This window comes from Passer domesticus, chromosome 22, assembly GCF_036417665.1.
Source record: "Passer domesticus isolate bPasDom1 chromosome 22, bPasDom1.hap1, whole genome shotgun sequence".
Lineage (NCBI taxonomy): Eukaryota > Metazoa > Chordata > Aves > Passeriformes > Passeridae > Passer > Passer domesticus.
Window position 1 is genome coordinate 528,396 of NC_087495.1, and position 70,267 is coordinate 598,662.

Here is a 70,267-nt window from a genome sequence, read left to right on the forward strand (position 1 = left end):
TAGCACCAGTGATTTAGGGCCAAACAGAGATCTTTAGCTTGGGATGGCAGAGACTGGGAATGCCAAAGGGTGGTGACTCTTGCCGTAGTGTACTTCCAAGGCAGGGCTGCAGGACTCTAGAGATGGCTGGTGGGCTTGTCCTGCTTTCTTTTCCATCTCATTACAGTGTCTGAAGGAAGGCTTGATTATTTTGGTCAAGAAACCACAAGAAGAAACAACCATGGAGTGCCGTGTTTGATCCTATTGAGGATTTGTATCCCATGGCACAAATATCAGGGGGTTTGGGTGTCTTGGAGAGCAATTGTCTCACTGCTGCTGGAGAAGCCTGATGGTGCAGGCAGGGTGAGCTTGAGCTGGGAGCAAAGCAACCTCTGAGCAACTCAGTCTAGGGGAAGGTATCCCTGCCCATGACAGGGGATTGGAACAAGATGAGCTTTAAGGTCCCTCCCAACCCAAACTATTTTGGGATTCTTTGGAAGCAGTGACCAGCTCTGCGAACAGAGGAGGCGGTGATGGGTGGCAGGGGATGGGGACGGAGGTGCCACAGCCATCTGGCAGGCACAAAGCTGTTCATTTGTCCATGTGGGATAAAGCCTCAGAGACAGGACGGAACGAACCATGCACAAGAAAGGAAAGAGCAAGGACAGAAGGGAGTGAAGATAAGTGTGGAATAAATTGAGAGGACAATCTGGGTCCAAAGACACAAGAGGGATGGCCCAGAGCAGGGTGATGCCAGGGTCCTGTGTGGGAGGGGTAGTGAGCTGGGTTGCAGATTCCAGCTGTCCTGCAGGGACCCTGTGTTTTCCCAAAGCCTGAGCATTTCAAACCACCTGCTTAGCCCACAAAGCCATTCCCTTTGGCAATATCGGAGCTGCTGGGCTCTGGAGACTGGGGTTAAACACATGCTGTGCTGCCCCTGTTTTATTGGCTCCAGCTAATTTCTGTTTGTTTGTACCAGTCCTTCTCTAGAGAGCTCTGGGGCTGTGTCTGTGTCCGTGTCCCTTTCTTTTCCAAATGCATGTACACTGGATGAGGGTTGCCACCCTTCCTCCACAGCTGCTGTTTCTCACAAATGCCGTGGGCAGCCTTGTTATTTTCAGGTGCTTTCAAGTCCCAGCTCCTGGAGGCCTATGGTTTTAGCAGCAGTCTTTGGCCTCTGTGACCATTCAGAGCAGTGCCAGGAGCACACCAAGGTTAGAAACTGGAAGGCAAAGAAAAGATATTAAGAGTGCTGAGGTGCACTTGTGGTACTTGTGCCATTTTGGCACCTGATTGATGGCCTTTGTTTTGTGATGTGTCTTTGAAGTGGTTGGACTTGACTGTGTTGCACCTCTGCTTCTTCAGCCAGCAAAGCACCATTGGGCTGTTGGCAGAGAAATCCAGAGGCTGTCACAGCCCTGCCTGGGTGTCAGAGCTGGAGTTCCTGCAAGTGCTCAGCTGGCCATGCCAGCATTGCAGACAGGCTTGAGACCCTCTGCAGAGTACCCCAAACCCTCTGCTGTGGCCCTGTGTGGCCCCAGCACTGCTGTTGACCATGCTGTAGCACTGCATGCTGTGGTGGTTCCCTCCAACATTCCCATAGCAATGTCCCCATTTGGAAGCTGAGAGATGGTCTCTGAAGTCATTACAGCACTGTGTGTTCCCCAGAGTGGGGCAGAGGTGTTCCCAGTCCTCCCTTCAGGCAGGACACAGAAGCATTTTTCTCCATGCTTGGAGATGTCTGGGGATCACCAGGACTCAATGCCAGATACATGTCAAGGGTGTAGCCCATTCCCTCACCATCCCTCAGGTGATGCTTCCACCTTGGGCCTGGGGCTGTTGGGGTGATTTCACTTGGTTTAAACTTCTGACTGCTCATCCCCATCTCCTCTCAAGACCAGACTGCCCTGCCAAGGCATGAGCTAACATCTCCTTTTGGGCAGTAGGAAATGGTGGCACTGGAGGACACAGGGACCCAACTCATGGTCCCTGGGACACTCTTGCTGTGCATCTCTGTACAGCCCTGGTCCCTAACAGCTCGAAAGCCACTGTGTGCCCAATGTTAGACAGCAGAGATTTAGTTCCACTTCAGCAAGACACAGAATAGGCATGAAGGCAAGTGCAACCCTGGCGCTCTTGGATAAAAGGACTAATGCTGTTAATACCCAGCAATCAGAATTTCTTAGAGAGAACAGTGCTGCATCACCTTCCCTCCTGCTCATCCCCTGCTTGTTTAATGAAAATCAGAGACAGCCCTTAAAGAGCTGCTTAGCATTTCAATACATTTAATATCCTCACTGATAAGGGAACGATAGATATTACCAAAAGACCTTTCTCAAACTCTCCCCTTCTGCAGCTGGTTCTCCTGGCTTCTGTTTGTCTCAATTCCAGTTCCAAACTGTCTCTTTCAATGAGGAAAAATTATGATGAGATTATTTTTTTTTAATATAAAGGATATTAATACACAGCATTTCTGATAATGACAAGGAGAGGCATGCCCAGCTTCCCCAGCCTTGACCTGAATTAATTTTGTGCTGATTGCTCAGCTGGCCAGTGGTTCCCACAGTCATACCTCATCACGAGTGATGCCAAGGGCTGGCCCTCTCTGCTGGCATTAATGGAACAACCTGGGCACCTGCTTGTGATAATGAGGAGGGAGCAGGACCCTCCACCTGGCTGTGCTGAAGGAATGGAGGAGATCTTCAGCCATGGCATCTCATGAAAGATCCTGGCTGAGTGGCTGCTCCCCTGGGTAAGAGGCCAGGCAATGATGGGAATACTCATGAGTGCCAGGGAGGACTGGGCAAGCAGGGAAGGCACCTGGCTGAAAAAGGATCTTGGCACATTAGGAAAAGTACAACCCCAAGGCACTGGAAAGGGAAAAAAGCCTGAGTCTGCCCAGGAGGCAGGGAGGAAGTGAGACGTGGTCCCTGTAATCCTCAGCCTTGCAGCTGAGCAACCTGTCCCAGCCCAGACACAGCACAAGGAATTACAGTGATTTAGCACCCAGATTGCTCCAGGTGATTTGTTATACAGATGTAGAGAACTTGTCAGCATGTTTATGTAGCAGATGCCAGTTTAAAGGGCTGTCCACTGGCGTCCTTACGTGGGGCACACTGGAACTCCCTGAGAATTCCTGCTGACAGCTCAGGCTGGGTCACCAAATGCAGACTTTACTGGGAGATGCCACAGCCACTGGAAGTGTAGAGGGGGATGTCCCACCTGCATGGGTCCAGCACCCTCCTTCTGTCCTGTGACCTCTGGGGCTCTGCTGCAGAGCCATAATGGAGGGCTCAGGATAGCGGGGGAAGGCAGTAGGAGTCTGACTTGTTAAACCTCAGGTTTTAAAGTTCCTTGGATTCAGGGCTGTTGCCTGGTCAAGATGTGGATGGAGCACAGTTTAAGGCTATTTGGGTGGAGAAAGTCCCCCAGGAGTCCTGTCCCCCTACCGACAATGATCAGTGCTTTTCTGGGAGGATCCTGGACGTCTGTGCAGTGTGGCTGCTGCTCAGACACAGCTTGTCCTTCTGCAGACACCTGATGCATGGGAAGAACACTGGGTTTGGGAGAGGGCACTCATGTCCCATCCTGTCTCCTCCTCCTCGGAAAGGGATGTACAGCAGGGGACAGATGGATGAACAGGTGTTAGGGGTTATGGAGACCTACACCATGGCTCTGTCCCTGCCCTGAGCATCTCCTTCTCCACAGGGTTTGGAGGGATCCTGGCTCTGCTGGTGTCCCAACACAGAGTGACATGGGTGTGGAGACAGTCCCATTCCCTTGATGAGTGCCAGTGGTGCCTCCACCAGTCTTGACCCTAAGGGCACGTGGCCCTGCAGATGCTACAGGAGAAGTGCCTGGATGTGCTGGAGAAGTGCTGGAACACCAGAGACAGGGCTGCCCTCCTCAGTCCAGGCACAGATTTGCTCTTTCAGGGCTGCAATGGACAGTCCCTGGGTGCAAAGCTGGATGCAAAGGACAACAACCCAGGTTTGAGCTACTGAGTTAACAAGGAGGCTGTGGCTTCCCTACTAAATGCACAGTGACCTGGGTGCTGCTAAAAGGGGGTAAACCCAGGCTTGCTGCCCTCCTTTGCTGATCTGTCTGCCTGAGCTGCGCTCTCGTCTCTCTGCTGCATCTATAAATATCCTCCCCATCTCAGTGACAGCCAGGTGCAGGACCATGGCTGAGGGACGTGGCAAGAGACTCATCAAGGAGCGGAGGCAGCAGCACTCAGCAAGAAGGGGGAGGCAGCTGGGCTCAGGCCAGAGACAGCTGAATAGGAGCCTGGGGAGGGCTGCAGGTGAGGAGAGGGACAGGGATCCTGGTGTGATGCCCTCCATGCTTCTGTTTCCTGGTCTGTTTGGGGTTCCTGGGATGCCTTGTGACCACCCCTTGTGGCTGCACATGGATCTTTGTGTGGAAGGGGTCTGCAATCCCAGACAGGAGCATCCCAAAAGTGTTTGACCCTGTACCAGCTTCAACACCCCTGACAGTGCCCAGCCTCGATGCACATGCATTGATTATGCACTCAAGGCACATCCTGACCACAAAACCAAGTGTCCAGGGAAACCAGAATGTCTGCCCCTACCCCCACAGCCCTTCTGTGCCCAGTGTGTGTGCACTGTGTTGTGGTACAGAGTTCACACTGACCCTGCTTCCTGCTGCACCCACCACTGCTTGCAGGCATCCCATTACACACCCTCCCCTCTCCCCAGAGCTGACAATGTATCTGAGAAGCCTCCCATTCCCTGGAAGGGATTTTGGGGCTTTTCTGGCATGGCTGTCTCTTGGCTCCTGCAAAGCTGCTTTCAGCGTGTAACAGTGCTCAGCCAGCACAGCTTCTCTGCAGCCCTGGAGCACAGCAAGTCCAGAACCTGTGGGGACATGCAGTAGCTGGTAGCTCTTGGCACCTTTGCAAGACCCAGAGGACCCACAGTCCTGTCACACATGGGGCTGGGATGGCATCAGGGGACTAGAGAACCCATGTGGGTATCTGGGATGCGTTGAAGGTCAGCAAGGTTAGGGGCGTGGCACTGGGAGTGGAATCACTCAGCACTGGAAGACCAAAGCTGGCTTCTGCCTCCCCAGAGCTTTTTCCAGAGTTTGGGACTGACATCACAGAATCATAGAATTGTTTTTGTTGGAAGGGACCTTAAAGACCATCTCATTCCACCCCATATCCAACAGACCTTGTTGCTCCAAGCCCTACCCAGCCTGGCCTTGAACACTCCCAGGGATGGGACAGCTTCTCTGGGCACCCTGTGCCAGGGCCTCAGCATCCTCACAGGGAGGAATTTCTTCCCAATATCCCATCCATCCCTGCCCTGTAGAGTGTGAAGTAATTTTCCCTAATCTTGTCACTCCACCCCTTGTCCAAAGTTCATTTTCTGGAGCCCCTTTAGGCCCTGGAGGGGGCTCTAAGGACTCCCCAGAGCCTTCTCTTCTCCAGATGAACACGAGAGCTAGAGGTAGCTAGCAGGGGGGTTTCACAAGAGCCAAACAGACAGCGGCAGTGTGAACATTGTCCCTCTGGAATGCCTGGCTCTGCTTGGGCACTGTGGGACAGAGAGCTGAGCTGTGACAAGCCCTTTCAGCAAATGGAAATGTCTGGGTCAGAGTAGCAATCTGATAGCTGGCAGAATATTTGCTTTCCCACCAGCTGCAGGAGTGCAACTACTGTGGCATGATCTGGGGCTTCCTGGTGGCTTGCTGTGATTTTGGAGACCATCAGCCCTGACCCCTTTGCTCCAAGGTCCACTGCAAAGTCCACTGTGTAGCTGCACCTGCCACCTGACAGCACTGCTTGGCCTCTGCCAGCTGCCTTGGGGATGCCTGGTGTCTTCTGAGCCACAGCTGTGTCTCTGCCCAAGCCGCTCTGCAAGCCCATCCCGTGATACTGCTGATGACAGGATCTCTCCAGCACTGTCTCTGGACTGACTGCTTCCCAGGCAGGCAGGGTAAAAGCCTGGAGGGACCCGAGGCTCTGTGCTGTTCCCAGGTCCTGGTGATGAGTGGTGCAGACATCCCTGCATGTACAGTCCTCATCCATTCTGAATGAAGAATTGTTACCACTGCGTGCTGGGAGGCGGGCAGGGAGCTCCTCTCCTCCACGCAGAAAGCTGCTGGTAGCACCATGGGGTGCCCCAGCATGGAGTCTAGCATCTCCAGGGAACATACAAGGTACACAGAGTGGAATAGAGGGTGTGCAACACCCCCTTCTCCTTCCCTGTCTTCACTGAGCAAGTCTGGGATGAGGTTTTTCCAAGGGACGGTCTGACAGACAACAGAAGAGATGCCTATCCTGCCCTCTGTGCCTTGCCCAGGGGTAGTTCCTGGGGCAGGGTAGAGCTGCAGTCACAATGCACCGGCCACGAGTGCATGAAGGAGCAAATAAGTCATTGCACGTGGTGTAGATGGGAGTCAGCATCTGTGGTTACCACGGGCAGGTATTAATGATTGTTCAGCATTTAGATGGGGAAGCAGTAGTGGCTGTAGGGGGTCTGTTGACAGATGTCGAGTGTTTAATGCTGAGCAAGGTACTCACCTGGCACGGCGATTCTGGTGGCTCCAAGCAAGAGGGATGCAGAGGCTGTGGGAAGGATGCTTTGTGTTTCCTAGGTAGCCCCAGGCCCCTGTCACAGGACACCCTTGCCCAGTGCCCAGCCTTTCTGCCTTGGCACAATTGCTGTGTCTTCCCAAACTGCTTTGGAAAGGGTTGACCCTCTGTCAAGTGACCAGCGTGGCAGTAAACAGGGAGTCGTGAGCCCTGGCTGTGCTTCCCCTGCTCCCACTGCCACAGGTCAGGTGTGAGCAGAGTGTCTCTCCCAGAACGATGTGGCATGGACAGCATCGGGATGGGGGTGTCCTATCTGTCTCCTTCAGACATGCAAGGGGAGCGGTTACAAGGGGTTTTCCTCTCCTTGCACAGCAGGAGGGACGGGTAACCCCATCCACTTCACTCCTGACCCCGACCGAGCGCAGAGCTCCCCGCAGCGCTGCAAGTTTGTCTCTCGCCGCGGCCAGTGAGAGCAGCGGAGCGGGATGGGGGGCACGGGATGCAGTGGGGACTGTTGGAGCTTCCCGAGGGCGGGGGCGTGGGGGAGAGCGGGCAGTGGGAGCCCGAGTCCCGATGCTGGGTCTGGGTACAGCGAGCGCGTGTGGTGCGGAAAGGGGGGTTCGCCACAGAGCCCACCCAGCCCATTGGCTTGCGAGCGGTGACGGGCAGGCTGCTCCCTCCCTGCTCGCCCGCCCGTGTGGCTGCGAGCAATGTGCGCAAAGTGCCTTTGCATTAGCCGGCGAGTGCCGTAGCTCTGGGCAGAGGCAGCTCGCTCGCAGAGGTGCTGGGACAACCGAGGTGGCCCTGCGCCTGGTGGCCCCCGCCGGACCATGGCATGGGCACAGGGAGATCTGACATCCTCGCTCTCCATCGTCATAGCCTTGGCTGCCTGCCTCTCGGCCACCACCAGCGAAGGTAGGAACCGGGGCGGCCCTGGAGTGACGGGGCAGTGTTAGGGACACCCGCGGGATCGCTGTGGCTGTTTGGATGTGTCCACATGAGCTTAGCCCTGCCGGGCTTTGCTTCTCTGTGCTCCCAGGGGAGTGCAGCTCCAGGTTCCTGCCTGCCTGAGTTTGCTAATCCTGGAGCTTTTGCACCAGAGGCAAAACTTCGGAGCTGGTCAGGAGAACCTGACTCTGCAGCAATGCCGGCAGCTCTGCCTCCCTCCTCTGCCCGGGCTCTGCTGCAGCATGCAGGGGTGGCTGCAGAGAGGACAGGGACACCAGCACCAGCTCAGCCATGGCGATCCCCATCACTGGAGCTGGCAGCAGCGCGGGGCCGTGCACGTTGGCCGAGCACTGTGGGCTGTGATGGAGTGAGTGGGTGGGCACAGGAAGATCCGGAGGATGAGGGGAGCTGGAAAGGGCATTCAGGTGGGAAACTTCTCATGAGAGAAAGGGCTGGAAACTTCTGAAGTAGGAAGCAGGGATACAGCTGAGGATCCTCTCCCGACATCTTGGTGTCAGCCACGTCAGGCCTGCTCTATCCAGCCAGCCTCTCTACCCAGCTGCTGGCTGCCCTCATCCCCAGCCCTTGTCCATGTCCCTACTCCAGTATCTCAGGCCCCCCTCGGTTTCGGCAGTGCTGCTCCTGCTCCTGCCACCCACCGCTCGCCTGTCTCCCTCTGTGCTGGCAGCGGCGGCACGGCTGCTTCCCAGGTCTGCTGATCTTCATCGCCAGAGATCTGCTGTTCCCACTCCCGAGCATGTCCTTGGCACCGGCAGCAGCATCCTTCCTCCCTTCTGCTGTGCTTGAGAGCCACGGCCAGCACGGCACAGCCTCAGCAGCAAGCCCCAGGGCCGGTGTCCGTGCCCCATGGAGGCAATGGCATCTCTCCCTTCTCCTGCCCCTGCATATCTGCCATCCTTCCAGCATACTGAGGCCCAAGGGCTGCCACCGCTGTGCCTCGTGCACTTTGCAGAACCCTGCTGGGTTGGGTCCTTGTGCTTACTGCCATCATCCAACACTCACCAGCATTTTCCTCACTTTATTTCCAATTTCCAGCTATTTGCTGGTCCTAACCCTGTTTTCTGCCCAATGCCTACTTCCTGGCCCTCTTCCTGCTCCTTTTCCCATCTGCTTTGCTGCCCATGCAAGGGGGATGCATTGGGGTCTCACTGCTGGGGATGGGCTATGAGGGTGTGCAATGGGGCCCCAGCACCCCAACACTGCCAGCCCTTGCTTGGTCTTTGCTCTGGGGTGCAGCAGCTGCCCTTTGCCCCATATCTTGGGCAGGGAGTGGTGCAGGATGCTGCCTGTGAAGCGCCAGGCTCTCAGTGCTGCAGCCCCGCAAAGCCAAACAGCCCTGCCTGGACTTGGCACACCCTGGGCACTGACAAATGCGGCAAGGGCTGCCTTGCTGTACTCTACGGAGGAGATCGCTGGATGCTGAGTTGGGCTTTATAGTGCCTGCATGGATAGCCAGGCCTGGGACTACTGTCTGCCTGTTACCAGCTGGCAGATACCTGGCTTTCCCACAAGACTTGTTGGAAAAGAAATCACAGCCTTGGTCAGGAGGTTGCACAGGGCTAGGGATGCACTGGGCTCTGGGGCAGACCAAGCAGGCTGGATCTTGGTTAGACCAGACAGGTGGTACTGAATGGCACCAAGAAAAGGTGCGGGAGCCTGCAGAAAGCTAGTGGTGCTCCATCCACTGCCACAATGCTGCTCATGGCCCCGCGGATCCTGGGGCTCTGCTGTGCCCTGGCATGGGGCACTCGGTGCCAGCCAGGTCCCCAGTATGAGCAGTGGAACTGGGATGTGGCTGTGGGCTCTGCCAGTTCCCAGTGTCCCAGGTGCTGGGATGGGCAGGGAGCAGCGTCCACACTGCGATCGGCTGTGGTGCCGGTCACTGAGTACCCCGGCATGGGATGGGACTGGAAATGTGGGAGATGCTGCAGAGCAGAGCCCAGCCTTGGTGCATGCCACACTCCAGTTGTGCCAGGCTTGGTTGCCCCATTCCCAGAGCGTGTGGTGACTATGGGCACGGTGTGAAGTTGTAGCCTGGCTGCCATCACCTCTGCCTGCTCCCACCGCCTCTCAGTGCCCTGCATTTCTGGCCGTGCTCTTGAGCAAACCCAGTGCTGGTTTGGGAACTGCAAGGTAGAAAATTACAACTGCAAAGCAAATTTCAGGCCACGGTGTGCTACACTCTGCATGCATGTATTGGGAGCAGTTGGTGTATAAAAACATGTATTAACCAAAAAACCAGCTTCAACCCTATTTTTTTTTCTTTCCAAGAGCTCACAGTGCCTTTATCTTTCCTAAAATATTTGTTCCAAGAAGTTTTGAGCTTATATTTTTTATTCCTTTCAGTCTTGTGTGCAGGTGTGCCCGAGAAATAGAAGGAAAAGGGAATCGCCATTCCATGGGAAATCCCCATTTCAGCACGGCAGCCATTGCGAAATGCATTGAAAGCCAAAACTCTGATTTTTTAAAAAAGGGGTAAAAATTTGGAGGATGTGGAAGTTTTTTATTTGGAGCACTGAAAAAAGAATTGTCTGAAATTATTAAATTGCTTTAGAGCAGGGAGGTAGAAAAGTTATTTTCAATATATATGATATTTCAATGTAAGATATTTCAGTGTATGAAGTAGGAGAGACTAAAAATATTTACACTATTGCAGACTGTGTTGCATAGGTGAAAATATTAAAGTGGGTATTTTATATTGTAGCACAAATTGAAGTTAAATAATTATTTAATTTTATTAAATAATAAAATATGAAATATCTTTGTTAAATTGAAAGAAAATCAGACGAGCAGAAATGATCACATTTGGCGCTTGGGTGGGGGGTAATAAAATTATGTTTTCTGTCAAAAAATGGCACTTCAAATGCTGTTGTAGGGGGTCTACTCCCTTCCAGGTGATGCCCCCAGCTCAGCTCTGCCCTCCGTCCATGAGACGGGTGACCTTCCTCCCCATCTCAACATGGACCCCTTGGCCCACGGGTGAGCTTGGAGGGCTCCATGTGGGACCTGGTGAAGCAGGGGAAGGGGATTTGGGGACATTTCCCCCAGCATTTTGGGGCACTGGCTGAGGCACAAAGCAGATGATGGGGATCGGGTGATGTACAGCGGAGAATGCTGAGCCAAGGAGGGCATGCTCATCTTTTCCTTGTACCGCAGTGATGGGGTTTTGTTCCTGCACTCAACAGGGATGGGGTGCGGGAAAGCACCAGAATCCTTGAGAAAACCCAGCCGCTTGCTGCGCTGCTGAAACGGGGGCCACAGGAAGGGTTCATGGGGGTCTCTCCCGCTAATCTCTCATTGTAATCTCATTAATTGCCCCTCTGCTCAAACAGAAAAAAAGGTAAAAACTAATCTGCATGTTTATTCAATGCTTCTTTCCTACTTCTCTGCAGCAACGCCAAAGTCGGGGCTGCGGGAAAAGCAAGACATTGAAAGGGAGAGGAAATCGCCTTTTCCGTTTTAAAAAGGCTGTGGGGGTCTGTGTTCCTCTGTAAGGATAGGGAACAAGAGTGTTTAAGCTTATGGACTTTTGGTGATGGGGGATGGAGAAGCACTGGTTTAAAACAGGGAGCTGGTTTAGGCTACATTAGTGAAAAAAAATCTGGGGGTGTTTAATTTTTTGATTGCTCCCAAAATGCTGATATAAAGCAAATATTTGCATAATTTTAGGTAGGCTTACGGGGATACGTTTCTGGTGCCATCTTCATTTCCATCCCTCTTGTATTAATAGCTTATAAAATTTCTGAAAAATCAACCTCCAAAATTTGCAGAAAAATAACACACCTGTGCACAAAACACACCTACTTTGGCAGGTTTTTTCATTCTCCTTGAATTCTCGTTTCCTGAGATTGCAAGGGGTTGTTTCCAGTGACAGTAAATGAGCACCCATTTTGGTGATGGTGGAAATGGATCTGATGAAGCCAAATTTAAGTCCAACTGAAAACCTGATGCATTGCTTCGGGGAGGAAAGAATTCCTTATTTTTTCGATTGCTGAAAGTGGTTAGCAAAATATTTTACTCAAAAAAACCTCAACAAACCAGCAGTGAACCCCAGCCCCCAAAGATGCTCAGGAAGGGTGGAAGCTCATCCCGCACATCCCGGCGGCAGTGCGGGTCCCGGCGGCAGGACTTGGGGAGCATGGTTTTATGGATACATCCCGCCACCTCCGCTCTTTGTTCTGCTCGGGTCCTGTGTTTTGCCTGTCCCTGCTGGCCTCACTGGCCGTCTTCGGTGCTGGCTTTATCTCCAGGGGCACATCCATTCATATGATAACTCTATTCATACCCTGACAGTTTTTGATAGTTCATTCTTCTAACCCAGCCTGTTTGCCTGGCCAACACTCAAAATGATTCCTCTGTCACAGAGGTGATTAACCCCTTCAGCCTTAGCAGTCCCAAAGGGAGTGATCAGATAATGCACTTGTATTACCTTCAAAATGAAACAAACCCCCCGTCCTGCCCGTGTGGGTGCGCGATACTCGGTACCATAAATAGCTGTGTAAAGGATGTAACTCCTTAATTGATCAGATCCAGGCACGCCAATAAAGCCTAATGAAGTGTGTTGGCCTAGGGATAGTGGCCAGAAAAGTATTCGCCATTTATCTGAAAACATCAGCAAGGCAGTGCTGCTTTTAATAACCCCTTCCAAGGGCTCAGCAGCCCTAGCCTTTAAAAATCAGCCCCCTCTTTCCCTAATACAAATTTCCCTGGCTTCACCTTCCAGCTGTTTGTTCTTGTTAGGCTTTTCCTGCAGGATTAAAGAGCCCGTATTTTTCGGCTGTGAAAGTGGTAAACTCAACCCGTGCACCTTGCAGCCCTTGTGGGCATGAGCAGATTGGGCTCTGCAGGTTCCCTTCTGTGATTTTTCTTTACCTCCAGCCCTGGTTATCATAGTTGTGCCTATGGTATCTTCTGCTCTATGTCCAGTTTCTCATCTTTAAAATGCTTATTTAACCACATTAGTGAGTGGCAACAGTGCTGGCTGCAGCTGGAAAGATTAATCCATCCAAGCTCCATCCCAGCATCAATGACGCTACAAGTTCCAGGGTCTTTCCTTGGATGAAATGCCTTCTGTGTTATGTACCTTCCACGCAATTATTAAGGACTTTTGTGATATTTAATTACCAGTCATGTGAGATATTCAGCGTGTCCCCTCAAAGGTGGTTAGTATTGGTATTTTTGTCTGTGAAAATGTTCCATTTTAGAAAGCTATTTTTAAGAGAGCAAAGGCAAAAGCCTTTAAAAGAAATTATCTTGCTTTAAAAATGTCACTGGGGTACAAACAGCTCAGCACAGTTTAGGGTGGCCAACTGGTGCGAGAACAAAAATGTCCTCAGAGAAATTAGGGAAAAAGCATACGACAGCCTGAAAAACTGCCATGCAAAGCCCCTCCAGATAATCCAGATAAGCGAGCACATTTGTAAAACCCACGTTTCCCTAGTAAGGATTCCAGAGAGGATAACACTGAAAGCTTTACCAGGGCTGCAGGGACGCAGGGATCGGTGGGAAGGGCAGAATGGCATTTTCAGGGTGCTGCAAGGTTTGCCCTGGCTCTGATACAGGCACAGATCTCCAGTGCCCGGTTTGCCTGAGTCACAGTGGGTGGCATGGGAAGTGGCAGTGTGGGATAAGAAATCCTCCAAATCCCAAACAGGCAGGAGATAACTGAGTGGGCATGCAGCTTACGTGTGGGGAGTGAGATAGTCTGGGAAAAGGACTTGGGACAGTGTTAGCAGCTTACATGGCAAGAGCTTCAATGTCCAAAAAATGCAGCAGAAGTTGGAAACCTTGGTGACTAAAGCTGAAGATGCATTTGTGTCTATTTTATTATACCCGACAGATGTGAGAAAAGAGAAGAGGGACTCAGGACTAGTGTGAGGACACTGGGACAAGCCCCTCTGGGCACAGCTCCCTTTTCTTGGAGTTTGTACCACAGAGGTGTTGCTGACTGCAAGCAGAAGACATTTATTTTGTGTTAGAAAACTCCTGTGTAATTTTTAAAGGCTGTCACAATATTGCATTACCGGTACCATGAGGTGTTTAGGCTGTCTCTGTACCTGAACTGCAGCTCAGAGGGAAATCCCCATTTGGGTGCAGGTCTGTTACCTGTTCCTCAAGCTTCTGGCTTTGGGGACAATGGTCAGGGATGCCAGGAGCCACCCTTTGGTGGTGTGGGAGTTGAATAGATCCATTCTCACAGGGCTTTAGCCAGATGAGATATGCAGGGATGGCTGTGCCAAGCACGGGCTCCTCTCTGCTGATGGACAGGGCTGTGTCATTGTGCCGTCCCTCAGGATGGGTACCTTGTGGCAGAAAAGACACGTGTGACTCCCAGATGGCCAAATCCAGACCTGGGGGCACCAGTTGTGCCTCCTCCAGGGCCACAGGGACCCCAGTGCTCCTTCCCCAGCCTCACTGCAGTCTTGCTTCTTCCCCTGCTCACACTGGATGTTTCCATGGAATTTCTTGAATCCCTGACCTTTCTCACCCCCCCATCCCCAGGGCCTTCCCACCTCCTCCTCTGGCTTCTGCCCTGAATTACAACGAGCCCAGTCACCCCTAGAGCCTAAAATAGTTCCTTTCCCACTGGCTCTGAGACATGGAAGCGTGGGCTCACCCCTACTTGGAGCCCTGTCCAGCCCCACACACTCATCCTCGAGCCCTGGGACAGCCCACGGGGTTCTGACATTTCCAGTTTCAGCTTGCACTGGAACCAATGAGTGCCGCAGTGCCGGGGTGCCCACCTGTACTGGGAATGGGTGCACACAGTACCAGGGTGCATACCTGTACTGGGGATGGGTGCACACAGTACCAGGGTGCATACCTGTACTGGGGATGGGTGCACACAGTACCAGGGTGCATACCTGTACTGGGGATGGGTGCACACCAGTACCAGGGTGCCCACCTGTACTGGGGATGGGTGCACACCAGTACCAGGGTGCCCACCTGTACTGGGGATGGGTGCACACCAGTACCAGGGTGCCCACCTGTACTGGGAATGGGTGCACACAGTACCAGGGTGCATACCTGTACTGGGGATGGGTGCACACCAGTACCAGGGTGCCCACCTGTACTGGGGATGGGTGCACACCAGTACCAGGGTGCCCACCTGTACTGGGGATGGGTGCACACAGTACCAGGGTGCCCACCTGTACTGGGGATGGGTGCACACAGTACCAGGGTGCCCACCTGTACTGGGGATGGGTGCACACAGTACCAGGGTGCCCACCTGTACTGGGGATGGGTGCACACAGTACCAGGGTGCCCACCTGTACTGGGGATGGGTGCACACCAGTACCAGGGTGCCCACCTGTACTGGGGATGGGTGCACACAGTACCAGGGTGCCCACCTGTACTGGGGATGGGTGCACACAGTACCAGGGTGCCCACCTGTACTGGGGATGGGTGCACACAGTACCAGGGTGCCCACCTGTACTGGGGATGGGTGCACACAGTACCAGGGTGCCCACCTGTACTGGGGATGGGTGCACACAGTACTAGGGTGCCCACCTGTACTGTAACACCCTGCCCAGAGCTGGGTAGCTTGTTTAATTTGGGTCTCCTACACCAGCATGCCCAGTTCTCCCTGTCTGTCCCCCTGCACACAATCATTGGGAGTCTCAAAGCAAGCAGGATACATGACCATTTTACATCTCTATTTTCTCACCTGTAGTTTTGAGAGAGAACATCTTTTTGTTGTTTGGCTTTTGATGTGCCTTTTTTTTTTTCTGCGAAGAAAAAAACTGCCCTATAATTTCAAGGTTTTTAGCCTTAGAAATACTTTATTCAGGGTGTTTTGTTTTGTTTCATTTTTTGCATTATTTCACAACACCTCAGTCCTACCACAGGTAGGTAATGTACTCTTGCACTGCACATTATCTTACATGATATCATGCAGGGGCTTGAAGGATCAGGTTGATAATTTTATTTTTAAAACCTGAACTGAGGCTTTTTGTTAGCACTGATTGAACAAACAAGCTTTCTTCCTACATCAAAGTGTCTCCTGCTCTGGGTATAGTGAAAAGGGGTGACCCTCTGGGCAGTCCTTATGGGCATTGCCGCTCCTGATGCATTACAAAATGATATAAAATTAAATGCAGAAAGTTCACAGCAACAATCTGGAGGTCTGAGAAGAAATCCTGAAATGGGAATTAGGGCACAGCCAAAAAGCAGCACAGCTTTTATTTGAAAATGTTTCTTAGTAGCTTGGTGGGGTTTTCTTGGTTTTTTGGTTGTTTTGTTGGGTTTTTTTGGGGTTTTTTGTTTTGTTTATTTTGTTTTGGTTTTTGGCGGGTTGGTGTTTTTTTTTGTTTTGGTTTGGTTTTGGTTTTTTTCCTGTTTTTATTTTTATTTTTCTTCTCTGATTTTTTTCCCTTTTTTTGGTTTTATTTTGTTTTCTTTTCCAGCGTGATTCTGGCATTTCCAGAAGTGTGGAAATCCAAAATTCCTGCCAGATTTGATGATATTTCCTGGATCTACTTGCACTGCTTTTCTAAACTCCTTCTCTGGGCAGCCGAGGCCGGTGGCTGCCGAGGGTACCCCGTCCCTGCTGTGTCCTTAGTATGTGCAGCTTTGTGGATCAGCAGCTGCTGGACAAATCCTGCCTGGATCTGGCTGCTGGTCTGGCAGAGCAGCAACCCACTGCTGACCCGGATCTGTGGGGAACGTCCCTGCACACAGCTCCCAAAAGGGGAGAGCTGACCTGCCCTCCAGGCATGCTGCTCCTCCCTCTGAGCCCTACCACTGGCCTCATGTGTTGGGGAATAAATGGCTGGTTTTCATTTCCTTAAGATAAATACTGTCCCAGGGTTCAGGAGGCTGAAAGCGAAGCTTCCCATCCTGTCCTCTTGCCATGTTCCAAGGCCAGTAAGACTTGACTTTGTGTCTCAGCTTTGCTCCCTGATTTGGAAAGGTCAGGGCTGCCTATTCATCCAGCCCTTGCATTAAATGGTGGGACACAAATAGCTGAGCCACCCTGGCCCCACCTGCCCCTTCCAAATTCTACCCCAGATTATGAGGAATGAATGCCGCTGGCTCTTGTTCCCCTCCTCTCAGGAAGCCTCTTGCTGCCCCTTTCCCAGACTCTCTTCCCACTGCGGATAACCCTCCCTGTGTCATTCCCCGTGAAGAGGGGCTGGGGCTGTGGGGCTGGTGTGGGCTGTGCAGACCTGCTTGGAGCGGTGGAGCTGAGCCTGCTGCTCTTTGGGTAGTGGGGAGCAGCCAAGCTGCGCTGGTGAGAGTTTAATTATCAATGCAAAAGGCATTGTTGCATGGTGGGGGGAGCCTTGCTGTGAATCTTGGGAGGCCTTTGAAGTTGTGATGGAGAGGAACTGAAGCCCAAGGGAACAGGGCTGCTCCCACTGACCCTTCCTCCCCACGACTGCGCTACAAAGCCCCTGCCTAAGAGGGAGATGGTGGAGTAATTAGAGGGAGGACCACAGTGGGTTAACAATTAGTGAGGGTGCTCAGAGCCCTCTTTGGTCCCCCACTGTTTTTCCAGAGGCTGGGACTCAGCACATCCACCAGTGTGTCCCCCCCAGGCTTGTTCCACCACCCTGCCATGAATCCGGGGTGGACTGAAGATGCACAAGCTCCCCTGGATACCACGAGCCCATTCCTGAGCCCAGGATGCTTGGATGTGAGACCCCAGTGTGCTCCCACATCTGTTTGTAGGGATGCAATACATCCCTGCAGGAGCTGTGGCCACCAGCAAAAGTGTTTGGAAGGGTATCTAAGCACTCACTCTTTATAGATGATATAGATATATATAGATATATATAGATAGATATGATAATGATATAAATATAGATATTGATATAAATGTATATAAGATAGAGATATACAGATGATAGATGTAGATGTAGATGTAGATATAGATATAGATATAGATATAGATATAGATATTGATAGATTTATGACAAGAGATATATGGTGCCAAGTAAAAAGCACATCCTCTGGATGCTAGTCCCAGTCTCAGCTCCCTCAGTCATCACAAGCAGGATATAGAATTTGGTAGACATGGGTATGGAAATGGATACAGATATAGATCCAAGAATAGAGACATAGGTATAAATACAATATATACATACATCATATACTGATTTGCACACTTTGACTCCTGCCTGGTCTGTACCTATGAGGCCGCAATGTCCACTACTCATGCACCATTGCAGGATGCAACTTTATGCAGCATGAGGGTCTGCCTTACATGAGACTACATCTGCAGACCCCAGTTGTGCTGGGAAACGACCTGCTCGCTCCTAGGTGCTTACATTTGAATGGGCAATCAGCTTGACAGCTTTTCCACCAGGGTGAGAATTTCCCCTGACACCTCCTGGTGTTTTGGCTCAATACGCCCGAGGCAAGGCCAAGGCACAGAATAGGGAAACGACAAAATGGTGCTGAGGAAAACAAAATGGAGCTCACGGTTTGAGACTGATACGTGCAGACAGTCCATAGCATCAAAGAGAATTGCCCAGCTGTAGGAGAGAGGTCTCTCAAACCCGCACATTTTCTGAAAAATGTTTGAGCTGAAAGGGGTCCTTTGTGGTGGTCTTGCTCACCCTGCAGCTTCGAAGGCGGGCTCTGAGCAGCCGGGAGCTCACTGCACGGGGCTGAACAGGCACTTGTCACATGAGGTGTGGCAGGTTCCCTTCGGAGCTGGGCTGTAACCTGGGCTGTAACCAGCCGGCTTTTGGGAGAGTTTTAGTGTCCCCATATCGGAGCATGTCACCGTGCTGCTGGATGGACACTGGGATCCACAGACTATCCCACAAGTTAACAGGAGCTCTCGGACACACAGTGCCTTTGTGTTTGTGCAGTGCCTGCTGTGTGGGCTTAAAATGCAGGGCTCTGTGCACTTAGCTGAAGTGAAGGAATAAAAGAAATTTATCCCTCTTCCTGCACAGAGGAATCTGACCATGGGTGGGATGCAAGCTGGCATAGGTTGTTTGGGACCAAAGCAACTGAAAGGAGAAGACTTCTTCAGGTCATAATGACATCTCTGTGAGACTGAGTGATGACCACACAGTCAGGGTGGTGGGATGGGGTGTAGCAAGCCGGCTCCAGGTCCCACACACTGCTGGCAGACAATCTGGGGTACATCCCACTATGTGCTCTCAGCATCATTGCTCATAATGCAATGATCCTGCTGGACCCCAGTTCATGCAGGCTCCTCCTGCTGCCTGCAGAACAGTGGGAGGCAGCCACGTCCATTATTGAGCATCCCAGCGTGGGAAAGAGGGTGCAGAGACCACAGTGGGGGGGGGAGAGAGGGTCTGCGAAAGCTGTCCCCTCCCTGCAACCTGCCTGCTGAGGGTCACCAGGACTGTGGTCCTGCACTGTGAACAGGGAAACTCCCAAGCCTGGGCTCCTGCTGGGTGAATTACCCAGGGAAAATAGGCAGAAAATCTTCAGATTAACAATAACAAATAAAAATGGATTTGAGATCTCCGAGGTAATTACTCTATGTTGAGGGCAAGGGGCCTCTTTAGCAGTGGGAGCAGCGCTGCACAGGGAGTGGAGGGGCTTGGCCTGCTGTTGGGCCAATGGAACCACACAAGAAACCCTGGAAATTCTTTCAAATTGTTCTGCTAACATTAATAAATGCCTCAAAAGCTCCTAATCTGCTCTGTCAGGAGCATGACGTCCGGGTGTTTCACAGCCAGCTCACGTCTCTGCTCCTCTCTCCTCCCCTCTCCTTCCCTGCCTGGTAATAGTAAATGAAAGTGGCACCCGCTCCTCGGGCTACAGGGAGCAGCCTCATGCTGAGCCCAGGCTCTGCCGGGACTGGAGACACTGTCCTGATATGCCCTGTCCCTGCTGTGACAAGCTGGTCCTGGCAACAAAACCACCATCCCTCCTGAGCCCAGGGACCAGCCCAGCCCTGTTGCTGCAGAGGGATGCTGTGACAAGGTGCCTCCAGGTCCAGTCTGGTGCTCCTCAAGGGTGCAGAAAGACAGCCAGCAAGGATGAAGCCTCCCATGGCATTGACCTCACTAGGTGGCATCAGGATAAAGGGAATGGGGAAAGCTGGAGGCACTGGGGGTCCCTGTGGGAGCCTGGTGCTCTTGGGGGGTGTTGAGGCACCAGGGTCCTGGTGCCCACTGCACCAAGGGTCAAGGCACCTTGCTGGCAGCCTCCCCAAAGCCTCCATCCCGCTGGATCTGCACCATGGAGCTGGGGCTTGGGCTCCTTCCCCAGGTGCTGAGTAACTCGAGGTTATCAGGCAAGGCAAGGCTCTCCTCTGCCTGACGCTGTGGGATCTGGGCATGGGGCTCAGATGACTCAGAGGCAGCAGTGCCATGGCATCCTGCTTTCCTCCACTGCTGCCACTGCACAGGTTTCCATAGGAAGCATCTGAGCACATTGGAAGGCATCCTCACCTCTCCTCCCACGCAATCTGCTCTCCTCTTCCTGCAGTTTGCCTCTGTCTCCTCTTTAAGCCAGGCTCCTGGTGGGGAGGGGTTGGCTTTGATGGACTTCTCCAGTGGGGTGTCAGCCAGGACCATGGGGAGTCTCTTTGTGCTGGAGCTGGGCACTGCAGTGTGCAATTACAGCAGCTGCTGGAGTGCAGACTTCAAACCAGTGATGCTGAGAGGGAGCTGAGCCTAAAGGGCTTCCAGAGGAGAAGTGTCCAGCTGAGGAATGATGCTCCAGTTGCATCAGTCTTGTCCCAAGGTGGGACTGGTGGACAACCTGATGCTGGGAGTTTGTTTCCACAACCCTTCCTTACATTGCATTCCCTCCAACCTGCTGTTTGCAGCTTCCTCTTCTCCAAAAGGTCACACTGCTCTCCGTGCTGGGGCCAGGACACAACTCTATCCTGAACCACCAGCTCTGGGGAGCATCCCTTGTTGCCATCCCCAAACTCCATCCTCATATCCAGCCAGGCAGTCCCTGAAGAAAGATTGATGGGTGGGGGGCATTTTCATGGAAGTGACAAGTGAAGAGGGCTCCTTCATGGTGTCTCTGTTCCTCACTCCTTGGGGATGGGGACAAAGCTTTCTAACACAGCTTTTGCTCATGTGTTTTCCAGTGAACTTGCTAGACACATCAACAATCCTGGGAGACTGGGGCTGGATGACTTATCCCTCACATGGGGTAAGTATGAAGTGACTTGGCAGAGGGGGACCCCAGTGGGATGGGCCACCATGGGTCACTGTGGCAGGGGTCAGGGGATGAGTAGGGAAAGGACATCTCAGCCCTAAGTCAGTGCTGGTGAGGCAAACAGACCATGTCTGTTGGGAAAATGCCAGCCTGATAGACTGGCTACAGCTGTTTTGGAAATGCCATTTAACCCTCCATGTCCCCTGGTAAGGACCAGGCTGTCTCCAGCTCCTGAACTTTGAAGGGACTCAAGAGCTGGGACATGCTAAGAAGTGTCTCACTCCTCACTGCACTGGGTAAGCATCAGGGAAAACAGCCCCAAAGGACCAGGAAACTCCCAACCACCTGGAATCCAAGGAATTTCTGTGAGAACTGGGCAAGAGGGGATCTTACAGGAATGGGGGTGCAAACTCACAGCCCTGTGGCATGGTCAGGAGGGATGGTAGTGTGGTGACCCCCACGTGAGCCTGCCATCTCCACTGGCTGGATCCTTTCCACACGCTCCCCTCACTTGCATTTCCATGCCCAGGTTTTCCTGACACGGTAGCTTTCTGGAAATAGTGACTTTCAATTGTCAGGGTGACCTGGCTGCAAGGATTTTGCTCATTCATTTAGTGAACAGAAACAATCCCATAAATACCCACGGGACCAACTGCAAGGCACAGTGGGGCTTTCTGCAGGCACAAAACGTGTAAAATTGGGGTGCCTACCTGGCTGTTGCTGCTGTGTTGATTTTTCATGTCCGTTCTTTTTATCCTCTCTCTGAACTAAATGGTCCTAATCTTTTCAATTCCACCTCCCACAGAAATCTTCCCAGGCCTCTAATAATTTTCATTGATCTGTTGCTTGAGACTTTCAGTCCCCGCACTGCTTGAGCAGGAGTGATCAGAACAGTGAATTCATAATAATACCAATGATCAGATTTCTATCAGACTTTATCATATATGTAAATATATTAAATCGTTAACTCAGCTCTAATTTTAGCAGCTAGTTGTTGCAATGATGAGTATCCTGGGAATGTAAGAGATTGAGAGGTACAAGGTCAGAGGGGACTGTGGAACTAATGTGATGTGATCTCCTGCATAAATACAGGCCTTCAGACCTGTCAATTCATTCAGCCCTCAGAGCAGCCCAGCTTTGAGGAAAAAACATCCTTGGCTGCAAAATTGCTGGTGCTGGTAAATCCTCCAGGTCCTGTGGCGATGCTGTTAATGTGCCCCTGTTAAAAACCTATCACTACAAGGGTTTGTCTGCCTCTGGTCTCCAGCCAGGGGACCTTCTTCTGCCTGTGCCTGGATGAGGCAGGTGCTGTCCTCCTCATGGCTGCCCTTGGCTGTCACTGCTGTCCTGTCACTAATCAGCTATCATCTCATCCCAGCCCTGCTGCCACATCGTGGCATCCTGGAGGAGCCTGACACACATTCAGGGCTTCCTCTGCTCCCCTGCAAGGGAGAATGTTTCTGGGATTTTCTGGGAGACAGGGCTATTTTCCATTGTCCACATCCAGTGTTTTATCCTTAATCCCTCCCTAGGCAATTCCTCCCCATAGTCAGACCATCTGCTGCTCACAGACTGCCCAAGATTGTCCTTCTGGATGACCCTGTGCCCAGGCCCTTGGTCCCTGTCAGGAATGCAGGTGGAATCCATTGGATCACTGAGGTGATCTGGGTGAGGATGAATCCACCTGAGCTGGCTGTGCAGGGCAGGGCCTTGCACTCCCAAAGCAGCAAAAGGATTGAGCCTACAGGAGACTCATGCTCACCACAGCAGGGACTTCCTTGGCCAGCTAAGGTGCAGTATCCTGTGCTGGACATTGACAAATCCAGGGATGAATCCAGAGCCACAGCACATTTGGACTGTCAGCTGTGACTGTCAGGTGACCACAGGGGCTGGGGATGAGTCTTAGGGCTCTCTACAGCAGATGCCCAGCAGTGCTTCACCAGCAGCTCTTGAACATTGGTACATCTGAGTTCTCCCTCTTATTGGTGATGTTTATTAAAAATAAATAATAATATAATGAATAATCTATATAATAAATTAAATAAAACAGTAAGTAAATTTTAAAAAGAGTAAATAAATATAACAAAGAATAAAACAAAATTATAATACTGGATGCCAAAAAAGTAAAAGAAAACAAAAAAGGCTCACAAAATTAAGTGCTGTGTAACACCCAAATCCAGAGCCACCTCTCGGCCATGCTGCTGAGTCCTACAGGATCTTAGTCAGTCGTGGGGTAACTCCACTGTGCACTTACTCTGTACTTTTGCCCAAATTGTGGCCCTGTTACCGACAGGATGACCACATACCTGTGTGGAAACTTCAAACCCCTCAACTTTTGTGGTCTTCAAACCCCTCAACTTTGCATATTTTTTTCCAGCTGGATGTTTTAATGGCTCCTCTAAACACTTGTCTGGACCATGGTTCTTCCTCCATGGGCCATTGTATCACTAATCTGGAAAGCACATCTTATTGCTTCCCCTCCCTGATGGTCCTTCACCTCCAGGTCCTTTCTGAGTAGGAAATTTGCCCTCAGATCTGTTTGCTGTCACCAGGAGATGCATTGGGTGCTGGTGTCTCAGGGAAGCTGGTGTAGAACACTCGCTGTCAGTGCCAATGCTTTGGCTCTGAGCAGCTGCCTCCCAAGCAGCCCCTACAGAGCAGTGCAGGCTCAGGTGGAGGAGATGTGGTGTGAGCCCTGCACTAAGAAAGGAGCTCCCTTTGCTGGTCACCATCTGTGCCCCGTGCTCTGGGTGTCCCTGGGGCTGTCCCTGCCCACTGCCCCGTGCTGTAGCTTTGAAGGCCTGGGCGGGGGTTGTATAGAGGCACTGTACTGTGAAGCCAGATTTTCACTGAGGTAGTTTATTTTTGCTGCCATTTCCTTAATTTAGATACTCTAGCTGAAAGATGGGTGGCAGTGCCCCCCCATTCCTGCTACCTCCCAGCTGTCCTGCCTGGGCCACAGTGTAGGATTTCCCCACAGCGTGTCCGCTCCATCCATGGGCAGACACAGACAGCATCCTCCTGCCAAGGGACAGCATTGCTGGCTGAAGTTCATGTTCGTTTTGCTTTACCCACATCTCCATTCCCCCAGGGCCACCACACGGGTGACAGACAGTAGGAGGTGGGGAGCTCGGCCTGGGTCTTTTCATGGCACTAAGCAGCACAGAGCCTTGGTCCCCAGCCTGAGGAGCTTCAGAAGAGAACTTGTGTCTGCTAGCTCTGCCTGGTGCCCTATGGCTTGAAGAGCATAGGAGCAGGAGCTGGGAGCAATGGGCACAGTGAGGGTCAGCAGTGCCGTGGGCCCTGGGGAATGTCAGGCCATCAGGGAGCCATGCCTGGCCTGTTTTGACATTTTCTCTTGACAGACAATTAACTGAGGGGTAATTGACTGTAATTGCTGCTCAGGGGTTTAATTGCATTCCCCCTCCTCACCTCCACCCCAGAGACACGTGCAGGAAGCAGAAGGGTCACCGGGAGCATCCCTGTCCCGCAGGCTGCGGTTCCTCTCAATTAGAACTTCAAAGGGCTCCCAGGAGCTTTGCAGTTTGCTCCTTTCCCAGAACAATTCCCTTTGCATTGAAAATTAAACTCCTATCAGTGTGGTCAACGCCTTCCCTTGCCATGCCTCCTGTATCCCAGTTCTCTCCAGCAAAACGCCCCAGTGCCCCAGTGCCCTTCTCTCCCTTTTCCTTGCTTGGCACGTGGCTGGCTGGATCAGAGGGAGCCTGACCGGCCCCTTTGCAAATTGCCTTTCTACTGACTAATTAAAACACTGATGAGATAAGTCAACATATTATTAATAATTATTGTATCGTCTACTTTGATTTACAAAGTCAAACAGGAAATTATTTTGTTCAGACACAGGGTATCCAAGGAGCTTGAATGATGCCTTGCAAAAGCTAATTAGAATGGGAGCACCTTGAGTGCTGGAGGAAGGCCCCCCATGCTGCCCATGACCTCCCTATCCACCCCCACCAGCACCTTCTGTGGTGGCCCCACAGTTTTCCTCTTGCTGCAGGGGCTGGGGTCAGCCCAGAGAGCTGCTGGGCATTGTCACCCAGGCAGCTGCCCCAACATCTATCACAGAGTCATGGACTGTCCTGAGTTGGAAGGAGCCACAAGGGTCATCAAGTCCAACCCCTGTCCCTGTACAATCCCCAGCAATCCCACCTAGCATGCTCCATGTTGGCTTTGTTGGTGGGAATCAGGAAAGAACTTCAGAGAGGTTTGGAGCTCCCCATCCTGCTCCTTTGCTCCTCAGAAAAGGTTGTATCCTGAGGCCCCTGGGCACAGTTAGCCAAGGGTGCTCCTCCTTCATCCTACAGTACCCAGAGAGAACATGTCAGAAAGGCACCATTTCTCCTGGACCCCCAGCTGAAAGCACAGACCACAGGATGGTCTCCCAGCAGTATTTGTGCTTTAAGAATGGGGATTTCAGCCCTGGCACCGAGCTATTCACAGTGCCATGCCTACTCACCAGGGGACTTTTTTTGCCTGGGTCTGATCCTACAGCCAACAGCCAGTTCATGGCTGGGATGAGCCTCATCTGTCAGGGAGCAGGGTCTCCCCCTGCCCCAAGCTCACTCTGTAAAATCCCATCCCCAGTCTGAGCTGTGCTGTGTCCTTGCTATTCCACTCCCCTCCAGGTTCATCTCTTCTTCTCAGAGCACCAGGAGATATTGGGGCTCTCCCATGTGCCTAGGCCATGTCTCTGCTGTCCCTCACTCTGATGTCCCTGGTGTATTTCTTGGGTTTCTCTTCCAAGCTGGAGCCTCTACCTGGATCCAGAAGTACCAGCAAGTTACAGCTCAAGCTGTGGTGAAATTAATTTTCTTTGGGGGAAAAAAAAAAAGTGTAGGAAGGGAACATTGGAAAATAAAGATTTAGACTGGTAATTGAGATAAAAGCTCATCTCCCAGTGCTTGTTCAGTAAATCCTGGGTTATTGCTAATTCCCCAGATGCTGGTCACTACCAGTAGTTAATCACCTGCAGTGAAGCTCAGGGTAGTTAACTGCCTGACAAATCCCTCCTTAGGCACAGCAGTGACTGATTTCTTGGGGATTATCTCCATTAAGGCCTCCCATCTAATGATTTATAGCTTCAATAACAGCCTTCTCTTTTTTCCTCTCCCAGTGACAATGGTGTAAGGAGGTGCCATGGCACGCTGAGAAGGAAAGTGCTGGATGTCTCAGTGGCCACAAAAGCTGTGCTACGCCAGGCAGACCTGGCATCCCTCCTGGAAGCTGTCCCAGGGCTGGGGACACTCATTCCTTTGCACTGTAAGGATGGAGGGAGGCTGAGCTGCTGCCCCAGGGGGACACAGTCTCTCCTCTGCTCCTCCTCCTTCTCCTCTGCTGTGCCACACAGACCCTGGGAGACTTATAAGACCTTACTCAGCTGCCCAAATATCTGGTGTTTGCATCTCTTGCCTTTCATAATCTGGCAAATATTTTATAACTGGTGTTGACTTTAATTTAAACTATTAGGCAAACTCCTGGATGCAGATGCAATCACATCATCCCCCAGCGTGTGCGCTCACCACGTTAATTATGATGTCCTCATTTCCATCTCACTGGGGGATCTTATCACACTGGTGGGGCTGAGCTGAGCTTTGGTTCATAAAACCACTTCAGCCCATGAACTGAGAGCCAGCAGCGCCTGCGGCGTGCATGGTGCCTGCATTCTTGAACCAGTGGTACCCAGTGTCACAGAAGTCCCCTCCTGCCCACAGAGCCTGGAACTAAGGTGAAACAGAAAAACCCCTCTAATCATGGGGATTCCTGAAGCAGGTCCTTCCATCTCCCTTCTGGTACCTAAAAGGACCTACAGGAAGGTTGGAGAGAGATTTTTGCAAGGTTAAGCAGTGATAGAATAAGGAATATTGGCTTTAAGCTGAGAGAGGGTATATTTGGATTGGATATTGGGAAAAAATTCTTCCCTATGAGGGTGCCCTGGCACAGGTTTCCCAGAGAAGCTGTGGCTGCCCCATCCCTGGAAATGCTCATGGCCAGGCTGGATGGGGCTTGGAGCAGCCTGGGATAGTGGAAGATGTCCCTGCCCGTGGCAGGGGGTTGGAACAAGATGGTCACTTCCAATCCAAATAATTTCTCAGATTCTATTATCCCAAAGGCCCTGTAACTCCTGGAACCTGGCAGGGCCTATGGGACCTTGGTTGCCCTGTGACACGATGGGAAGATGAATCTGTGGCATCTGAGCCACAAGCTCAGGTAGCCTGCCTGCCCCTTTCTTAGAGCAGTTTCCCTGCAGGCCAAGTGTGGTATTTTGGGCTGGTCTCAGACTGGGATCCCAAGGGACCTTGGGACAGAACTGACAGTGCAGCTGCTGTGCAAAACAGCACTAAGTTCAAAAGAGTGATGGTGCATATATGCAAACTCTCCAAATTCACCCCAGAGGGTGGAGGTGTGGCCGGTACCAACTGTTGCTGGTACTTGGAGGTGGGCATTTATCTCCTGCTCTGTCTACAGGGAGGATGCTGCCAGCTCTGGGACTGCCACAGGCATGTGGGGACATGGCAGTAGTGAGCTCCATCTCCTCTGTCAGATTTGGGAGAGAAGTGAATGTCTGGAGACCAACCAGATGAGCTGGAGCCAAAGCATTTTGGTGCGCACAATAACCTCACCTTTCCCTTGCCAGACCCTCGTAGAGAGCCCTGACTGCACAGGCAGTGCCGAGGGGAGATGGCTGTGCATTGTGGGGGAAATCCCTGCTCACCCCCACAGCTCTGCCCCCACACTGTGTGTCTCCTCCCTTGCACAGCTCTGCTTCACTTCCCGCGGGAAACTCAGCAGGGAAAAGACAGGAAACAGATGTTGTGTTAATTTGTGCTCAATTAATTTCGACAGCGACTTCCACCCCCTCGGAAGCAGCGCAGCAGCCTGAGCACAAGTGGGTGTGGGAGGGGAGCTGCTCTGCTCTGCCAGGGGCTGGGCCGTGCCTGGTGCTGCACACACTTCCAGTAGCCTTGTGCCCCCGATCAAGCAGCAGGCCAGAGTCCTGGGTGTCACAGCACCTTTGACAGGCTGGTCCCTGGGCTTGGGAAGCTGAGGGCTGCTGCCCTCATCCCTCTGGCCAAGCAGACCTGTAGCCTGGCCCCTTTCCATGTTGTCCACCTGAGCACTGGAGTGCAGGGCATGTTCCCAGTGATCCCAGCACAAACCTGGGCATTTCTGGGAATTCAAAAGACAGTTTTTCAAAATGTATCACAAAACATTTTTCTTGCCTGGGAATGGTTTGATTTTGACCCCCTTTGCCAGCATATTCCCCTTAAAATGAGCTTCCATTGTAGTTTGCACCTGGAGCTGCTGCCTTTTCCAGGTTCCTTTAAGCTCTTTAGGACAGAGAAGCAGAGTTTTCTCCTAAATGCAGGAGAAAACTGGAGATGCTGGAGAAAACTGAAGATGTACATGACTGCAGTGATTGTTCTGATCACCATCACACAAGCAGAAGGCACGACAACACCTCCCCAGAAGTAGCAGGTCAGGGAGGTCAAACAAGGAAGGACATTCCCATCTGAGAGGTGAGAAGGGAGTGGAGTGTTTTACAGGTATCACTGATACCTCTTTCCTGTATCTCTTATGGTCTGGAGGCGTGCTGCCCTCTCCTAGCTGTGCCCTGTCCCTGCACTGCTGGCAGTCACACAGAGAGGCTTGGCAGGTGCCTGTCCCAGGGATCTGCAGCCTTGCCAGCTCCCACATCACTAGGGTGAAGGCTGCAGGCTCACCTCCTTTGAGCTGAGCATCCTCCTCTCGGGACTGCTGTTTTGTGTCTAAGGAAACACAAGTCACCACTTGCATAAGAAAACACCATTTTTGCCCTGTCAGAACAAGCCTAGAGGTTTATTTTAAAGTACTTATAATGCTGCCTAAAACATTTGTTTTCCTGCTCTGTGCAGCACGGCTGGGGATTTGCTTGGCTCCCCCAACCCCCACAGACAGCTGGGTACACAAGGTGCTGAGGTGGGGGCCTGCTCCCTGCCAGCTTCCAGGCAGAGCCAAGACCCCAGGAAGGTGCTGGAGGGGGATGCTGAGGCTGGGGGAAGAAAGGTGGTGATCATTTGGAAGGCAAAGGAGCAGGACTGCCAGTGCATTCCCCAGTTTCTCCGGCATTGCATCTGAGGCTGTCCCTTACAGCTGGACTTGGACATGGGGGTGGGACTTCAAAACCTGTTTCTAAGTTTGGGGAAAAGCCACATGGTTTGAAGTTCTCCTCTGCTCCTCTTTCTCCTCCCCTTCTCTTCTAAGAATTATGGGGTCCCAGACCCATCAGTGGAGGTGTGATTGGAGTACCTGGTTTGAGCAGAAATGTGAGCTAAAGAGGTGGTGAGAAGCCCCCAGTGCAGTGAAAGTCTGTGTCCTGGTGAGGCATTTGGTGAGAGTAGAGAGGGAGACACAAGGCAAGACTGAGCCCCCAGAAGTGTCATGTAGCTCCCAACAGCTAAGTTCTACTTGTTCCTCAACTATGGAACTCATATCCAAAATATCACTACTTCTCACTTCCTATCACTTAAACCCACTTAGCATCCCTCCCTTGTGTGAGGCCCATGTCCCTGTCCCTCTAAACTCATCCAGACCACCCTCCACTGCAATCCTGCTTGCTGCAACCTGCTTTTGCCAGTATCTCCTCCCCAGGTTTGCCCAGCAGCCACAGGTATATGGAATTTTCACCCCGAGCTGTCAAGCCATGAATGTCCCGGTTCCCAGAGCCAGCCCTGATCCAGGCTCTCATCTGGGTTGGGCACTGTGGGCTCACACTGAGGAGCCACACTGGCACCACCTTGAAAGGAAGAGACCTCTGAGCCCCCATGAGTCCACATTTCTTGCTGACAGTCCTGTGCTCAGTACATGCTTCCCCTTCACCCTCTGGTACCCACCCTGAAACTCCTTCTCCAGATGGAAAGCACCAGTTTAGTTTGTTCGTGGACAGTGCATGAGCTAGCAGAGGTCCAGGAGAGCACAATGCAGATGGTTCATGCTGCTGCTGGAAATGACAGGCTGAGCACCAAGAAAAGGGACTCGCAGACATGACCAGGAGGGTTTGGAGCCCTGCAAAACACACATTGCCATCAGCTTCTGCCAGGACCTCAGTTAGTGTTCTGTTCTTCAAGCAGGGCTGCACCTCCCACAGTGCTACAACTGGGTCACTGCCCAAATTAGTGCAGCTAACGGGTGCTCCTCATTTCCCTTTGCCCTGTGGCAGCAGTGACCTCCCATCCAGACACAGGAGCAGAGGGGTGGGAGATGGCACACACTCCTGCATGCTCCCTGCTCCCCCAGGGGTTGGGAACATCTGGAATGACCTGTTTTCTCTGTCCTACAGTGGGATTCAATCAATGAAATGGACGAGTTTTTCAGCCCCATCCACACCTACCAGGTCTGTAACGTCATGACCCCCAATCAGAACAACTGGCTCCGGACCAACTGGGTGCAGCGGGACGGAGCACGGCGCGTCTATGCAGAGATCAAATTCACGCTGAGGGACTGTAACAGCATGCCAGGTGTGCTGGGCACCTGCAAGGAGACCTTCAACCTCTACTACATGGAGTCTGACCGGGACCTGGGCACCAGCACCCGCGAGAGCCAGTTCCTGAAGATCGACACAATCGCGGCGGATGAGAGCTTCACCAACGTGGACCTGGGCGTGCGGCGCCTGAAGCTGAACACAGAGGTGCGGGGCGTGGGGCCGCTGAGCAAGAGGGGCTTCTACCTGGCCTTCCAGGACATAGGTGCCTGCATTGCCATTGTCTCAGTGCGAGTGTACTACAAGAAGTGCCCGGCTACGGTGAGGAACTTGGCGTCCTTCTCCGAGGCTGTGACCGGGGCGGACTCGTCCTCCTTGGTGGAAGTGCGGGGAGAGTGCGTGGGCCATTCCGAAGAGAGGGACACCCCCAAAATGTACTGCAGTGCCGAGGGAGAGTGGTTGGTGCCCATCGGGAAGTGTGTGTGCAGTGCTGGCTATGAAGAGCAGCGGGATTCCTGCATGGGTGAGTCCCTACTTCTTGCCTGCAGTGCCTGCAAGGGAAGGGGTGGCTGCAAGGGGCTCTTGCCTCTTTGGGGAAGGGCTGAAGACAGAAGCCTGCCCACAGAAACTGGGACAGCCAGTCTTTGTGGAGGCCAAAGGCTGTCCATGCCTTTGCTGTCTGGCTTCATGCTTCCAAAATACGTGGCTGGTATGACTGACAAACTCCCTGGGAGTTCCTGTGGCTCTGACAGGTCCTGGTGCACAGGGCAGGGCTTTGGGATAGGGACTGGCTGGCATCAGGACAGGGGCTGCTCTGGTTCCATCTTTCTGTACCATGGATCACCGGCCCAGAGATCCCAGCTCAGCTGGATCAGCCCCCAACCCCCAGCAGCTCTGACTGGTGCTGAGATCTCTGGTGTGCTCCAGCAGGGCACTACTTGGCCTCTCCAAAACACCCACTGCTGGAATGGGTTTAAGAGGGAGAAAAGCAAAAAGGAAAACACTGAGCTTTCATGGAACAAGGTCATTGCCTCCATCACTCACCTCCCGGGGCTGCTGCAGAGCCCCTCAGCCAGGGGTGTGGGGAGGGTTCCCAGGGGCCCTCAGTGCCATTGGGCAGCTTCGAGCTGCCAACTGAACAAACTGTGATAAGGAAGTGGGGTGACCAGCAGCAGGCACAGGGACGTGTGTATACAGAGCACGGGCTCCCCGGGAGAGCCCTCCACACAGATTTGTTTGCTCTCTGTTTCTTCATGGGATGTGTTGAGGGGGAACAGCACAAATATGAGTGCGGGGCCTTTGTTTGAGTTTCATGGTAACGTCAAATGGAGCATTTGTCTTAGGGAGGCTTGACTCAAGGTTAGGACGTCCAACATCAGACTGGAATGGATCCAGGGGCTGCTGGGACCCACACTGGCTCCTGCAGGTCTCCAGTTACAGACTGGGAAGGATGGGCAGAATAAATGCTTTTATCTGAAACTCCTCCTGTCTGTGACAGTCAATTTGAAAGTTGTCCTGGGATAGATCTAATAACTCAGAAAAGGTCTTCCATCATGTTGAAGAGTGGGTGCAAGATGTATGTGGGGCCAGGCATGTGCTGCTGCAGAAGGGGGCACTGGCATGGGCCTCCTGGCTGGCTGTGCCAGCCCCAACACTACAAGGAGTTGGAAGTTGGCTCAGACAGACAAAACAGCCCTTCCTACTGCTCCCTTCCAGCAGCCCTGTACCGCACACTCTGCCCAGGACATCCCCACCCCAAAGGTAGGAGGCTGAGCAAGGCTGTGGCATTGGTGCTGGGCTCTGCCTGACTCCTTTTCCTGTGATTCCTTGGATAGGTTTGCTCTGCCCTGGCAGTGAAGCTGTGGCAGAGCCCCTTCTCTGCCCTCCTGCCCTTTTCTGGTGGGATTGCTCCTCCCACAGGCATGGCACTGGAGGAAGCGTGGTCCAGCACGTGTCCCCAGCTGGCCCCGCAGACAGACTCAGACCCAGCAATGCTCTCTGGTAAAACTCTCCAAGCCTTGTGGCATCAGAAACAGGACAGAAATGTCACTGGGCTTTCTCTGACCTCAGTGTTGTCTCACCCTCCTGCCTTCCCTGTTCCATTTTTCTGGCTCCAGCACAGTTTGATGAACTGACATCGAGTGAACAGGGGCAGCACCTCCTTTCCTGCATCCCCTTTGGTGGGGCAGCAGGACATATAATTACACATGAAGGCAAACAGATGCAAATCTCTGATCTTGTGTCTGACTGGCGCAGAGTTCATTTTTCAGGCTGAAAAGTGCCTTTCGGGGATGATTTATAAGCCCAGTGGATCTGTTGGAGTTGGAAATTAGCCGTTTTAATTGTCAGGCAGACAAAAGCAGGATTCTAGTGGCTGTCGCCCCAGCAATTTTTCATTCTCGGTCACAGGGATGAGATGGTATAAATCACTCCTTGTGGCCCTAATAATCTTTCTATAAATATCAGGGAAATTCATTTTTTGCTTGGGGAGAGGAGGTGTAGAGGGGGAGAAATTAGAGAAGATACTTTGCCTCTATGGCAGTGTTTAAAATATGATTCCAAATTAATTTCCTTCTGCCTTTCATAGCCGGACGCCTTATTTGTCAAATCTAAAGATATTTGAACAGTGGAGGTTTCTTCCCCTCCTCTTTAACATTCATCTTCCTAAGGGCCTGCCAGAGTGATGGAAGACAGCTCAGGAACCAGACCATAGCCAGGGCTGTTCCCAGCCCTTCAGAGGAGAAGTAAGACAGTGTCACAGACCTGGGAAGGAAGGGGTGAGGTGGGACATGGTGAAAGATGTGTAGGAACATCGAGAACTTCTTTGCCTCTCATCCCCATCACAGAGTTGTAGAATCCCAGACTGGTTTGGGTTGAAAGAGATCTTAAAGCCTATCCTCTTCCACCGTCTGCCATGGGCAGGAACATCTTCCACTTGACCAGGTTGCTCCAAGCCCTGTCCAGCCTGGCCTTGCAGGGCTTTGCTGTCATCCGTCACATTGGATCCTTTGCTGTCCTTTTTTGGGGCAGGGGGATGGTGGCTGGGGTCTCTTACTCCTGCACTCATCTCAGCAGGATCCACATTTCACCTTGCCTTGATGTCCTACTGTTTGCCATAAGGACATGAGGGGCAGTTTCCATGGAATTGAGGGGGCCAGATCTCAGCCCAGGGGAACTGGGATCAGGATCATCTGAGGATGCCAGCTGGCTTGGCATTGAATATGTCACAGCCCCCACACACCAGACATTTGTCCCCATATCTGTGCCTAATGCCTCTGCCAGATTCCTCTCCAGAGAACCCCCTTCTCCAGCTGGGACTAGGCACATGTGCTACAGTACTTTACTGGACAGAAATGGGATTTGAGCCGGAATTCCTACATCTGTTGATGACATCCTGGGGTCTGCCAGCTCCTAACGTTCCCAGCATTTAGTCCCACAACATCTTGTGCCACAGCCACCCCAAGGATAAAACTCCTCCTGGCACAGCACAACCCACTTCTTTTTCCCTCTGTTTTCGAGGTTCTGAAGGACTTTTCTTCCCTCACCCCCTAACCCACAGCCTTGGACTGCTCTTTCCTCCTTGAAATGTAACAGTCTACACACGACACATTAACATCTCTTACACACAGCAAATAGCAACTGCTCTGCCTAAACAGCAGAATAAGCAAGAGCAGGAGGGAAAGGGATCTGTCCCAGCAATTTATCAGATAAGGAGACAATCAGCATAATTCGCCTTATTGATATGCAGCTGCTGTGCAGGACAAATAGATACCCATTTCAATAAGGTCAGTGCAATTAGAGGGATGGGAAAGGGGAGCCTGGTTGTGCTCCTGTGGGCAGGGAAGGGCATGTAATCCACCTCCACAAAGGCTGAGAGCTGGGGCATTAGTACCCTGTCCTGTGTGTGGAGGGATGGAGAGGTGGACATGGAGGGTCAGGCAGGTGGGGGCAGTGGCTCTTCAACCACATCCCTCCTACCAGCCATGGTCAGCCCCTCTTTGGGGAAGTCTGTCAGGCTCCTGAGCCACCAAGACCTTGGGTTTTGGTGGCGGTCCTTGGTGGATAGACCTTGGTCCTTGGACCATGTAAATCCATGCTCCTTGCATCAGGGTCCCCCTTTTAAGTCAAGTCTGAATTATTTCTTGGGCTGCATCTCTCACCAGCTATCAGTGAGCAAAACTTCAAGTTGGGCTAAAATCTGTTCAGCTGCTCACAGGTTGTACACACAGAGGGAGTTTGTTTGCAGCATCAGAAGCAGTGCCATGGCTATAGATCATGGTGCTGCTGTCTGGGAGTTGACACAAACCCATCCAGCATCCAGCCATGGGGGACCCCCAGGAGCACAGAATCTCCCAGGAAGGGTTTTTCTCAATAATCCAGTGGAAAACAGGGCAGGCCCTCTTTCCTGTTGTCACAGTGGGTGGATGAGCCTTTGGCAGAAATGCCATTTCCAAAGAGCTTCTTTGTTGAATATCCATGGCTTTCAGGAATTGTTCAAACATTTCTGTCTGAAGTTTGGAAACAGGCATCTTATCCTCTGGGTGTTCTGGTTGCTCTGGCTGCTTTCCCTCTGTTCTTGGGACCTTCAGTTTAGCTATTCCCTTTAGATGGAAAATGGTGGTGAGGGAGCAGGAACTGAGCAATTCCTAATTCCTGCTCCAGCAGCCCATTTGTACATGAGGATGGGTGTTTGTAGCCTGAGTGACAACAGCGACCAAACACAGGTCTGCTCTGTGTGGCTCAATGAGGATCTGGCCCTGGGTTAGATTTTACCCAGCTCTGCTTCAGCAAGAAAATGGGCTTTTTCCTCTGGACAAGAGAAGAGAGGGACATTGCCACTGGTGGGACCCTCTCCCTTCCAGCCCCCCAAAATGAAGGAGAGGTGGGAATAGAGAAAGACTGCTGAGCTCTCTCGTGCCTCCTGTGGTACACAGCTGGTGGAAATGGATCTGGAAAGTCTGGTTAGCAATCTGGAAGCCAGTTAATTTTTTCCAGTTGGTGGAATTCATGCTGATGAACCAATCAGCAGATTTAATGTACCTTAAAACTTCCTTGTGGGCAACTTTAATCGAGCAATTAAAGCACCACGGCATTGCTAATTAAGAGAAGAAAATACCCAGTTTGGTAATTATGTGCTTGTGAATACAGTTCTGTATCCATGGACATTTATGAAGGAAGTCCCACAGCTGGTGGGACAAGGAGGGAGCAGAGCTGTGTGAAAGGAGGGGAAACCCTATCCAGCTGCACCCCATGTACTGTGCTGGGGGCAAAGCCTGGCACAGGGGCAGGGAGAGCCCTGGAAACACCTGAGGAGAAGCATGCCTGGTGAAGACACTGGATGGGGATTGCAGCAGCCTGGTCTGCTGGAAGGCGTTCCTGCCATAGGTGGAATGAGATGGGCTTAAGGTCCCTTCCAATCCAAACCATTTGGTGGTTCCATGATTCTGTGAGAACACCCTATCATTGCAGCTCCAAGCAAACATCTTGGAAGATATTTCAGTTTTGTTGGTGTGAATTTCAAGAGGAATTTCTGTGCAAGTCCCAGAACACACATGGCAGGCCCAAGCCACAGCCTTACCTGCCTGGATACCAGAGCTAGTGGCACCAATGCCCCAGGTGTCCCACACAGAGGGGTTCTGCCATGAGTGTACCAGGACAGAGCTTCCAAGGCCAAGACCAGAAACAGTTCCAAAGTGGTGCTGTGAGAGTTATGCAAAAGTCCTTTCTGTGATGTCAGACACCGGAATAAAAAAAATTTAGTGACTCACAAGATTTTCATTGTGGTTTGCAAGGCCATCGGCTGCTCTGTGAAACACAGGGAATACTGGCTGGTGAGACCATGGTTATCATGTAATGATCATGTATCATGTTGCTGGTGGGATCCTGGTTATCCCAAAGCTCTGCATCCCACCCCCCCCAAAAAAAAAAACAAAAAAACCAGTTTGTCTTCCAAGACACATAAGCTGTGACTATGTAGAAACACAGAATCACAGAAAGGTTTGGGCTGAAAGGGCCCTTAACGTTCATCTCCTTCCAACACCTTGCCATGGGCAGAGACACCTTCCAGTACCCCAAGCAGCTCCAAGCCCTGTCCAACCTGGCCTGGAATACTTCCAGGGGTGGGACAGCCACAGTTGCTCTGGGCACCCTGTGCCAGGGCCTCCCCACCCTCATAGGGAAGAATTTCTCCCAATATGCCATCCAAACCTGCTCTCTTTCTTTTTTCATTAAGAAAGACTTCTTCCCCTAGAGGCTTATGGGATCCTTGGATTCACACTTGTCTCATATCAAGACCTCCAGCTCACTGTCACAGACCTGACTTCTAGGCTTGGACCCCGGGGGTGCTGGGCTCCATGTGTGTAGCTAATTCAGCCCAGTGAGATCATTGGAGAAGGCAGGACAGGGTGATCCCAGGATCTCCAGCATCACTCCCACCTCTAAAATGCAGTGACTAATTGCATTTGCTTGGAAAACAAAACAAAGCAGAACCCCAGCACCTAAACCCATTTACTTATTTCTCTAAGGAACAAACAAAAAGGATGGAGGTGCTGCAGAGCACCACTGTATCTCACCAATGCAACAATACAGAGTTTGCCCTTGGCTGAATATTTTGTGTGCCACTTTTCCTCTGAGTTTTCTGTGTTTCGGTGCTGACAGAAATGAAGGGTGAGAATGATAGTGAGATGGAGTTCAGGGTAGTGATGTGGATTAATCAAATTTTATTTGTGCTTAGCAGGTCTCTGTGGCCCTCTGAGAAGTAGTGAAGAGCAGTTGGGCTGTGATGGATGAGGACATTCACCAGTTTGGGAATGTGGTTTTTTTTCCGGGGGATTTTTGTTTTGAGCTCTTCCATAAAACTGGCTGCCTTTGGGTGGTGAACACACGCTGTTCCTCTGGATTTCCAGTGTGCAGCTGTTGTTGGGGAGTTTGGACACAGAGCACAAGAAAGACCTGGAATTTTGCACCAGTCCTTACATCGGGATAGTGTAACACAGTGGGGTGCAGAGATCTCAAATTCCCCACCAGCACATTGAGAGGCTTGGTGAGATTGCCTTGCATGGAGAAGATTCTCCTCATCCCACAGAGCAGTAGGACCCTGCCAGAAACTTGTTCTGCCCTTGGCAGGAGCTCCAGATGCCAGCACTCATGCCACTGTTTGTGTGAGGGCTTCTTCCCCTTCTGAAAGCAGGCTGCTGCTGCTGCCACTCTCCAAGAAGGAGCAAGCTCCAAAGGCTGGTGGAGCTCAGCTGTGCGGGGGCGAGGGCTGTGCTGGCCCTGGCATGTCTGGGCACCCTCATTTCACAGCTCAGCCCCTCCACACATCCACAGCCATATGGATGTGCTGAGAGGGCTCACATGCCCCTCCAAACTGCACTCCAGCTCCTGCCAGGGATGGGATGAAGCTCTTGCTGTTCTGTGTGTCCTTTCCTCCTTCATGCCTCGCAACAGGGACACAGAGTTACCTCCAGCACTGTCACCTGCAGGCGTAACACCCCTTCCTCTAGACTGTGTTTTCCGGCTTTGGTTTTGGTTTGGTGAAATCTGTGGGGTTTTTTCAGAAGCTTTGGATACTTCTGTCTAAAACTCTTTGACAAGACTGAGTTTGGGAAACAGCTTTTTTCTAATTCTGGCACGAGGCTGCCTGTTTCCATCCTACTCCAGCAAGCTGTAGCCTTTCCCTGGATAAGCTTCATAAAAAGCTTTACTCTGAGCATGTCAGGCTGTCTCACCTACACAAGTCTGCACAGCCTCACCTCCACTCCCACAGAAGGATGTCTGCACCAAGCAGTGGAGCAGCACTCAGAGCAAACTGGGACTTGGGTGTTTCCTGCTTTTATTTTTCTTTTTTTTTAAGATGTGAGAAAGAGGAGAGTCAGGCATATGTCCAACAGTACTAAAATCAGGCTGAATGGGAATGTGAGCACCCTGGTATAGTGGAAGATGTCCCTGCCCATGGCAGGACAGGGGAGCTGGATGATCTTTGAGGTCCCTTCCAAACCAAACTGTTCTGGGATTATGGAATTCTATGCTAGAGATGTGAGTCTAAGTGATTCTGTGACTCTAAGACCTGCTGATTTTTCTATGGCAATATCATGCAGATTTCCAGTTTGGGATGCATCCAGTCTCTACAACTGTAGTTCCAGTTTTCCCAGCACTACAAGTGGAATTCCTCCACTTGGAAGGGCAGGACCCTCCTAAATAAAACTTGTTCTGGTGGCAGGGAAACCTGGGTGTTATCAAGAAGGATGCAGGGTGTCCTTTGCCATCTGTGCCATTTGCTGAGAGCCCCAAACACAGGGTCCTGCTGGCTTTGCAAAGCCTTAATGGGTAAAAAACTCCTCCTGTTTCCTCCTCTGAAAGACTCGGGTACAATGGGGTATGCAGTGGGTTAATTGTGGGAAGACGGGCCAGGAAGTGGGGAAGTGATGTGAGGTGAGTCTGGGGCCATAGGAGACAAGTTGAAAGGTGTGTAGTGGTGTGATGGGTTGTATTGGGGGTGGGAAGATCTGTGCAAAGGGGCTGCAAGGTGGGAGTGGGGCTGTGGACAGGCTCAGGGGCCAGAGGTGACCATGGCTGAGGCAGTGTGGAGACAAGCAGCACAAACAGGGGATGTGAGCACCAGGCATGACCTCTGGACCAGGTGATTACTGAGAGCACCAGTCCAACCAGGCCCCCAGACTCCCTCCAGGCCACTGAACAGCCCAGAGCCTGGGCTGACCTGGGATTGCAGGGAGAGGGGAGCACAGCCCTGCTGAAACAGTCGATTTTGGGCAATGAGGCAAATGTGTCATTTTAAGACATGACTGAGAATAACTGGCTTCTGTTTCAGTGTCTGTGTCATATGGGAGCTGAGATTTGAGGCATCATGCTGAAACTAGATTGAAAGGAGGCTGGGATTTTCTGTGCTGGCTTGTGCAGCCTGGGGGGCTCTGGGACTGGTGCCTGTCTCTGGCTGTCACAGTGGCTGTGACACCTTTATTTCCGTCTCTATCTCTTCCCAGCAAGGCCAAAGGGAGATACATGGCTGCTTTTCTGCTGCTTGCAGATGCCCAGATCTCTTGAAGGGTCAGGAAGGGTGGCACCAGTGTCACAGAGCTGCCCCATGTCCCCCTCAGCCATGCCCTCACCCTGCCCACACCTCCTGAGCAGAAGACAGAGCCAAGAGAGACTGACATGGGAGCAGTGCTTGCACTTGCAGCCCCACTGGAGCAGCCCTTGGTGGTCCCCCCAGGGCCACCTGCAGAGCACTGCTTCCAGGCAGCCACTTGAGAGGGAGAAAAGCAGCTCGCTCCCTGCTAGTGTATCCTTGACAGGTCCATCCATCATCTCTTGAGCTCTGCCAGCTTATTAGCAGATGTTGTCCTGTCCCCAGAGGATGGAGAGAGAGTGAAACAAACGGACCTTACTCCAGATGGCTGGCAGGGCCCTCCACGTTCACTGTTCCTGAGACAAACCTGATACTGTGGGGTCCTTTGGGCAGGTGACACGGGAGAGTGGGGTTGGTGGGCTGGGAAAACAGGCAAGGTGTGCAGTGCAGGGTGGGGGGGATCAGTGCAAACCCCATGGGATAGACCCAGACAGGTCTGGAGTGATCACTGGGGACTCACCTGTGCAATACAGGGCCAGAGATACGCTCTGCCAAGCACAGGTTCACACTGGGTTTCGTAGGCTTTCCTGGTGACACTAGGATCACCCAAGTGTCTGGGCTGCAGGAAGAAGGTAGGTGTGCAGTTCTTGAGCTGAGTGGCAGATGAAGGGCTGCCCCTGTCCCATGTGCACTGCAGAACCACACTGTGCATGTGGGATCACACTGCAGGGACAGGCAGCTGGGGTGGCTCTGGGGACATCGCAGCACTTCTGGTGGCTCACAAAGAGGCAGGACTTGAGATCAGATTCAGAGCAATGGTGTCAATTACATAAAATAATGGGAATAAAAGAAACCCTCACCTTCCCCAGGGCTGCAGGGAGGGCACTTCTGGCAGGTGGCTATATTTGACTGCCGTGAAGACAGCAGAGCAACCACTCTGCACCTCTCTGCTGGGTGGCTGCAGACTTGGGAGGCTTCTGTGTGTACCACAACCATGGCTGTGGAGCCCAGTGTGTTTTAGACCTGGTGCATTTGATTGAATTTTTCCTACTAGTCACTTCTCTGCTGTTTGCTCTTCCCAGAGCTAACCTGGGAGGTCCTGGTCTTCCACATGTCACTGGCATGGCATGAGAGAGCTCAGTCCAGAGCAGGACCTGCCTGGCATCCTGTGTGCAGGTTCGAGTTGATGCCCTCTCCCATGCCTGTGAAGGCTTTGCACGTGTCCTGCTTTCTCAGAAGTGGGCACTGAGACACTCAGAGGTGCACGACCTCCCGAGCAGTGCCTGTCCCAGCACCAGGTGCTCCCCAGCCCTCCCTGCGTGCTCATGCTGTCCATGTGCTGGGAGCTGGCTCCCGATGGCTCTGCCCTGGTGCACAAATTCACCTGTAATTTGTCATTTAGTATAATTTTCCCCTTGAGTGCATCTAAAATAATTGTGACTCATTGCTACAGGTAATTAATGGGTTTTTTACAGCATTAAATGCTAAGTGATTACAATTGCTCTGTGCAAATCTGCTGTTCTTCGTGTTCCCATCCTTCCTGCTGCCTGTCTTTCGTACCTGAGGTAGCACTGATTTCTCTGCCCTTAATTAAATAGTGGTGGAGGGAAGCACTCCAGTGCCTCTGGAGTCACAAGTCGCTGGTTGCTGCATGGGTAGAGATGATGGTTTGCAGGTCCAAGGGACATTCACACAAGTTAAAGGCAGCAGTTCCTGTCCTGCACCTGCGCAGCACCAACTGAGGCTGTCCCATTGCTCAGCTCCCATCCACGCTCATGAAGTGTCTTCATCTTTTCCCACACAGAAAAACTGGGAAATTTTCTTTCTTCTGATTTATTTTGGAGTTTGGCTGGTTTTTTTCCACCAGCTGGCTGCCTTCCAGATTTGTCCCCACATAAGAACAGGGTGTATCTGTGCTCATCTCAGTCTTACACCCAGACTGGAGGGTGGTGCATCAGGGGGCATTTGGCAAGGGCAGAGTCCCTGAATCTTTTGGTATCATCAGAACCAGTCAGCACCAGAGCCTGCCAAATGTCTCAGGCTGTCCTTGGGAGGTTTTCTGTCTAGCTGGAAATGGACAGCAAACCTCACCTGAAATCTGCATCCCCTGTGTTCTCTCCTCTCCTGATGCCCTTGAGGAGGTAAAAGGTGCCAGAAGAGCTGGAGAAAAAAATCAGCCCCAAGCTGCTGCAATTTCACATCTGCCTTCCCTTGCATCCCCAAATTTGGGCATTTCTGCTCCTTGCCCTGATGCCCTTTGGGGAGTGGAGAAGCAGAAATTTAGGAACAAAGTCTGGAACTGCTGGCCTTTGCTGTACCAAGATGTGACACCAGCCTGTGACACCACCTCTGGCATGTGCAGCACGTGTCTGTCCTGCCAGTGGTATGACTCCCCTGCTGTTAATAGAGCATTTGGTGTAAAAGTGCCAAAGAAACTGGTGACAGAGCCTGGAGAGGGACCAGCAAGTGCTCCCCACACCAGGGATGCATGACTGGAGCACTGCCTTCAGCTGCTATTGCCAGAGTAGCTCAGTTATAAAAAGACCCTTGTGTCACTGTGCAGTGTGAATCTGCTGGTAGCATCAGTCCAGGGAGATCTGTGGCAAGGAAAGGAGTGTTATTAATAAGAAAACAAACCAGCACCTTGAAACAAAACAAACAGCATGGAGGGACACAGCCCACTGAGGATGCTGGATAACAAAAAACCCCTTTTACATGCCTGAAAGCAAAGATTGAGGCTGTATGCAAATCTGGCCACTGCAGGTAAAGATGAGAAAATGAAGGTATTACTACCTCAGTGGGAAAAAACAGAGATGAGTCAGAGTCAGGAATAATCCTTGAATCCCTAGAATTGGTCGTCAAAGTACCTCATGAGTACAGGGACCCAGACAGAGCCTGCTTTCCCTTATTTGGAATTTAAGTCTGCAGGAGAGGGCAGATCCTTCCACCCCCAGACTGATACCTGACATGCCACATGTCACTCTTGAACAAATCGATCTTTTAATGAGAGGCAAGCTGTTTGTTTGTGTGACAAGTGATCTACCTGAGGAGCTGCTGGGAGCAGGAGGTAGGAGCAATGGGCATGGGATGAGCTCCTGCATCAGGAGGAGGCAGAGGAACTGCAGCCAGCTTGTATTGTCAGGAAAAAACTTTTTTCCAAGGCTGTCTCATTTGGCCTGAATGTCCCTCTGCCTCCAGAGAGAGGGCAGCAGGCGTGCAGTGCCTTTTTGCTGTACTATGCAACAAGAGAGGCTCTTTCCCTACCATGTTGTCCAAGAGAACTTGTTGCTCTGTGTGGCAGCACCCCAGGGTCTTGCAGAGGGACATGTACCATATCCCAGATGTGGAGATTTAATTTCTGACTTTTCTCACATAGATGTTTTTGGGAACTTGGGCATAGCCAATGTTTGTGGCAACCACCATGGAGTGAGGACTGTGATGTAAATTTGCCCCATAAATGGCATTTTGGAGTAGTTGCCAATAGATTTCCAGTGCTGCATGGTTTGATCCTTGCAGTGCTCTCTGTCCTGAAGCCAGACAGTAGCTGGACAGCAGGCACAGGGGCAAGAATACCTGGAGCTTTGCAGGCAGCTCCTGAACAGCAGAGGCACCCAAGTTTGCTTGTGAAGCAGCAGGGAACAGGTGTCAGGATGGCAGTAAGTGCAGCTAGGGGAACAGAAGTTTCCACAGAGCCCAGTTTCCAGATGAGCAGCTGGAGGGGATTCACCCAGGTGCAGGGGAGAGAGGCTGGTTTCCTGTGCACTACATGAGAACAGAGCTGAGCTTTGTGCTGGTGGGATCTGCTGAGCTGTGGGATGATCCTCATCCAGGCACATCCCTCTGACCTGTGCCCTTCTCCCTGCAGCCTGCCAGCTGGGGTTTTACAAATCAGCCCCTGGGGACCAGCTGTGTGCCAAATGTCCCCTGCACAGCCACTCGGAGAGCCGGGCAGCTCGTGTGTGCCACTGTGACAGCAGCTTCTACCGCGCTGTGCAGGACCCCCCGTCGGCTGCCTGCACACGTGAGTGTACCCCCTGAGTACCCCCTGAGTATCCCCTGAGTACCCCCTGAGTATCCCGAGTATCCCCTGAGTACCCCCTGAGTACCCCCTGAGTATCCCCTGAGTACCCCCTGAGTATCCCCTGAGTACCCCCTGAGTGTCCCCTGAGTGTCCCCAGCTGCCCTGTGCCCAGCTATGCTGCACTGGGGCACGTGTTGCATCCTCGGACCCAGCTGCTGCTCCTGGCTGAGCCCAGCCCCTCCCCTGGCCCTGGACCTGCTGCCCAAGATGCTCCATCAGCCCTACAACCCGGAGTGTCTGTCTGGCATGTGAGCTGAGAGCTGAGAGTGCTTAGCTGCACTCCCTCACTGCCTCTGTGTCACCCCCATCCTGCTGCTCTCCAAACACCCTGAGCAGGGTCAAAGAGTTACAGAATCATTAAGGTTGGAAAAGCCTCTGTGTTTGTCAAGTCCATCCATCAGCCCAGCACCACCACCATGCTCACCTCTAAACTGTGCCCCCAAGTGCCACATCCACACATTTTTGGAATGCTTCCAGGGATGGTAACTCCACTTTTTCCCTGGACAGTCTGTTCCAATGCCTGACTGTCCTTTCTTTGAGGCAATTTTCTCTAATACCCAATCTAACCCTCTTGTGGCACAGCTTGAGGCTGTTTTCTCTTGTCCTGTCACTTGTTACCTGGCAGAAATGATTGACCACCACCCCAGCTTTCCTTTTCCAGAAGTGCACTGGGTGGTCAGACACCCCTGGGCAGCCATGGGGTCAGTCCAAGTGTCCCTGTGCTCTCCTCCTCTGTGGGCGGACAGTGACACCAGGGTTTGTCATATGGGCTCAGCTCAACTTTGCAATAGGCTGCTTTGAGGGGCCCAGTGCTATTAAAAGGGGACAAGGACATCCCAGGGGGAGTCTTCCTTTCTGCAGCTGGTCCAGGAGGACAGACAGGTGTGGCATTGCTAGCTGAGGCCAGGGGAAGGAGGCATAAGCAGCACCTGACTTGTGTTTCCCTAAGGAATACCCACCCAAGTTTATTAACCTGCCAAGGAAATGTGAGTTCATCTTTCCTTTTAGGTGAGCATATCTACCTCATCAACTGTGGCTCTCCCCGCAAATCTTCATGCTTCACCATTGCTTCTTGCTTCCCTCAGAACTAACACCAGCTCTTGCTGTCTGGCATTTGGCATCCTGATATCCTGACCGTTTTGCCTCCAAGGCATTTCACCCTGTGCCCTGCCTGTGTCTTTGCTGTCTCATGTCCGGCTCATTCCCTGCTCTTGGCAGTTCTGTGTCCCTTGCAGCAGCGTTTGTGAACTCAGGTCCTGCTGCCCAAGGCACATCTCCATTGGTCCCACGCTCCAATACTCCAGCAGCCCTCGCCATGCCTGAATCCCTGCTTCTCTTCCAGGGCCCCCCTCTGCTCCCGTGAACCTGATCTCCAGTGTGAACGGCACCTCTGTGACCCTGGAGTGGGGCCCGCCGCTGGACAAGGGCGGCCGCGCGGACGTCGTGTACAACGTGCAGTGCCGGCGCTGCGCGGGGGACGCGGGGCCCTGCGAGGCCTGCGGCAGCGGCATCCGCTTCGTGCCCCAGCAGATGAGCCTGGTGCAGGGAGCGCTGACCGTCACCAACCTGCTGGCACACACCAACTACTCCTTCTGGGTGGAGGCCGTCAACGGCGTCTCCGACCTCAGCCTGGAGTCCAGGAGAGCCGCGGTCGCCAACATCACGACAAACCAGGCAGGTAGGAGGAGCACACCCACCCTCCAGACTTGGCCTGTGGGGGTGATGCTGATGTTGCTCCGGCATTGCTCCAGGCAGTGTCTGCAGGAGCCAGAACCTGCTCCAGCAGTGAAGGGCTGATTTGGTGATGGGCTTGGGACAGCCAAGAAATGGGACCCATGTCCTCTGTGCTGCTGGTGGTGGGTTCAGGGAACTGGGATGGGCTGGGGATAAGTTGCTGCCCAAGGTAACTCTTACCCTTCTCTGCTGCTGCTTTATGGTGTCCTTTTCCCTTCTCCATTCCCTTCATTTCAGCTTGCAGACACTGTTGGAGACTCCTTTTCTGCAAGAGACAGGGGACACAGAGAACATTTGTTTATTGACAGGAACACTACAGTATGAATGTTTCAGGCTGATCCTCCAGCCTGTTGTCCCTTCCCAAAGGGCCAGGCAGCAGTTCATACTCTGGTCTTATCTCACACCCATGCCAGGCCCCAGCAAGTGACAGCAATGTTTGTTGGGAAAAGTCTCTCTCATGCATGTCACACCTTTGCAAATTCCTCACTGCAAAATGATCTTTCCTCAGGAAATTCCTCTGAGCCTAGGTAGGACAGGACTTTGTTCCATGGCATTTTTCCATGTAGCACACTGTAAGCAGAGAGATCAGGGCAGGGACTGATCCTCCTTGTCAGTCCTCCCAGTTTGAAATGAGCCTACAAGAACTTCCCGTGATGCTGAGCCCCTTCTGTTCCCATGGCAGTGGTACCAGTGGGAGAAACTTGGGAGCCTTGCTGGATAGCTCATGGCTGACAAGAGAACGGGTCCCTTTGTCACTAATGCCAGCCTGTAGTACTTCTGCAGCATGTGGAAATGGCTCTGTCCTGCTGCCTTGATCCCCCACAATCCCTCCAAGTGCTGATGAGCTGCCTCAGCCTGATGTCTCAGATGGATATGCTCTCAGGAAGTGCTGAGTATTCCTATTTTGACCACTCAGCTGCAAAATGGATTCTGAGCAGGTGCTGTGAAAGCAGCGGGGTTGGGAATTTAGTAGTTCAGCTTGTGTGCTCCAGCAGCTGCACGTGACAGGGGGCTGAGGGACCCCAACACTGCATGAGGGGACCTCCTGGGTGCTGGTCACCCTTGTCCCCCCAGCCCCATTGGCTGAGGCAGATGCAGCACAGATTCCCTGGGCTGTTTGGTGTAAAGGCATTGCCCATGCTCATGCTGATTCCCACCATCCTACCTTGTCCCATCTCCCCATGTGGTACAGGGTGCTCTGTACCATAAGCATTTTCTGCTTCTCAGAGGAGCCAGCCCCAAAGAGCTAAAATTGCTGCTGCAGTCTGTGTGGCCTCTTTTGGTCTCTGTGCTGCTCTGATGACATCTCTGCACTGCAGCCGTGGCCACTGCAGCTCTGTCTTCTCAGAGCTGCCACATCCTATTTTTCACCTGGCAATGAAGCTCCCAAGTGGGGCCCAAAACCTTCCCATGAGTCAGACCCTATGGCTTCACCTGGCCATCACAGCACCCACTACACTCTGGAGAACTTCCAGTGGATATTTTCCCTGTAGGAAAAGAGGCTGGTGAGTTGGTTCCTTCAGCTGTGACAGCTATAGTTCAGGCATGGCTACAGGTACAAGACAAGAACAGATCCACAGGCTCCCAGCTCAGGACTGGGGAGGCAACAAATATCCCAGGGCAGCAGAGCACTTTTAGACTGCTGCTCAGACCCTGACCACGCTTATCATGTCCCCTTTCCCTATTCCCCTGCCCTTCTCCCTTTACTGCAGGTAGAACAGTAGGGGACAGGGTGCTGTTAGAGATCTCCCATCATGAGCTGTTAGTCCATTGGTGGTGGAGCAAGAGGCAGTGGTGCTGTGACCTTCCAGAAGTGTCTCCAGTAATGAAGCTGCTTGGTGGCACAGGCACACACACACAATCACTCCAGCACACACTTCAGGTAGCTCTTGTAGAATCACCAACAACAAAGAAGTGGGAAGGGTCTTTGTAGGGAGTTCCGAGGAGGAGGTTTACTCCAGCCACACAGGAAGAAGTCCAGAGACAAAGACAAAACAACAGTGCAGAGTCCAGGTTTAAATATAGGGGACAAGGGGGGCAGAGCAGAGCATCAGGGACTATGGACTGAGGGCTCAGGGTGGTACCGAGGCAGGACAAGGGGTGGCAGCCAGCAGGGTAAAGGGGGTGGAACACTGCAGCAATATGGGGCCAATGGGTAAACGGGGAAGGGAGAACATTCTAGGGCATATACATATAAGGAAAAAGGGATGGAGAGGCCAACAGGCCAACCAGGGAGGTAGAACTGAGGTACATCTGCATGCACAACAAAGCATCCTGGGAGAGACTTTGCTCAGTTGCCTCGAACAGAGGAGACTTTTCCAACTTAGGGGCTGTCCGTCCAAGGAACCATAATGGACCCTTTTTGTAGGTCCACCAGCCTCCACACTCTCCATGACCTGCAACCACACTGGTCTTTCTCCTTTCTGGCTCCAGATCACAGCAAATCACCCACTTCCCCTCCTGCCTGTGCTGGGACAGTGCCCTCCTCTCTCATCTTCTCAGAGCTGCTTTACTCCATGGGAAAGAGACTGATGCAGCCAAAACAAAGAAAAGCCTGTTTGCAATCCCCATCACAGCACTCATCTCTACATGGCTTTAATTAAACCAGAAACCTGGTTTAAGCCAGGGATCCTGCCTGGGGCTTTGGTTCCACCCTCCTCTGTTGCTGTCTCCTGCTGCCCCACCTCAGCAGGCACCTAACCCCTGTGTCTGGTCCCCAGCCCCATCACAGGTGGTGGTAGTGCATCAGGAGAGCACAGGCCAGAACAGCGTCACCTTGCTGTGGCAAGAGCCAGACCAGCCCAACGGCATCATCCTGGAGTATGAGATCAAGTACTATGAGAAGGTAACACTGAGCTTGTTTCTCAGAGAGCCCCCTGCCATCAGCCAGCCTTGCAGAAGGGGCTTCTTTGGAAGACTTTGTGGTTGCTGTGCTAATGCTGAGAAGGTTTTGTTGTTGATTTTCCCCAGGACAAGGAAATGCAGAGCTACTCAACTCTGAAATCCAAGAGCACCACTGCCACCATCTCTGGGCTCAAGCCTGCAACCCGCTACATTTTCCAGGTGCGGGCTCGCACCTCTGCCGGCTGCGGGAGGTTCAGTCAGACTGTGGAGGTGGAAACGGGGAAGCCTGGTGAGTGTGTGCTGGTGTGGGGTGTGGGAAGTGTGGGGCAGGGAGCATGGGGCCTGGTGATGTCCTTCTCCATGGCCACTGTTCCTCTGCCACACAGGGAGGGGGCCTGAAGGCACATCCCCCCAGTGTTTCAGTCTGCAGGGATTGCTTGAGGTTGCATTCCTGACATGTTTTGAACAAGAGGATACAGACTCAAGTTGAAACAGGGTTCAGGTTGGATAATAGGAAATATTTCTTCACTGAAAGTAGATATTCGAACAGGCTGCCCACAACAGTGGTAGAGTCACCGTGCCTGGAAGTGCTCAATGAATCTGTTGATATGGCACCTGGGGACGTGTTTAAGTGATAGCCTTGGCAATGCTGGGTTAATGGTTGTGATGCTACTGAGCAGTGATCTTAGAGGTCCTTTCCAACCTTAATGATTCTGTGATTCTATGCTTATACATTAGAAAGAATAGGGAGGAAGGATGTAGCAATTAGGGCAGGGAAGACCTGGAGAGGTCCCGAGGCTCCAGTCTCCTCTCTGTACTGGTCTGCTGTGTCCCCATGGCTTTCTCAGATCTCTCCTTGGTTTCCCCATGTGTAAATGGTCCCTCTACACTGGGAGAGGCTCAAAACTGGGAATAGGTGGGACAGTGCTTCATCTTTGAAGATCACTACCGCATTGTCAGCCCAAGGCTTTGTCTTTGAAGACCATGGGGTAGGTATGTTCCTGAGCTCACCCCCTTTCTACCCTGCTTTTTCCAGTGTCTCTCCGGTACGACACAATGACAATTGTCTGGATCTGCCTGACACTCATCACTGGCCTTGTCACCTTGCTGGTGGTTCTGATCTGCAAGAAGAGGTAAGAGTTTTGTGGAGGCTAGTGGGGTTTTCTGTAAGTCTCCAACAGGGACAGGAGAGATGGGAGAATTTGGGCACAACTTTTCTCTTTTCAGTTTGTCCAGAGCATCTATAGGTCCAGGGTTAATAAGCAGCCAAGAGACTTCATTTAAGGATCACCACATTCCCTAAGTCAGAGCCAGTCACCAGATCTTCCCATTATGCCAGCAGGCTGAATAGTAATAAATCAGTGTGTATATTATAACATATGGTATATGGAATATCAGTAGCACGAACAATAGCAATACCAGTAACAGAACTACTACCAGTACAAGAGCTGACTGGATGGACTGGTGGGTAGGTCATGGGTGGAGAGATCTTTTCTACAGCAGACAGATCCAAGGGAGATTGTGTGCTCTGTATGAGCATGGCTGAACCAGGCACATGGAGCACACATGCTTTTAGCACTGCCAAGCCTTGGAGAGCACCTGGAGAGTACTTTGATCCAGACCAAAGTGTCAGTCCAGTGAGATGCAGGAATGCAGCTGGTGGATGGCCAAGTGTTTTCTCTGGCTGCCCACAGCCCCAGCATGCACTGCCTTCTACCCTGTTTTTGGAATGCTTGTGGGAGTGAGGGATGGGGGCTTCTATTCTGACCCTGGTCCTCCTGTGGCAGGCACTGTGGGTACAGCAAGGCTTTCCAGGACTCTGATGAGGAGAAGATGCATTATCAGAATGGGCAAGGTAGGACACTCTCTGGAAAGAACACCAGCTCCATGGATGGGCAGAGCTGGACTGTTACCCCCTGGCAGTGCTGTGGTTTCCAAGGGGAAGGGTTTTATATGTTGCCTCCTTCTGGGAATGTGTCTTAGGAGATTTGAGTGGGTGATCTGATCCCAGGGGCATCCTGGTAGTGGGGTTGAAATGTTGAACACTGTGCACTGAGAGTGCAGCAGCATCATCCCAGGGAGCAGCAGGCCAGGGACAGGGGTGGGGGGTGATGGAGTGGAACAATCATGTGGAGAACACCTGGGCAGCCAGGTCCTGAACTGCTCCAAAGACACTGCTGCACCAAAGTATGACTTAGGGTTCCTTGCATCTCTGTGGCTTCTCAGCCTGTCCTGCCCCTGCCTATCCTCTGCCCTGTGGCTGGGTGTCCCTCCTCCCAGCAGGGCTGCCTGAGAGTGCTGATCTCCTCTTTCCACTTTCAAACCGGCAGTGAAGTTCCCCGAGTCCAAGTTCTATGTGGACCCCCACACATACGAGGACCCCTGCCAAGCTGTGCATGAGTTCACCCGTGAAATAGAGGCCTCCCGGATCAAGATTGAGAAGGTCATTGGGTCTGGTGAGTCCTGGGGCCCTGCTGCCCCTCTGCATGGTGTCTGCTCAGGGCATTCCATGACCTGAGGTTGTGCCGTGCCCCTGGCCTGCTGGGATCAGAGCTGTGCTCAGCAGGGCATCATCTGCTCCATAGCCTTGTGAGATCAAAACCTTGGGTGGAAGGGCTTTGGAGGAGTGAAATAAACCCTTTGGAGCAGCCTGGTGCAGGGGGTTGCTCGTCAGCAGGTGTGGGACTGGCAGCTCAACCTGACACAGCAGATGGCTCAGCCTGTCCCCAGGGGTGTTCCAACATGCACCCATGAAAAAACTTGGAGTGACAAGATGCAAGTGAAATTGCAAGCAAAATGGCACCTTTTCAGAACAAAAGGGAATTTTGCATAGGAACAGGGGCTTTTGGGGAAGCACAGTGCAGAGCTGGAGTCAGAACTTCACCAGCAGCACCCTGAGCGCCTAACCCAGAGGAATGATGCCACTGTAATCACTGCCCTTGGCCCATTACCTTCAGTGACAGGCACCAGAGAGAGGTGTTTCAGATGTTCCTACCCTTCCTGAACTAGAAGCAAGAGCTGATCAATCCTTTCAGAGGATTGAATCCTAGAGGGGTTCGAGGGGATTGCAATCCAGACTGAAACCCAGAGGGGCTGAGGCATGCTGTGAGTATGCTGACAGACTGGATGATTCATGGTGTTGGTGGGTGAGCACAAGAAGCTGAGGAGCTCTCCATGCCCCCACTTTCCCTTGCCTTGCAGGGGAGTCTGGAGAGGTGTGCTACGGCCGCCTGAAGCTGCCAGGGAAGAGGGAGATTCCCGTGGCCATCAAAGCACTGAAGGCAGGCTACACAGAGAAGCAGAGGCGGGACTTCCTGAGTGAGGCCAGCATCATGGCACAGTTCGACCACCCCAACGTCATCCACCTGGAGGGGGTGGTCACCAGGAGTATGTGGCTGGCAGGGGAGGGAGTGTGTGGCAGAGCAGAGCTGGGATGCATTTCCCTGGGGGCAGCCTGGGAGATGGGGGTCAGGGCTCACTTTGGGTGCACTCCATCCTTCACTGCCCCAGTGGCTTTTCAGTTTTCTGCATTTACCTGGGACAGCCACCCCCTTGCCTTCTTTTCCAGAACAAACTTCCCAATGGCAGTTCCATGCTCTGCAGTGTGCTCTAGATCATTGTTGGTTTGGGAGATGTCCTACTCAAAGGCATTTATTTTAAAGGCTGCCTGTACTGAATCATAATTTGAAGTCTTCCTCCAAAAACACACATTCTGATGCAAAGCCTTACACTAATGGCATGCAAATTTCAGCAGGGTAATGAAACTGACCTAGCCATATCAATAGCACCTGGAGGGAGGGATACCTGTCTGGGTTGTTGCTGCATCCACATCATTGGGACAGTCCTGCTCATTGCAGGGGTGATACCAGTGTGAGGGGCTGCAGAAGACCCACAGACCTGAATTCACGTCTCTCTCAGTGAAAACCTGGCACTGGGCTTCCTGGAGGAAGGTGACTTCTCTGCTAACTTGACCTCCCTTGTCTTCTGCAGGCAAATTGGTAATGATTGTTACTGAATACATGGAGAACGGCTCGCTAGACACCTTCCTCAGGGTAAGGAGCGAGTTTGTATTTTCATTCACTGCACATCCCCTGGGGCTGGTTCCTGCTCCTCAGCCTCATAGCCAGTGAAACCCCTGTGTGAGAGAGAGCTGTGGGTGCTGGGCTCTCACCTCTCCAGCAGATACAGGCTCCAGGCATTGTGTCTGGCTCCCTGAAGTGACACTGCAAAAGCAGGGACAACAGCCTGAGCACATGTCAGAGGAATGGAGAGGACAGGAAGTGGGCAGGGGCACAAGCAGGAGGCACTGGGGTCAGAGGAGGTACAGAGCCAAAGATGACAGGCACGGGGGGGCTGATTTAATGACAGCAGCACCAACAGGATGGCGGTGAGCACCACAAGCGAACTCTGGGGTATTTCCTTTCCAGAAGCACGATGGGCAATTCACCATCATCCAGCTGGTGGGGATGCTGCGGGGCATTGGGGCAGGCATGAGGTACCTGTCTGACCTGGGCTACGTGCACCGGGACCTGGCCGCCCGCAACATCCTGGTCAACAGCAACCTGGTGTGCAAGGTGTCCGACTTCGGCCTCTCCCGCATCCTGGAGGACGACCCTGATGCTGCGTACACCACCACGGTGGGTGCCTCACAGAGCTGGTCCCTGCTGCTGGTTGCTGCCCCAGGCCTCTGACACATGGAAAAGTCAGAGACTCTCAAGTCAAAATAGGTAGAGCAGGAATGGCGATGTCACTTCCTGGTGATATCTGGGCCAACAGTTTGAACTCAAAGAGCTCCTGAGCCTTAATGCGTTGTCCTTGACACAGGGACATCCCAGAACTGAGTGTGCAGTGAACAAAGAGCAGCAGGACAGGGAGTTATCAAACATTCCCAGCCAACTGCTCCCATGGATGTGTGTGGCCTCTGTGTCTGTCCCCACTGGAGTCCTTCCCTGGGCTGTGTAGCTCCATCCACTCCTCAGTTGTCCTAGAGCCATCAATCCATAGTGGGGTGTTCTGGTCCACCCTTCAGCACTGTGGCCACACACTGGTTTTTCCATGTGACTCTGCCTCATTCATGGATGTGGAAAAGGTGGGAATTGATTTTGCAGCCTATTTTATTTCATGCAGGACACTTTTGTCTGTGAAGCCATGTTGAGATTTTTCTAGCCAATGTGGCAGCTCTGTTTCTTGATGTCCTCCATGGGAGGTCATTAGGAGCAAAATGAAATGCATTTTCATGAAATACCTAGAATATGTTAAATAAATTGAGCTCTCTTTGCTCTTCTCTAGCCATGAAAAGAAGTAGTGTGCTCCCCTGGAACACATCTGGTGGACAGACCTGATGGAGGCCAGTTTGGAGCTGTAGCAGAGGAGTCTGAGCATGATTTCTCAGAAAGACCAAGACTACAGAAGCAGAAAGAGCTGCAGGCTCCTTTGGGGTAGTTGATGCTGAGCAACTCTGAGGGATGAGTGCACCATGGCCCAGCCCAAAGAACGTGGCCCTTCATGATCTTTGCTTGTCTTCAGCAAAGTGGAGAAGCTGGGCCAGATGGGCTCCCTGTGTGTGTGTGTGTGTCTATGCATTCATCTGCTCCTTCTGGTATCTCAAGAAACAGCATGTCATTCCAGATAACAACTTTGGGAAAGGTTCCTGCTGCTTGGTTTCTGATCCTTTGAGGTATCTTGATGCAGTGAAACCCACCAGAGCTGGTTGCTCTGGAGTAAGATTGGATAGTGCATAGTGTGGGCAGAACTGAACCACAAGGATGCAGTGGCAGAGTCAGGACCTCTGGTGAGGTCTCAGTCAGGGTACCCTGAAAATGAAGTTTCTTTTGTGTTCAGAAACTTGTATTCCTCCTGTGTTGTTTTCAACATGCTCAGGAGATTGCTTCACCCAAGGAACTCTCCCAAAAGACACATTGTTCATCTTCAGTCCTTATCAAGGCACATGCCAGAGCAGGCAGGACTCTGCTGGGTAGAGGCAACTCTCCCTGTACAGGTATCCCTGAATGGTGATGCCACACCATTCCTGCCCCAGATTCTCTGGGAAGCACACCCAATGTCCCCTACACTGCAACTTTCCTCTTCAGATGGCTGGTAACCACATTTCCAGCTTTAAAGCATTCTTAGTCCATATATTGCTGATTTTTGTCAGCATGGTCCTTTAATTGAATGCATCTGCCTTTTCAGTCCTTGCCTGTCAAAGCAAGGAAGGACAGGGAGCACATCCCATCACTCTCCTTGTCTGCTAAGTCAGGCTCTCTGTTTGCACACAGAGTCAGCTCCGTGCTTGTGTGCTCTGGTAGCCCAGGGCTCCTGTTCATCACTTTGAATTCCTTGTCTCTTGAGCACTGGGGAACCAAATTGTGCATGAAGACCTTGTAAAAGAGCACAGTGTTCTCCTTGCTCTGTTGGAAGCACCTTGAAGTTGTCCCTCACATACACCTCTGGGCTTATTTTGGGCAGATTACCTCCTCAGTCCTTTTTAGAAGATGCCACCCCACCTTATCACTGGTCCAACAGCTGTCCCAGCTGCAGAGCGCAGAATGCTGAGCCCTGCCTGCTCTCAGGCTCCCCTCTCACTTCTCCAGGGTGGGAAGATCCCGATCCGCTGGACGGCTCCCGAGGCCATCGCGTACCGCAAGTTCTCCTCGGCCAGTGACGTGTGGAGCTATGGAATCGTCATGTGGGAGGTGCTGGCCTACGGCGAGCGGCCCTACTGGAACATGACCAACCGGGACGTGAGTGGTACCAAACCTGCCCTCCTCCTGCCTTCCCCAGGCCAGTCTGGCAGGGGGCTGGGAACAGGGGCCCAACGATCAGCTCTTGCCTCTCTTCACCACCCCAGGGGGCTGGGAACAGGGGCCCAACGATCAGCTCTTGCCTCTCTTCACCTCGCCAGGGGGCTGTGCACAGGGTGCATGTCCCCTCTGTGGTGACAGCAGTCCATCCCTGCACTGCACAGCCTTTGCCTTTGCAGTCCCGTGGAACCCAGGAGTGACCAGAGCTCATATGTTGACCTACCTGCTGGCTCTTTCCAATCCTGCCCCATTCCTGGGGACACTGACTTCAGTTCCCAGTACAAATGCAGGCAAGAAGATCTCTGCCGCACTGGCTGTGCGCTCTGCGGCTGTCTGCAATCCTGCCTTTCTGCTGGCTGGAGACAGTCAGCTCCTGTTGTGCCACATTTTCCAGTCCCTGGAAGGGGTCAGGGCTTCCCTAGGATCATTGCAGCCCCACTGCACCAGCCTGCCAGTTCCAATGCTGGGCATCCATCCCTTCCATTGTCCAAATGAGGCTGCTGAGAGCCTCAGGCTAGCACCACCCAGCTGTAGGCTTTGGGCTTGTCTGAGTTGTGTGGAGCCACTCTCACCTCAAGAGCAGCATAAAATCTGAAGGGAAATGTAGGTTATAATCCTGACCACAACCTGAGGGCAAAATTTTCAAAAGGAGGCAGTAAAATGAGTATTTTGGCTCTGTAGAACCACAGGATTCCTTTTTTTACCTATGAGTACTATAAATCTCCCCCTGTGCTGGAAGCCCCCTCTCTTCTTTTTTTTTTTTTTTTTTTTTTTTTTTTTTTTTTTTTTTTGTGGTGGCTTTGGTGACAGCAGGGCATGAATGCAGTGGCTTACACTACCTCCTCCACAAAATTTCTTCAAGCAGCATTTCCTCCATTTCCTCCAGCCTTGCCAACCAGTGCCACACCCTGGGTATAGAAAAACTGAGTGTGAGTGCAGCCCTTATGGCTAGTCTGCTGGAGGGAAGCTGCAGTATTTTAGGCCACTGGACCACTAAACAACTCTTGTCATAGCACTGGTTTCATGTGTGTGTGTGATGTCCAGCCTGCTGCCAGCTCTGCACAGAACCTGCACGCAGCCATTCACTTGTTTAGTGCAGAGCTTGTGCACATCCCTCTGCTTCCCATTCCACGGCCCCAGCAGCTTTCATGGCTCTTCCGACTGGCGGGGCTGGGACTGGGATGGGGGTGCAGCCCCACTGCAGCTTGTGGCTTCCTTCCAGGTCATTAACTCTGTGGAGGAAGGCTACCGCCTGCCTGCCCCCATGGGCTGCCCCAGCACCCTGCACCAGCTCATGCTGGACTGCTGGCAGAAGGAGCGCAGCGAGAGGCCTCGCTTCTCCCAGATTGTCGGCATCCTGGACAAGCTGATCCGCAACCCCGACAATCTCAAGTGCACGGGCACCATGAACAGGTGAGGGCCCCCTGACCCCCCTGTGAGCAGGGCTGATGACTTGGTACTGGTCAGAGCATGTGGGTTGCAGTCCTGACTGGCTGCCCTTGGGAGCACGGACATGCACAGGCCCCGTGGACATAGGTTGTAGTGAGGAACTTCCTGCTCTTCATCCCCTTGCTTCCACCATGGCATCCCCATGCCAAGGCCAAGGAAATGCAGTAGTGCCTGTGCAGCAGTATCCCTGCCTTTATCTGCCTGCTAGGGCTCTCTCTGTTCTGCTCTGCACGATCTGCAGATCAGCTGTGTCACAGCTGTGTGCCCAGGTGGGCAGGTGACCAATGGTATCTGGCCTGGATCAGGAATAATGTGGCCAGCAGGACCAGGGCAGTGATTTCCCCCCAGTTCCCCCCTGGGGCACTGGTGAGGCCCCACCTTGAATCCTGGGGTTGGGGGTCAGTTCTGGGCTCTTCATGACAAGACAAAAATGGAAGGCCTAGAGTGTGTTCAGAGCTGGGGAAGAGTCTGGAGCACCCTGGCCCCAGACTGAGGGAGCTGGGAGGGGCTCAGCTAGGGGAAAAGGAGGCTCAGGGGACCTTCTGGCTCTCCACAACTGCCTAACAGGAGGTGCAGCTCGGCAGTAACTGGCCTCTGGTCCCAGGGAATGAGGGACAGGAAAAGAGAAAATGGCTTCAAGTTGTGCCACAGGAGGTTTAGGTTTGATATTAGGGAAATTTTTTTCACAAAAAGGGTGGTCAGACCCTGGCACAGGCTGCCCAGGGCAGTGGTGAAGTCATCGTCCCTGGAGGCGTGGATGTGGCACTTGGGGACATGGTTTAGTGCTAGCCCTTGCAGTGCTGAGTCAACAGTTGGAGTTGGTGATGTTAGAGGGCTTTTCCAACATTAGTTTTCCAGACTCTATAGGTGCATTCAGGCGGCCCTCACAGCCTGGTCACCTTGGACCAACCTTTCTCATCTAATCCGTTCTGTTCTGCTCCCAGGTTCACCCAGACACACTTGGACAGGGGTCTCCTTGACCTGAGCAGCTGCTTGACTGTGGAGGACTGGCTGGACTCCATCCGGCTGGGGCACTACCGGGACAACTTTGCCATGGCTGGCTACTCCTCCCTGGGCATGGTGATGCGCATGAACATCGAGTGAGTAGCAGGGAACAAACAGCACTGTTTGGGTGTCCCCAGACCCACACCAACCCGCCAGCCCCAAACAGTGACCGTTCTGCCACTGCTGGCTCGTTCCAGTTGGTCCCTGGTTCTAGAGACATAAGTCCAGGCAAACGGTGTTGAGGCTTGGGACAATGCCCAAGGCTGAGCTTTGAGGGAAGGTGTGGGAGTTGTACTGAGAGGCTATGAACTCCAAGTCACCTCCAGTACTCTGTGGTGGCTCCCTAATGTCACCATAAGCCCATAGGAGGTCATTCAGGTTGCAAGGTGCTCCAGGTTGGGTTGCTAGCCCAATCTCCTGGTCACAGCAGGGTCAGGCAGGAAGTTGCTGTCTCCTTGTGTTTCTCATCTTTGTTTTCCCTGCAAAAGGCACCTCTGGACTAGAGTGTGGCTATGCTATTCTGCACAGCTTCTCTAGGATCACTGGGAAACAATCTTAGCTGGGTGTTACCTTGGACCTTTGTCAGACCCCTGTGCACAGGACTGGCTCCCTGCTCAGTGCAGCAAGGAGGGAGACATCACTGCAAGGTCATTAACACATTACCAAGGGTGGGTTAAGTAAGTAGAGCTGGAGAAGATCTGTCTCATCACCCTCCTACTGTAAGAATCTCAATCTCCCACCTATCTAGGGAGTTTCCAAGGTGCAGCATCCAAGCAGTACCAGAAAAGAAGACAACTATGCCAGCTCCTGCCCTTATACCTGCTTACATCCCTCATCCCTTGCTGTTACCAGTAGTGACAGCCTGTTCAGCCTCTAAGGAGCCTTGTTCCCTGTCCAAAGGCATGGAGCTGCTGGACAGTGGTTCCTGTGGCAGTGAAAGGGAAGGCAGAGAGACACAGAGAGTTGTCACGTGCATTGATTGGGGCTATACATGGGGCCTTTGCTCTGGGATTGAGCTGATAGTGATCCTTGTTTCTCATGCACATCAGAGAATCTTTTGAATGGGGAAGGCTCATCATCCATCCTTCTGACTGGGTTATCTGAGGGCATCTCACTAAAACTAAATCCAATTTCACAGCATCGATCTTGTCACCTACGAGCCTGTCAGGAGTGATCCTGCTCCTGTTCCCCACAGGGCTGTCACAGTGGCCTTGTCAGGAGGACATGTCCAAGAGAATGGCAGTCTCTCTGTCCATGGGAGGATGTCCATGGACCCTCAGCAGGACCAGCCTTGTGCTGATGGGAAAGTGGAGAAGAGCCAGGCACAGGCTCCTGGGCTGGTCCACGGGGTGCAGTTGTCTCCCTGGGGCCTGGCACAGGTGTCTTTGACAGTGTCTTTGTTCTCCAGGGATGTTCGGAGTCTGGGCATCACCATGATGGGCCACCAGAAGAAGATCTTGAGCAGCATCCAGGCCATGAGATCCCAGCTGCTGAACACAAATGGCCCCAGGAGGCATCTCTGACCAAAAGCTCTGCAGAGCTGCATCAGGCATTCCTCAACACTTACCCTGGCAAAGGGGCTGCAGGGTAGTGAGCAGGAACAGGGGCACCAGGAGCTGGAGCCCTGCCAGCATCTCTGTGATTTCAGCATTAGTGGAAACATGGTATTCCAGATACCTTGGTGGTCCTGTTGCTTCCTTCCCCCAGGTGAAGGGGGGAGCAGCCTTCCAAGCAGACACATCATGACTCTGCTATTTCCCTGTGGGACTGGGGGTCTCCCCACAACTATGCAGGACAGGAGACAACCCCTTCACCCAGTGGGATGGTCCAGCTGCTCCTGCAGTTGGAGGGGTATCAGACACATCAGCAATAACCAGGAGCAGTGGGCTGGGCTTTCCGTGGTACACAGCTCCTTTGGACCAGGCAGCTGGGGAGCTCCTGGGATCTCTGAACTGACCAGGGTTCCAGGTACTGCACACAGCAGAGACAGCCCTGCTTCCTGTACCTCCCAGCGTGCTCCAGCCCGGGCCTCCTGAGCTGCACCAGCCTGAAGGTGACTTCATGGTCCACCTGTACCAAGAGCAGGAGGGCAGGGGACAGAACACAAGGTGGCAGTGCCAGGAGCATCTGGCTCTGCCTTCAGACCATGCTGCCCAGCTGGGAGGAGAGTTGTCCAGGGCCTGGAGACTCAGAAGCCCTAGAGTGCTGCAGGACACTCCCCACCTCTTTAACCCACCAGCACTATTCCTCCACGGATCCAGCACAGCCCTCCAGGCAGCCCAGGCATATTTTCTAGGGCCACAAGCTCAGGTTTTTCTGCCAGCAGAATCATCCTGGCCTCCCCCACAACAGAGAGGAATGGGAGAGTGTGCTCCCATGTCACTGGACAGAGGGACAGAGAAACAGCTCTTCTTTGTCATATTGTCCTAGAGAAACCCAAGAGCTGTGCCATCACCTGGCTGTCAGAGCCCAGGGCTGCCAGATCACCTGAAGAGAAGGGATCCTGACAGTGTTTCCAGCTACAATCACAGCATCCTGTGGCTGGGGACAGAGGCTCTGGGCACAGAGGACCTCACTGCTGGTGACCCCAGTGTCTGGGAGAGTGGTCTGTGCTCCACAGGAGCATCTCTCTGGGTGAACTTGCCTGGTGCTGAGCAGTGGCCTCCAAAGATGTGTGGAGCTGGTCCAAGAGGCTGACCTGAGTGCAGATGAACTGGGGAGTGGGGCAGGCTGTGGACTGGGAGTTTCCTTTTGGTGTAAATACAGTTTTTTATGGGTTTGGGAACTGTTTTACTGAAGTAGGATGTTAAGTACACAAAATGGTCTCAAAGCACAGAAGCCTCAGTTGTGGGGCTGAACTCACTGCAAAAAAAAAAAAAACAAAATACCTGCTGGGAGCATGGCTGGGGTGGGGGTGACTGGAGAGGAGCCGCACTCCCTGCAGGGTCCAGCCTGACCCACAGCACCCTGTCCTTCACACGGCACAGCAAACCCAGCATCACTCCAAGGCAGGTGCTGGTGGGATGTGGCCTCAGGGCTGTTCCTGCCAGGCCTGTTTGGGCACAAGGGGGGTGGGGGGTGGGTTAAAGCCATTTCTCAGCTGCAATAATCCTGGCTAAACCAGCCTGTCCAGGGCTGGCTTGGCTTTCCATGCAGAGCACCTGTGTGCTTGCTGATGGATTCTCTGACTATGGCGGGTACTTTACTTCTTCCTATGGAAGCTCTTTGTAAGGGGGACAGATGCAATGTGTTGTTTCATTTGTATTGCACCCTGCATCCTGCACTCAGCCCTGGCACACCCCCTCCCCACAGCCAGCATGTGATGAAGCTCATCCAAGCCCTGCAGCACAGGGGGCTGGGTGCTGGCCCTGTCCTCTCTTCCCAACATTTGGGACTCCATCACAGACACACTGGTGAGAGCAGAGGTCAGACCAGTGCCACACCTGTGTCCTTGGGGTTTGCTGGACAACCCCAGTCAGGTGGGCTGCAGGATCTGAGGCTGGGAGCTGCCAGATGGCCCCTTTCCAGGTGGTTCATGAGTCAGATCCTGCAGTGTGGGGTCACTGGGCTGTTCCTGGCTGTGGGGATGGTGGGGCAGGGTTTGCCTTTTATGTTCAGAGTGTGTGCTTCCCCCTGGATAATAAAAATCCCTCTTTCCGTGATCCATCTCCTTGCCTGTTACTGTCACTGGGCTGCACAGAGCTGTCACCACTTGCAGTGAGGACAGGGGACACCCCAGCTGCTTCAGGGGGACCAGCACAGACATGTTCAGCTAGTCCCACCTCCCTTGCTCCAGAAAGCCTCCCACAAGTGAAGGATGCTTCCCTACAAAGCAGGAGTAGCCATGGGATGGGCCCACAAGGACAGGGAAGAGCCTAGAGGATGTTTTTAGGCTCCCAGTGGTGCTGTGGACTGGGAGAGCACTCCCCAAAACCACCAAGTCATTGCTATGTAGGAGTGTCTCATGCAGGACATGATGCAAGAACAAGATACCTTGTGTGCAAAGGCTCCTCTGAACCTCAGGGGTATCTTGCAGGTTTTCCTAGACTCAGCCTTACCATCTTCTGGAGATGCAGATTTTTTTTAAGAAAGAAGAGAAATTAACACCAAAAAAACAAACAGGTAAAACCTCAGCCCTCATCTCCTGAAGTCTGAGCTACAGTATATTGCATGTATTCTTTCTGAAGGTGTTTAGCTGTGTTCCAGCTGCCCTTCAGAGAAGGATTTACCAGCAAATGAGTTGCAGGACAAAGAAAGCATCATTTTCAGGAAATGCCCTATAAAAGAAAAAGGGCCCCACAGCACAGGCTGGGGTGGGCTCTAAAGCTGTCACTGCCTGCTCATGTGCCTCCCAGCTTTGGCACACTTCAAGGACAGAGGTTACTGTTCACTGGCCCCAGCCTTGCTCCCCATCCCACACATGAGGAAAGGCCAGCCCAGGGCTCTGTCCTACCCCAGCCTGCCTGCACACTGTCAGGTTATCCTGCCAGAGCTTCCTTCCTCACAGTCCCCCCTCACACCACTCTCTCTGCCCTTTACAGAGGCACAGGTCCCAGGCTGGACAAGCTACTCTGGGTCAGCGTCCCCTGATTGAGCTTTCAGGTCCTGTGCTCTGCATTGCCCTTCACCTATCCCATTGCTGTATTTACATTTCCCATCACTATAACCCTGACTTTCTCCTAACCCTTCTCCTTTACCCAGAGAAGCTGTGGCTGCCTCAGCATCCCTGGAAGTGTCCAAGGCCAGGTTGGACAGGGCTTGGAGCAACCTGGGATTATCGAAGGTGTCCCTGACTATGGCACGTGGTGGGGAACAAGGTGGGCTTTAAGGTCCCTTCCAACCCAAACCATTCTGTGATAAATATGATTAGATGGAATCTCTGGAGGTCACCTCATCCTGCCTCTCCTGGTGCCTGTGCAGTGCCCACACCTGTGCAGGTTCTGCTCAGTCTCTCATCACATCATGCAGACAGGGACAGCAACTACATCATACCTTGCTCACGGTCCAGTGCTGTCACTGTGCACAGTGACACAGCCTGGGCATGCTGGAACCTATTACTGTTCACTGAGGCCACACATTTCACTACTGTATTTCAGTTATTAATAAAGCCAGTGTCCACATTGTGCAAAACGTACGAGATTTTCTTACATTTCTTAGACCAAACATTTGGGAGGGTGGATGATGCTGGTGCCTGGCTCCTTCCCTGGGCAGCCAGGCTGCTGTGCATGGCTTTGTGTGGGGAGGGGCCTGGTCATTACAGCATCCCTGTGAATATCATGCCCAGGGCATCACCCTGCTCACAGCCTCAGGAAGATGAGGCACAGTTGTGTAATTTTTAAAAATATTGCCAGGAAATTGCTGGTCTGGCAAAGCTCCATCACTGGAGACACTTCTCCAGGACACAGAGCTGTGTTTTCAGAGCTCCTGCACTCCCATCTGGCCAGGCTGGGGTCAGGGCTACACCCAGGGATCCTGATGGCTGAGAGAAATTGGCTCAGCAGGAAACCCCTTGAGAAGAGGATCCTGGGGAAAGGGCTGGTCAAGAGGCAAAGTCTTCCATCCAAGGAGAGGTGATGGACACCCTCACTAATATACACCAGGAAATAAACCCCTTCCTGTACCAAAAGAGACCTCAGGATTTTCACACCTACTTAAATGTCCCCCAAGAGGATTTTATCCCATCTTACACCACTGGGAGCTGGTCTTTCCCTGGTAAAACAGCTTTTTTTTTTTTTTTTTTTTTTTTTTTTTTTTTTTTTTTTTTTTTTTTTTTTCCCTCCTACTCACACCAGCATTACCTCAGGCTTCCAGTAAGTCATCTCGGAAGCATTTCTTCATTTCCTTTGCAGCTGCCCGGGCCGGTTTGGCTGTGTCATCAGGAGGTGAGGCTCTGTGACTCCGTGTGCCTGGAGGTGGCAGTCTGGACCTGCGGAGCACCTGCCGAGCCCTGCGTGGAGCCGCCGCCTCGGCTCTCCCCGCACTCACTCCTGGTGCCAGCCTTGCACAGGTTTGCAGGGGTCAGATGCGTTCCAGGGCTGGCAGGAACAGATGGTGAACTCGGCTTCGGCTTTCCTGATACCAGTCCTGTCTGATCACATACCAGCTTAGTCTGCCAAGAAGGCTGTATTCCCAAACCACCTTCTCTCCTTGCTTTTAGCACAGTCGTTTAGCATCATGTCCAAATAAATTACTCAGGATAATTTGATGTAAGATAGAAATATCAGCCCCAGCTGCTGCTTTAACTCTTGGAAGGATTTTGGGTTAAGTGTTCTGCGTGGGTTTTGAAGTGTCCCACAGGTCATGTCTTGAAAACCACCATCAGGGATTGAGATTACATCATAGCTCACCCCAGGATGACTGAAGTGCCCACTCTGCCACCAGCCCAATGTCTCCCCACCTCAATCCAGCCAGGCTTGGGGAGAGATGAGCCGGGACTGCAGCTACCCTGACTTCTGCTGCAGGCCTGGGAATATGGGGCAGGGCTCAGAGCAGAGAGGCAGGTGTCACATCAGGAGACCAGGTCTCACATCTCAAAGCAGTCACCTGCTGTGACAGGAAAAAGGAGGAAGGCAATGGCAGTGCACCCCCTCCTGCAGGGGGGACTCCCTCTCCCCTTTGGGTGTAAACCTGCACTAAGCAGCCTGACTGACCCTGCAGTCACACCATGTACATCCCACTGGTCCGTGGGACACACCCTGAAGCATCCCACTCCTCAGGGAGTGCCAGAGGACAGCCCAACAGCCCAGCTCCTCAGGGACCTCTGTCCCAGCCCCCAGGCCTGATGGGAGGGTTTGCTGTGCATGTGAGCAGGATCCTCATCCCTGTACCCTCAGCAGTTTGTTGGGCCATCATACAGCAACCTCTTCTGAACAGGTTGTCAAAAATCCCCAATATCCATTCAAACAACAAAGCCTCTTAACTTTCCTGGGTGAAAACTCCTGGCAGTTGTGTTTTGGGAAACCCCAGTGCACATCTCCTGCTTATGATGGTCCTTCCAGAATAGAATTGCAAATAATCTACAAGTGCCAGAAAAATTTCTGGATGCAGAGCTGGAAGTATTTCCCTACACACCATCCTGCTCATTTCAGGAAGAAAAAAACCAAAAAGCAAGAATTTGTTCACTGAGTTAAAGCACAAAGGGGTTGCACACCACATGGGAACCTTGTGAAAAGGGTAAAGGCTTTGGAACTTGTTGAACTCGAATCTCAGCCATGACAAGTTTTTTCATTTTGCTAGTCCTGAAAGAAGGTGAAATTGTTCCCAGCACTCACTGTTGTCTGCCTGACCCCAGAGTCTTTTAAAGATTTCTTATCACTCATCATGTCTCTCATTTCCTCCTTGAATTCTAAACCTCTTCTCACAAAGTTGTCCTGAAGAGTGATCCTGGCAGGGAGTGGGCAGGGGGGAGGCACTGAGCAGGTAACAACAGGTAATATTCCTTCCCAAGCACAGAATGGTGCAGAGGATGGGTGAACCGAGGACCCAAAGGAATGGCAGAAGATGTGCTTGGGGAGAGTTAGGCTGGCTATCAGGGAAAAGTTCTTCCCCCAGAGGGTGCTGGGCACTGCCAAGGCTCCCCACCGAATGGGCACAGCCCCGAGGCTGCCAGAGCTCCAGGAGCATTTGGACACCACTGCCAGGGATGCCCAGGATTGGATTGTTGGGGTGTCCTGGGCAGGGCCAGGAGTTGAGCTGGATGATCCCGTGGGTCCCTCCCAATTGAAAATGTTCCATGATTCTGTCATTCCATGACTCTGTTATAGGCAACACCCAGATAAGGCCAAATCAATAATTTGAGAAAGCCAGATTAAAATTCAAAGAAGATAGATTTTATTTCACTAATTGAAATACAATCTTTGACAGCCATAATCAAAGGGACAGCACCAAGCCCGGGACTCGACACTGAGTGAACACAGATCTGATCCCCTCTCACATCAGTTCACAAAGTCAGTTCAGTGAGCCCTGATTATATATTGTTTTTCTTGCCCAGAACGAAGTTTCCTTTGTTTCTTTCTTTTTCCCAAATAGTCATGTGGTCTTCATCCCCTGTCCAATGTTGGAAGAATCCTATATTCTAGCAGACAGAGCTTCATCTGGGGAAAGATTCGAATATTCATGCAGTCCTCTGTCCTCCACCGGTGCTGGAGGAATTCTGTTTCCTGCTTGGACAGAGCTGTCTTGGGGAATACAATACAGAGTCCAGGAAAAGATACATGGAAAGTCCGAGTTACGAGTTAGGAGTTACAGGAACTGGGTATTCATTCACATTCGAGTCCAGGGCTGTCCTTGGTTATCTGGGGTCATTACTGGCCTTATCTGGGGTCATTACTGGCCGGTGATGGCTTGGATGTTCTGAGATTCCTTGGATGCTCAGAGTTTCCGAAGGAGCAAGTTCCTTCACTTGCAAATTAATACTCCTATTCAGTGACCACCTGTGCTTTACAATCCAGTGAGGTAATAGATTTTCCAACCCCTATGTAACCCTAAAACCTGGGTGCTTTTTATAACATACATTCTACCAACATGATTTAATATCTATTTTTACAAACACGAATTTAATATATATTTATCACAATTCTAAGAAGGAGAGGTGAGGGATGTGGCACAGGCCATGGGGAGCAGTGGCCTTTGTGGCGGGACAGGAGCTGAGGGAACACGGCAGGACCAAGGCAGTTTGGGTGGATGGGCTTTGGTGACCAGTAGGACATGAGCTTGGGGACCAGTGGGTGAGGCAACACAGGCAGGGATGTCCCAATGTCACCAGGTGATCACCAGGCGAGCTCACACCTCAGTGCAGAGGCGATGAGATGGAGAGGCAGGAGATGACAGAGAGGCAGGAGATGACAGAGACAGGAGCAGCAGGATTACGGTCCCTGCCCAGCAGGACTGATGACATCTCTCATGGACACACAGCAGGAAGGTGTGAAACCCCATTTAATGCCTGGGTCCTCTAAACCTGTTATCAAAAATGAGGTTCCCCATTACAATTCCTTTAATTCTCTCACATTCAGAGCTGCCAGTGAAGGGTCAGCAGCACTTATGAAATTTTCAGTTCTTGTAGGTTTTGAATTTACATGTTTTTTCTGTATCTGAGCTGGAAGAAGATTATGAATAAAAGATTAAAATTGGAGGTCTCCAATAATTTAAGAGCAATGCAATGGGCATTTATTCCAGGAACAAGCAGGAGCTAAACACCACTCTGTGTATAGCAAAAATTAGCAGCAAACTTCAAACAGGGCCTAAACAAAAAGACTGTACTCTTTGATGTGACACTGCTGGGGTGTGGGGAGAGGTCCCCACTGCTGGGGACCTGGAAATCTCTGGGCTCTGCAGGGTCTCAGGACCAGAGCAGCAGTCTCCTTGACTGCAGATACTTCAGAGGACACACAAGTCCACCAGCTCCATTGCTGCAGTTCTGTCACTGAGAGGTGTGAACATTGCATGGAAGCACCTTGCTCAGGGAGTGGAGTTCTTCAGGAGAGATGGAGGGATGGGAAAAGGAAGGTGAATAGGACAGATTCAGGTGAAGTAGGATGTGGCTGAGGCAGGAGGAGGAACAGGAGATAAGGAGCACAGGGAAGTCAAGGTAGGCCTGAGGCAGTAGCTGAAATAAGAGCCCAGGGCAAGCTGTGCCTGGTGTGGAAAAGGGCTTTTCATAAGTAGAGGCAAACATTTATTGAGCACAGGCTTTGCAAAGAAAACAAACACTCTAGTGAAACTTTGGTGTCTCTGCTCAGAGAGATGAAAACAGGATGGGACTTGCTGGTGTGTGGCCCCTTCTCTGCCCATGGGCATGTTTCTGTGCATGCTCTCACCAAGGAAAAAAACCCCAGCCCTTGCTCCTATCAATACCTGACCTTCCTCCCTGAATCCTTGCTTTTCCAGGCCCTTTCATTTATCAGTGCTCTGGTACTTCAGGGAACAGGCACAGATGGTTTGTCATTCCCAGCACAGACCCTCTCAGGCTTTGTCAGGATAAGGGACATCCAGCCTGAGGGGAGGTGTGAATCTCCTCAGTGCTGTTCCTGCCTCTGTTTCCTGGTGCTTTCTGAGTCCTGCTCCTTTCTGAGCCAGAAACTGAGCTCTCACCCCTCCATGCCTCAGCTCCTTTGCCTGCACTGTGACAGTGAGCAACACCCACCTGTGTTTGCAGTGGGCTGGGATTGCCTGTTCAGAGAGCCCCAGGGGCTGGGGCTGGCAGTGGAGAGGCAGCAGAAGAGTCTGTAATCAGGAGAGGCTGGCAGGACTCCAGCCATGCTCAGCCAGGACATGCTGCACCCCTGGATGGGACACGCAGTGCTGCAGGACAGCCTGACCTGTGACAAGTGACAGCGACACCATGAACATGATGCTGGACAGGAGAACCTCGAGGTCCCTTTCACCAGCCCTGCCCATCCTATGAAATTTCCAGGCAGTGAAACCTCTCTAAGCAGCAGAACTCATTGATAAATGCTGCACATAAAGTACCTAAATGTCATCACGCAGCTTTCTGAGACATTTCCCCACCTTCCACCTCTTTCAGCAACAAGGGCTTGGCACTTCAGCAGCAGCAGCATCCTCCCCCCGAGCCATACCTGTCCCCCATGCTGGAGCAGCCGCGGGCTCAGCCGGGTGTGGCACAGCAGCAGGAGGGGCTGGCGTTTGTCCAGGCTGCACGGGAGAGCTGACAGCAGTGAGGCAGCAGTGCCCCCGCAGAAAAAACAGTGGCAAGCTCAGCGTGTCTCTGCACATGGCCGGGAGAAGGCATGGAACAGGGACGTGGGACAGCTCCCTGCGGGCAAAGCTTTGCTTCCAGGGTGCAATGAGCCTGGGGATACTGTCCTGGAAGAAGGCAACCACGAGACTTCTTGTAGCTCACCTTCTCTGGTTTCCATACCCTTCTCCTGCCCCTGCTCTTCTGACCCTGTGTTCAGCTGCTCCCTGAAAGCCTTCCACCTCCTCTCCTTCAGCTTCCTCACAGCCCACTGAGGGCAGTGGCAGGGTGGGAAAACATCTGGGGTGGTCAGGGATTCCATGGTACTCATGTAGTGATAGGAAAAGGGGGGAATGGTTTTAAAATTAAAGAAGGCAAGGTTAGGCAATGTGCCCATTACAGATATTAGGAATTAGGATGTTAGACATTCTGATGATATTAGGATCTTAGGACTAGATATTGGGAATAAATTCTCTGCTCTGAGGGTGGACAGGCCCTGGCACAGGGTGCCCAGAGAAGCTCTGGCTGCCCCATCCCTGGAAGTGTCCAAGGCCAGGCTGGCTGGGGCTTGGAGCAGCCTGGGACAGTGGAAGGTGTCTCTGCCATGGCAGATCTCTCCCAGCCTCAGGTTTTGTGAGTCCTGCTTCACCCCCCTGAGAGTGTCCTCTGAGCAGGGCAGTGCCCAAGGAGGACAGCTGTGACAGGGACAATACACTGCCTGCAAGAGGATGGCAGCACAGAGCTCTTTCCTGGGAAAAGCAGAGTTGCAGCACATTTGAAATTCCCTGCACAGGTATTCAGGAGGGGCCTGAGCTGGGGGGAGCTGGGTTTTGTTTTCTCTCTGCAGAGAGCCTGTCAGAGATGCCCACCTCTGGGAGGACAGGATGGACAGACAGACGTGGCTGGGCTGAGCAATGCTCGGGGTGTGCTTCTGGGAGCTCGGGGAGCTTTGACGAGCCCTGCAGAGCTGACAGCTGCCAGCTCCCTGCCCCTGCAAAGCTGTGCCTTCAGTCTGATCCTCTCCCCAGCACTGACAAAATCTCATCCTCAGCCTTTACACATCCTTGTTTCAGCAGCAAAGACCTGACATGAGTGCTTTGGAACAGGGACTGATCCTGTCCTTGAACAGAGCCCTCCCTGCCCACCCTGCTGAGAATTCACAGCTGAGAATTCACAGCTGGATCCTGGTCCGTTCCAGAGCTCTGGTGCAGTCTGAAAAAAACTTTATTCTCACAGCCTGTAACTGGGACATCTCATTGTGGCCTTCCAGTACTTAAAGGTGGCTAAAAAAAAAAAAAAAGAGGGATTTTAACATTTTTCGTGGGCAGAGAGTGACAGGACAAAGGGGAATAACTTCTAACTGAAAGAGACTACGTTTAGATGGCATATTGGGAAAAAATTCTTCCCTGTGAGGGTGGGGAGGCCCTCCATAGGTTGCCCAGAGAAGCTGTGGCTGCCCTGTCCCTGGAAGTGTTCAAGGCCAGGCTGGATGGGGCTTGGAGCAGCCTGGGACACTGGAAGGTGTCTCTGTCCACGACAGGGAGTGGAATGGAATGAGCTTTAAGTATTTTCCAACCCAAACTTCTATTTGGTTCTGTGATTCAATGGGGAGGGCGTGTGCTGAGGAACAAGCTGTTGGGGTGAAAAGAAGCAACTCAAGGATGAGCAGCAGCAGGGCCAGTTCTCCATCAGCCTGATGAAACAGTCTTGGGAAGACAAGAGGCTCTGTACCAGCTGCTTCTCTCTAGTCCTGCATCTTTTGTTCTCCATTTTCCAGGTCCACTACCATGTCTGTATTCACATCCACTACCATGTCTGTATCTACATTTACTTTTCAAGCCTCTCTACATCCCAGAGCTTTGCAAGGGGCGCTGGGGGACTTGGGGGACACTGGAATTTAAGAGCAATGGGAAGGACTGGTACACAGGGTTGGCACCTGGGACAGGTTTTTAAGGGCCAGCATCACAGCTGGGGTGACATTCACAGTTTTTAAAGAATGCTTGGTGTCCATGGGAGGCACCTGTGCTGACTGCCCACAGATCTTGCTGTGGCTCTCTCTCATTGTGCCTGTGTTTTTGTGTGAGCTTTGGAAGCTCAAGCGTAGGACATGAGAGCAGACACGTCGTGAGCTTACACTCAATGGGAAGAGGAGGTAGGGAAGGCTCCATGTGGAGAGACCTTGCAGGAAATTGCTGGTATTTTTGTTTGTTTGACCTGAACCCTGTTGTGGTTTCAGTATCTTCCTTTGAGGCAGAGCTGGGGATGCAAGCCTGCAGCTTATGGGGCCAAGACAGGTACAACCTGCCCTGGGTCACCTCCAGGAGGTTGGGTTTGCCCTCAAGTGAGCTCCTTGCTGCTGTAGGCTACACGTGGGGTTGTTGGTCCTCAGTTCCAGCCCTCTCTCTGTGCACAGGTCACAGTGTGGGATGCTGCCTAACACCCCAGACCTGTGGGTGGCCTGGAGGGTTCAATCACCTTTTC

The 70,267-nt window shown here is 52.3% G+C and overlaps 1 protein-coding gene across 2 annotated transcripts; it reads left to right on the forward strand.

The window, feature by feature from the left end:
- Nucleotides 1-7,194: 7,194 nt before the first annotated feature.
- On the forward strand, nt 7,195-59,976 carry EPHA8 (EPH receptor A8). 2 transcript variants are annotated; one of them, XM_064396950.1, is made up of 17 exons: nt 7,196-7,453; nt 20,544-20,608; nt 29,952-30,615; nt 43,046-43,201; nt 44,604-44,939; nt 47,716-47,840; nt 47,966-48,128; nt 48,876-48,972; nt 49,627-49,694; nt 50,170-50,295; nt 51,041-51,226; nt 51,830-51,891; nt 52,267-52,476; nt 54,430-54,579; nt 55,862-56,052; nt 57,033-57,188; nt 58,502-59,976. In XM_064396950.1, exons 1-17 carry the CDS (start codon nt 7,369-7,371, stop codon nt 58,614-58,616), a joined length of 2,955 nt encoding a protein of 984 aa, XP_064253020.1. In that variant the 5' UTR covers nt 7,196-7,368; the 3' UTR covers nt 58,617-59,976. The 2 variants fall into 2 exon arrangements, with proteins under 2 accessions (XP_064253021.1, XP_064253020.1); XM_064396951.1 differs by lacking the exons at nt 51,041-51,226; nt 51,830-51,891; nt 52,267-52,476; ... (2 more) ...; nt 57,033-57,188; nt 58,502-59,976 and adding an exon at nt 50,849-51,016 and having other exon boundaries at nt 7,195-7,453.
- The last annotated feature ends 10,291 nt before the right edge of the window (nt 59,977-70,267 follow it).

Excerpts from the sequence above, each read along its gene's own strand:
- EPHA8 (XM_064396950.1), top strand. The coding sequence starts at position 7,369 with ATGGCATGGGCACAGGGAGATCTGACATCCTCGCTCTCCATCGTCATA. Across the intron at positions 48,129-48,875 it reads GGTGGAAACGGGGAAGCCTG|TGTCTCTCCGGTACGACACA; the intron begins GTGAGTGTGTGC and ends TGCTTTTTCCAG. Across the intron at positions 51,892-52,266 it reads CGCTAGACACCTTCCTCAGG|AAGCACGATGGGCAATTCAC; the intron begins GTAAGGAGCGAG and ends TTTCCTTTCCAG.